At 40.1% G+C, this 72,089-nt stretch overlaps 1 long non-coding RNA gene across 1 annotated transcript; it reads right to left on the bottom strand.

Annotated features, from left to right (window-relative positions):
- Positions 1 to 20,440: 20,440 nt before the first annotated feature.
- On the bottom strand, positions 20,441 to 64,518 carry LOC137501076 (uncharacterized). Its single transcript, XR_011018335.1, has 4 exons — positions 64,392 to 64,518; positions 53,246 to 53,372; positions 26,360 to 26,440; positions 20,441 to 20,520 (listed from the first exon to the last, which is right to left on the bottom strand). It is a non-coding gene; the product is annotated as an uncharacterized lncRNA (long non-coding RNA).
- Positions 64,519 to 72,089: the final 7,571 nt, after the last annotated feature.

Here is a 72,089-nt window from a genome sequence, read left to right as displayed (position 1 = left end):
TAGTAAGGATGTAAAAGAGAGGGTGTATAAGTCTCTGGTAATACCCAAACTATTGTATGGTTCCGATGTATGGGACCCTCATCAGGATTACTTGATTCGACAACTGGAAAAAAATAGAAAGAATAGGAGCCCGATTTGTTCTGGGTGATTTCCGACGAAAGAGTAGTTTTACAAAAAATGTTGCAAAGTTTGGGTAGGGAAGAACTGGGAGAAAGAAGACGAGCTGCTCCTATAAGTGGTATGTTCCGAGCTGTCAGCGGAGAGATGGCCGTAATGACATTAGTAGACAAGTAAATTTGTGTGGTGTCTTTAAAAGTAGGAAATATCACAATATGAATATAAATTTTGAATTCAAGAGGACAAATTGGTGCAAATGTTCGTTTATAGGAAGAGGAAATAGGGAGTGGAACAACTTACGAAGGGCGATGTTGAATAAATATCCAATTTATTTGAATTCATTTAAGAAAGTACTAGGAAAGCAACAGATAGGGAATCTGCCACCGGGGCGACTGCCCTAAATGCAGATCAGTATGGATTGGTTGATTGATTTTTCACAAGGAGTCTGCGGCGCTCGCTTGCATTACAGGCCCCTGGTGCCGACCTATAGTGACAAACAAAACAGGATCATATTCAATGACACATATCCGCGTCAAGTGGCAGGCAACGTAGTTTTTAATTCTAAAGAGAAGCTTTGAACTTGTTTGATTTCATTAAATTTTGCAGTTTTTTTACGAGTTGCTTTTCGTCGCGCGGACACAGGTAGGTTTTACGGTGACAGTGGAAGAGGGAAGGTAAGGAGTGGGAAGGAATCGGCGATTTCGTACTCGTATTTAATTCCTTACTCCTTACCGAAGTATCCTTGGTAATAAAGAAAGTAAGAAATAGGAAATTATGACCTTCCATGCCACGTTCATGTTTACTCTATTAGAGTGAATGTATTTGTATAGACTACTCCCATCCTCCTGCTTGATTACTGTTTATCTGGTACTACGTTAAACAGTACAATTACATTTATTAACTAATTCAAGCCATTTTCTAAATTGTCGTTTGTGTATTTAATTATTTTGTTCTGGACTTTAACAGTGTTGGGGTCTAGGACAAACATGTATCTGCTTACCATTGTGTTGTGGTGATTACTATTTAAGAGGAAGTACGACTAGGCAAGCGTCCTGTATATGTCACTAATCAGAGAGAAAGATGGAAGGTATCTGACACTGAAGGTATTGGCCACAGAAACACAGGGGCCACGAAGGGCGAGAAGACTCTCTGTCCCTCGGAAACCTAATAGCGTCGTATTGGGGTAAGAACAAGTGTTGACGCAGGGACGTGGGATAGGATTGGTGAAAGTGAGGAGCCTGGCACAAGTAATGCGAGGACTCAACGTTCCCAAGTTGAGAGCCCATGGGGCCCCTTTTACTCGCCTCTTATGACAGGCAGGGGATACCGTGGCACTTGCTCTGCCACCTCCACCCACAGGGGGTGCTTATCTGAAAACCGCAAGAGTAGTGATTGGTGCGTACAACCAATAACTTGAGAGATCGCCAGGGTACAAGTAAGAATATGTGCCGCTTTTAATTTGATTTCTCGACCTACATGGCCCACCTCTCGAAGAAAGGCACGATCATTAGTTTACCAGACTACAAAATGCTAACCGACCGTAAAGCATCGAAATGAGGATAATTCTTAAAATATACCGAAATCAGGAAAGTAAGCAGGATCAGGATCGACAACATGAAGCTCATCTAACTGATGCTCAAAAATAGTTGGGCAGGACGAAAGGAACGTCAAGCAGAATCTTAGTAAAAAACAGACAACTCTAAAAGATCGTTGTAATTACACGGTAAGCGCAGTAAATGTGGGAAGGACAGAACGTGGGCTATGGAAGGCCGCTCTTAGGTCACCTGTCCAGTTGGCTGATAAACCTAAATTGATTAGGATACAAGTGAAAGAACTTGGTACTAATGATGGTGATATTACAAAGGGCAAAAGAGCCTAGTTATCCACGTCAAAGGACAGTTGCTTGATGTTCATACGAAAATAGTTGTTATTTGTTAATACATACAACTTTATTATAGGCTGTTACGCCTTTCTGCGTCTGCAAGCCTCTATGAATTTAATGAACGCGGCCAAAAATCCCCTATTTATGAGAAGTCTTGGGCCCTCATTTCAATCAATCATCAGAAACTGAGTCTAGCCATCATCGTATTGGCTTTCCTCTACTTCTCTTATCCCCTTGGGCTGAGGTTACCTTCCTCCGCCTCACAAGGTCTCAACACCGAAGTAATTTTCCCCATTGTTTCCACCTCTTTGTACCTGCAATCATTCTTGATAGTTTCAAGCCTGTCATTTCTAACTTATGGACGAGATATCCTGAGTCCATCCAGCTTTCGCTCCCGTAAAGCAAAGTTAGTCTGAAAACAGACCGATGTATTGTTTCGTCCGGGAGCTGACTTCCTTACAGAATACTGTTGATGGCAACTGCGAGCTCACTGCACCTTGATTCAATCTCAGTTACCTTCCTGGGAGAGCACACATCCCCAATCTGACATCACTTTAGACGGTCTGACCCCAACTTGGCAGGTTCGATCATGGCCCAATAAAGCAAAGTTGGTCTGAAGACAGACCTATGTACAGATAGTTTCGTCTGGAAGCTGACCTCCTTACAGAATGCTGTTGATTACAACTGCGAGCTCACTGCTTTTGCTTTACTGCACCTCGGTTCAATCTTAATTACTCTCTACTACCTTCCTGGGAGAACATACGTCCTACATACTTGAAATTATCTATATTTCCACAATCTGGCATTCAGTCCTGTTGAATTTCTTACCTACTGACATCAATTATTCTTCGAAAGGCTAATTTTCATACCATACTCATTGCACCTATTTTAAGTTCCAATATTAGACTGCAGGATTTCGGCACAATCTCCATTAAGACCAAGTCGTCAGCATAGGCCGGACTACTGCCTACATTTCTCCGAAAGTGAATACCTCCCTGCCACTTCATATATGGATCATCTGCAGAACAGTATGAAGTGGCAGGGAGGTATTCACTTTCGGAGAAATGTACACAGCAAAGGTGAAAAATGACAGCCTTTTCTAACCTCTGTAAGTACCCTGAACCAGGAACTCATTCTATCATCAATTCTCACTGCAGCCCTGTTTCAACGTAAATGCCTTTGATTTTAATAATCTACCCTTAATTCCATAGTCCCACTGTATGGTGAACATCTTTTCCCTCGGCACCCTGTCATATGCTTTCCCTAGTTCTACGGAACATAAACGCGACCGTACATTTCTCTCGTGGCATTTTATTACCTGGCCCATACTGAAAATCTGATCCTGACAGCCCCTCTGTAGTCTTAAACCACACTGGTTTACATCAATCTTCCTCTCAACCACTGACGTCTGACTCGTTGGCTGAACGGTCAGCGTACTAACCTTCGGTTCAGAGGGTCCCGGGTTCGATTCCTGGCCGGGTCGGGGATTTTAACTTTAATTGGTTAATTCCTGCGGCACGGGGGCTGGGTATATGTGTTGTCTTCATCATCATGGCATTCTCATCATGACGCGCAGGTCGCCTACTGGCGTCAAATATAAAGACCTGCAACTGGCGAGCCGAACCCGTCCTGGGATATCCTTGCACTAAAAGCCATACAACATTTCATTTCAACCACTGACCGCAATAAGCCAGTGAATACCTTGCCTGATATACTAATGAACGAGATACCTCCATAGTTTTGCACACTTTCCTGTTCCCTTGCTTATAGATAGGTGCAGTTGCTGCTTTTGTCCAATCTGAAGGTACCTTGCCAACACTGCATGCTATTCTCATTATTCTCTGAAGCCATTTCATCCCTGCCTTACCACTATACTTAACCATTTCAGGTGTAATTTCATCTGCACCTGATGATTTATGGTAATGGAGTTTATTTACCAACCTTTCCACTTCCTCAACCGTAATTTCACCAACATTATTTACCCCTCGCAATGAGCTCCATGAAGATGTCCTTTTACGTTGAGATGATTTTCAAAGTATTCCTTCTTCCTTTCCAGTGATTCCTTAGGAACTATTGTCACTTCACCTGAAAGACCCAAAACAATGTTCATTCCCTTTATCCATCCCTTCCTGAAATTCTTGATTACTGTCCAGAAAGGCTTCCCTGCTGCTTGACCTAGCCTTTCAGATTATTACCAATATCTGCCCACGACTTGTTTTTCAAATTGCCGCCACCACATTTCAAAGGTATCTAGCTAAAGAGGGCAGCAAAATGCTCTGTTGATTAAAGATGGCGGATGACAGCTGTCAAAAAGGCACGTGGATTTGTTTCCAAACAAGAGCACATGGAATTTGCCGCCACCACATTTCAAAGGTAAGTAGCTAAAGAGTGCAGCACAGTTTCCCTTGATTAAAGATGGCGGATGACAGCTAACGGAACTTTTCAAATGGCCCGCTACTACGTGCTTAAGGTAGTAGCCATAAAGAGGGCAGCACGGTATTCTGTGGATTAAACATGGCGGATGACAGCTGACGGAAATTGCCTGCTACTACGATAAAGAGGGCAGCACGATGCTCTGTTGATTAAAGATGGCGGATGACAGTTGTCAAAAAGCACGTGGCTTTGTTTACCGATTCAGATCTCGCGCTGGTAAGGTTAAGTTGGCAGCACTGAGGTTTAGGCCCGTTAAAATGGCAGCAGTGAGGTTAGCGATGCGTTGCTGTCTGTCAAAAAAGCACGTGGCTTTGTTTACCTATTCAAATCTCGCGCTAGTAAGGTTTAGTTGGCAACACTGGAAGAGGCCCCTGGGAGCCCGAAGGAGGCGGAGGCCGCAGAATCCCTGTATTTAACTACTATCGTCATAGTTCCTCCATCTGCCAAATCTACCCACATCTTTCGCTCTTTTACGTGCCTAACAGAAACTATGTTGCGTGCAATAGTATTCCTGACAGCAGCGCTATCCCACACTCAGCCCTTCTCTTTTTAACACCCGTCAAGTGCACTTTATAATCTACTATCTCTTCCTCGTTATCTCACCTTATCCGAATATCACTTATTCCTAGCACATCCTTGCTGACTCAGCCAGTTCTACTTTCTTTCTCCCATAAGCCGCATTGATATTGATAGCTCCCCATCGAATTCCATTTCGTTCACCAAGTTGTTTCCAAGGAATCCCTCGCCTGTCAAATGGGACTGGGACTCCGGTACTCCCATAGGTCCGAGGGATGCTTAAAGTGTTCTGAGCTCGGTAAATTAATGAAGCACGATGCTATCCTACTTACACACAGTCCAAGTGAGGATCTCTCCTCTAAGGGGTTCTTGGCCACCTGTGGATTGTATAGCCCTAGCCTCCTGAGCGCAAGGAAGGCCATGACTTAGAATATGTCCGAGATGCTCACTCCCATTTCGCAGCAACTGTCATCCCGACTCTCACGATAATTTATTAGGCCACAGGGCCGTTTCCCTTGGTTCATGAACTAGGACGTGACTGCGGTAACCCACACGATGAAGCATATAAGTGTACCTGTTGAGTTCAATTTTGACGGTGACATTCATATTGTGACTCACAAGTTTAAAGTCCTGAAGAACACAGCTTGTGTACTCTATGTTCTGTCCCCAGTGTTATGTGTAAAAAGATGATCGCTCATCAAAGTGTAACTTTGTGTAAGTATTTAATTTCAGGGGTGATCATAACTTGTAATTGAATTGTATGGGTATTGTTTGTAATCTCCCCTTGCCTTCCTTTCTACCTATGTCTCAATACTTTCCGACACATGCGCGAGTTGTTATAAATTTTCCCCTTCAGTATCTTCTCGATTTCTCTTTTTGAAAGTTGGCAGGGATGCATTGGGAGATAATCACGCGGTTCTTGGAGTTCTTGAAATGAAATAAACGTATTTCCTTCTTTTAAACTCCAGTAGTATCCTCTGCGGTGTATTTCAATGTCCTGTTGTCTCGGATTTTGGTTTAAGGTTTGATTTTCATGACCTTTCAGCTGTAGTGTCAAGGGAACACGTGTAAGAATACTCAAGGATATGTTAGATTGAATTTGGGTTCAAATATATCAGGATATCAGAACATTTTAATAAAACACTATAATTTCGGCCATCGTAACGTCTAGGGAAGAATTATCCGGAGGTGAAATGAAAGCGTCAAAGATAGGGAGTTAGCCGCCATCTGCTTGTTATCTTTAAGCTTCTCCAAGATTTCATCAGGGTTAGTGGTTTCCATGTTGCATACGGCCTCTGTTAATGAAAGCTATTAAGGCATAGACTGATGTAACACACTTCTTTGTATGATCCTACTATTATACTAAGGCAATATTCCTAAATCTTAAACAAAATCGACATCACTTCTATCTATCATACATTTACATAATACAACATGACCTGTCTTGTGCGAGAAATGAAACGACAATTAGGGAGGCAGACGTCTTCAAGGTCACTAGCTAATATATGGAAGAACATATCTGAAATTCACACTATTTTGGAGAAAGAACAGAATCGCTTCAGCTAATTTCGTTAGCCTCTCCGATGATCTTCGAGTTAAACAAGAAAAAATAAAACACATATCGTTTAGGCTTAATATGTAACATCTTGACAGTCCATTATCTATCAACCTGTCGTAAACTGCTTTCCTTACACATTCACGGTGCTAAATCTAAAGTGATGTGTGACAAATTCTACTGCTACTTGTGCAGTCTGTTGCTGGTAACACGTATAGTCCTTGTTATTTTAAGTTGGTGTTTTGGTACGCATGTCAGTATTTTATTTTCTGCCTCAAATCTAAAGACCAGTCAATGTTTTGAATCTTTATCATTTTTTATTTACTTACTAGAGGAACGCAAGAAATCCTAACAAATATTGCATAGGTTATTTTAATTGATATTATTTCATGAAGAAAAAATTTAAAATCCATATTCATCCGTTCTCTGTCGTTATTTTAGTGATGGATTTATTTGAAAAGGTAATGATAGTACCATACATATAGTGTATATTACAATTATTATTGTTTCAGGTGGCGAGTATATTTTGAAGATACGTTTGTAGATCAATAAGTATAAATCATGTAAAATTCCACGACATTCCGGCTTTCCCGCCACATTTTATTCACTACTTTTAGTCTTGAATTGTACGAGGGCAAACCAATATATAAGTTACACTTGCAAGTGTTGACCACCTGTACATGGCTATGGCAACATACAACATTTTGATTCCGGATGAGTAGAAATCACCTGCAGCTGCTTTCACTCTTTGTTGGTTGTGAATCGTCGTCACCCTACCAAACACATTATAATCGCATGGCACTAAGTCTGGACTGTATGGAGGACGTTGCCGTGTGTGGTGTGCAACGAAATCACACCGGCGCTCATTTTACCTCACCGCATTTCCTTAATTGCCTTAGGCAACAGGTTCAACGCTTGGCAATATGAAACCCAGTTGATTGTCGCGCCTTTCGGCATAAATTCCGCATACACCACACCATCCATACCATGACCATTCCTGCTGAAGGTTGGACCTTAGCCTTACACCCATTCCATTGATGTTCTCGTTGATTTGGTGGTTTCATCCCCCGTGATGATTCGCCGCAAAAACTCGCCGCCCTCCACAAAATACCGTTGCAACAATGCCAGTGACGATTGGAAACGTTATCCGTTGTGAACATCGGTGAGCAGACTTGGGACCCATCTTAGACACAGTTTACGAAACCCAAAGTGCTTGTGAACCGCCGTACGAAATGTTCGGCATGCTGGCTATTTCCTGCAGTGTTATGCGCCGATTATCTGTAATGGTAAACATTTCCAATGGTACTGGACGTTGCGGGCCTGCCTTCGCCATATTCGTCTGTAAGTTCCGTGCGTCCGGCGTCAAATTGCTTACACCAGCTTACAAGACCCGGGCATGCTCACCACACACAGCAGTGATTTCACCACGAATGACTGTACAATTGACCCGTTTAGCCATTAGAAATCTGATCGTTGCACGCACCTCCGATTTAGAATGAGCATACATTGGACGCGCCACTGTTCACACAAGACGACGGGGTACCATATCAATCTCCCTGTCAGACGTGTCTGCAGCTCCAGAAGCTTGCTCCGCCTTGACCGCGGTCACGACACACAGCGTGCTCTCGCGGTGAGCTAGTGTAACTTACTTTTCGATTCGCCCTCGTACCTCCATTACTTCTGACTTGGTGGATTATCAAGCTGTTCCAGCACTCAGCTAATGTTACCCAACGTATCCTAATACTGATTTATGGAAAGGTACTCTAGTATTTGATCCTTTTCTTGTCTGCATGACCTGGCGGCAACTGGGGTTCAGATTTCTGCCTCGATGCGATTAATAATTACCGCTCTCTTCTCTTATCTCAGGACTGCATTCGTCTTCTCAGGGTACATAAGGGAACGGGGTATGCTACTCGAAATGATACCAACCAGCCTGGTGTAAACAGCTAATTTATTAACAAGGACGAAATATAATGTACCTGAATCAAATCAATACATAATCGAAATTAATTCAAAAAATTGATGGAAATTACATTACAATAAAAATTAGTTATACTAAATGTAACAACACTACAAATTAGTGTAATCAAGAAGTCAAAGTATTAAAATTATATGACATGTTGTAGTGCCTCGTGACTGGCTACTCGTCTGTTATAAACTCAAATTATTCACATTTAAATATTGAGCAATAATTACTTCATTACCCTAGGAATACAAATCAAGGTCATTTATCAAAGTGTACAATGATCGAAAACTTCTTAAGCAGTAGAATTTCGTACTGCAACTTCGTTCAATAAATACGCAGACAGGCATGGAAACACGATCAAGGGAGCCAAGTTCTCCCCGTCTTGATAAAAAAGCAGACGAAAAAACTGAATAACCGAACGCGTTTACATAATGAAATCTCCTGCTGTTTACAAAATTTATGCAGTATGAATCACGCCCGTATAACCTGCATCACGCAACTTATTGTATTAGCCTCTTTATACAATGGAACTGTCTGTAAAGAAGTAAATCTCTCTTTATCAACAACTATAAAAGGAAGCAGTACTTACTGTAGAGGTGTATGCTGGAACAGGGCCGAAATAAATATTTGCAAATCAAAAATATCTGAAGAGTAGGGTTATTAGACCAGTTTTAAACAGCTATATTCTATTCAGACATCAAGACTAGAGTAAAGCTTTTGTGGACAGCGACAATAACAGGCCTCCTTATCCAAGCTGCCATTTACCCAAATATATAAATAATTGAAATTGCAACAATTACTGTCAAAAATGAAAACATTAACAGCCACTACCAACAGATTGAAAACAAGACTTAAAACCCGCACACACAGGGAAAAGCTCACATTTGGAATTGCCATATAGACAGCAAATAATTACACAGAGTACCTATTTGTCTGTCACTCCCTAACTGCAAAGTGACACAGTGCCAGCAAGGGAGTGTTCTTTCACACTTCCAGTAGCTGCCAGCTTGCTTGTTCAACACGGCACTGATGCTTAACACCAACTCCTATATGAGAAGCGTTATGAAGCCTACGTTCCCGTGGGTAATAAAATCTCCTCGCACAAGTTTGCAGGAGTAAACTTAATATTTCTGATTAGTGTCGCCAGCTGTGAGGATTTGACCTGAGCTTTCAGGTTTTTTATTTCAACTACGGGGTCTCGGGTCAGCTACAATTTATCCGGGTAAAATATTTAATAATAGTGTTATTGACTTTATGTAGTCTGCCCAGTGGCCATGGTCGTTAAGGTGTTGGTCTGACACCTTCGTTTGCTGATTCGAGTCCCGTTGGTCGAAAAAAGAAATTCACCGTCAGAATGTTGAGGGGTGGTGTGTAGGTGGTTGAGGTATAGAACTTCTAATCACTAGATTGCGTGCCAAAAGCCTCGATTAAATTCGGAAATTCTCCGCAGAGCTCATACAATGAGGGCATATGACGCTGTTGATGGAGATGCATCCGTCGGATAAAGACGTTAACCCACGAGCAGACACCTTGATGTTATTCGACAGGAGTAGGCTATGTGCCGGCACCGGAATTCAACCTCTCCTTCCTATCATCATATATAACGTCATGCATTTCATCTCATTAACTCCTCTGATGAAGTTGATGTCACGAAGGGCATCCAGTCATAAAAAGCACGGCACGTCATATTCATCACACCTATACCCGACCCCGTAAAGGATAAGGCTTGGACAATCAAAGCAGTGTCATCGACTTTACATCCCAGTAACTAATGCTGTGGTTTTATGAAACGCCGATGTGCCATAATTTAGCCGCACAAATGTTCTTTCACGTGTCAGTGCCTACGGACATGAAGCTGGCCTGTTGAAATGATAGATTTATGATCAAATACCTATTGCTATTCCATTCTAAGTAGTAAGGCATAATACATAGAAGGTAGATATGATGTCTCTAATGCGAACAAATCAGGAAAAATTCCTATGAAAACAAAAACAGCCGTCGAGTATATCACGTCCAACATTAAACTCCAGATGAAATGCACCAGAATGAATAACGTGGACTCACCAGCATCGGTGAGTAACGAGCAAAAAAAGTTTGAATGTTAATTGTGTGGCAACACATAAGTTTGTAAAGATTGGGCAGTGGAAATAAATACCTTCACTGCAAAATATCTTAACCCATACTCTTAATCACCACTTGGCCGCCTGCCTTAACATTCCAGGTTACCTGTCATTTGGGTTTTCCATGACAGGGGTAGTGAACTCCGGACCGCCGTAGAGAAGAATTGCAGATACAAGATATGGCTTGATAAAGTACACCTACATTCCGTTTTTACGGATCTTGTTCATACGATCCTCGATTTAATACCGGTGTCGCTGCAATCATCTCCATCGGAATTACGATGTATAACTAAGTACACAGGTACATTGTTGGAGAAAACTCCTGTGTTATCTGCAAGTCTAGATTCATACTGTGATTAACATTAGGTAAGCAAAAGGTCCAACACTTTTACATGGTTGTTATAATCTGAAATTGAGTTACTACTCACAATGCAAGCATTTCAAGTTACGAAAATGGATGAATGTCTGAACAATGAAAACCCTTTTTTCTTCTTTGACTACATTGCACAACACTTCAAAAATTAGTCACCTGCGGTTTCCGGTTATTTTGTAATACATTCCCAATTATGTTAATTGGAAGATGGTACGTTCACAGCTGCGTTATAGCTTATGAGAGAATTTCCCTAATTTATCCTTGTAATCCAAATTATCTGAACTCAGTGGTTGTACCATTATAAAAGCATCCAAATCTTCAGAATTTAATGAATAAATGCCTTGCCTGATTTCAGTGTAATGTTCAGCATAATATAAGCCAGCGTTAACTGATGTGCTTCATCTGCTATGTGCAGGTTGAGCTGGGTGAGGAATATGCTGTAAAATTTTCTTACACATAAATATTTTTGTTTGATATTTCATGTCATCTCTAATTTTGGACATCATATTTCCACACGAAACAGGTATTGCCGACACGACTGGAATTGATCTCAGGGATTAAAGGATTGAAATGGCAGCTGAATCTTCAGCATTTAATCAATAAATAACTTTTTTTGCTAGTGGTTTTGCGTCGCACCGACACAGATAGGTCTTACGGCGACGATGGGACAGGAAAGGGCTAGGAGTGGGAAGGAAGCGGCCGTGGTCTTAATTAAGGTACAACCCCAGCATTTGCCTGCTGTGAAAATGGGAAACCACGGAAAACCATTTTCAGGGCTGTCGACAGTGGGCTTCGAACCTACTATCTCGCGAATACTGGATACTGAATACATAACTTGTGAGATTTCACTGTAATGGCCTGTGTATTACAAGTCAGGTTTAAACCAAGTGCCTCATCTTGTAACTACAGAGTGAGGTGGTAATATGCATCGTTGTATCAGCGCCCAACGCCATGCGGACAATTCAATGCAGATGTCAATAGTATAGTAATAATACGGAATACCAAAATTGTACGGAAGAAAACGAGGCAAATTTCGTCGTTCACCACGGGAAAATAACGTCAGATCTATAGCAGTTTAAAATAAGGAGCGATCAACAATTTTCAATTCGACTGCCGTACAGAACTGAATTGTGATGCCGATAGGTCAAAACCGCCGTGACACTTGATGCATTCATCCCTCCGACGAGCCACTTTCAAGATCCCCGTGGGGTAAAACACCGTAACTGCCACCTGCACAGGAAGCGGCGCATGGTCAATACTATTGGCTACAGGCTACTTTGACGGTTTCCTGAGGTACCAAGATGCCGGAATTTAATCCTGCAGGACTTCTCTAGGTGCCAGTAAATCTATCGGCAGAAGGCTCACATTCCTGAGTACTTTGAAAGAACTGTTGACCGGACCAGGATCAAACCTGACACGTTATGGTCAGGAAACATGCACATCAACTGTTTGGGCCACTAAGCCCGGCTGTTGTTTAACAAAGGACCCGTTAAAATGGCACTTCATACATGAGAATAGTGCGGCTTTTCACGTGAGTTGGAGGACTGATAACGCAGACGATTTTACAAGTGAGAAAATTTACTATTGTATACTTCGCTATAGATTTGCCTGAACACAGCGCGTTAACAATCCTCAGACAAGCTGAGACTTCGGACTTCAACATATTTTCACGTTGAACGCAAGTGTATAGCCATTCTAATAGAATCCTTTCAAAGATATCAATCACTTGAGAATATTTTGAAACATACCATGGGTGTTATCAGTAATGTCTAAACCTGTGTTCCTCCGGAGCGAATTTCCAAAAAGAAATAACGACCAATGATATAAAACATAAATTAACTATTCACTAAAGTGAGCTACCAGGTCTGTTGGAAGATGATCTCAGGAAAACGTTCTGTTAAAATTGTGTGTTGGTTGTGCAGTTTTAGCGGCTATGACTTCTTACACAAAATTAGTTGTTAACAAGAGTGAGAAAAGTTTACCAAAGTCCGCGGTCTACAGTCCGGATATCAACAGCTTGACCGTGACGTGGAATCGTGGCATTTTCGCTAAAGCTCCTCCTTCATTCGCACCAACCGTGAGTGTGAGCAGATAAAAGTTACTACCACATTCTTGTAAATTGTGGGAGCCATCACGTATGGGTGAACACGTGTTTCCGAAGATTATAGTGCTCTTTCAAATTCATGACAACCGAGTGAGTACCCTCCAGTATATAATTACGAAACATTTTACTACAATCATTACAGTAATGCCAACACACTCCACGTATGAGATGTTCGAGATTACACGTAAGTAAACTTACTACCATACTAATCACATCATACATTCACCGGTATGAGTATGCAGGTGTTTTTTGAGTGTGGATCGATGACGAAATCTTCTACCACACTGCATACACCCATGTGGTCTTTCTTTAGTATGAGTGATCATATGAGTGCTCAGGGCGTTCTTATGACGAAAGCTTTTATCACACTGGTTGCACTTGTGGGGACGCTCTTCACTATGAGTTACCATGTGATTCTGAAGCGCACATTTCCGAAGAAACCAATTACCACATCCCGCACAGACGAACTGACGCTCTACACTGTGACAGTGGGCGTGTGCTTTAAGCTCACTCTTTCGACGAAACATAAGACCACACTCAATACATCCATGCTGACGGTCTGTACTATGAGTGAGCATATGTTTTTTGAGAGTTGACCGTTGTAGGAATCCTTTACCACATTGCTTACACAAGTTTGGACGTTCTATCCCATGAGTAAGTATATGTCTCTTTAGAGCGGTTTTTTCACGAAACCTCTTACTACATTGCTCACAACAGAATGGACGCTCATCACTATGGATGTGGAGGTGCCTATTCAATTTGCCCTCTTCATGAAACCTCTTACCACACGCGTTGCAACATTGCGCGGGACCTTTAGTATGACTGAGCAGGTGTTTTCGAAGATGTGATTTCAACAAAAATTTCGAACCACATTCATTGCAACTAAATACCAACTCGCTAATTCCATGGATTCGCCTTCCCCCAAACCGGGACAAGACCAGTATTTCAGGTACTTTATGTGGTGGGAAATCGCCAATCAGATCACTCCCTTTTTCCAAAATATTGCAGCGAGTATCACCTGTATCCACTGGATCCCTAGAATAAAAAAACTCAAAAACTAATAAATTTTAGAAATAGGACAAGATTAAATACAAAATCCAAAAGTAACTCATAGATACCAAAATTTTTCTCTTCAAATTACAAGGCAACGCTGTCATGAAAATCTAAATAGCCTTTCACAACCTTGAATAGACATATGCACATAAAAATAGGGTTGTCACGAAATGTTACTTTAGGATATTTCACAAAGCGATAATATATCGCACCCTCAGAACAAGACTGCCGTAACTCCCAAAAGTTGAATTTTGAGATACGAACACATTAAAAACTGATATTTTGTCCTCTATCGAACAGTAAAACTGTTGTAACTGTAGGTCATACCATTTCATTCAAAACACGTAAACAACAGTTTTTAGGTTTTGTGAATTTGTAGAGGTACATACTGATAAACTGTCGTAACTCTATTACGACAGTTTTCCTGTGGAACATTTTGTGGAGGAACATACCGACAAAACAGTCGTAACTTTATTACGACAGTTTTCCTGCAAAATATGTATAATGTTCAATGTAGTAACTTAAGTTACAAGAGTTGCTGTTGCATTTTCATTGCCTTCATTGTCGGTACGCTTCGTATACAGCAGCTCTTTCATTTCACTGGAGTAGGTATTCATTTGGGCGCCAATAAATTGTGTGTGGGGCACATTGTTATTGTCTGTGTAGTGTTGACAGTGTTATGCTTTCTATAGGAAGTGTTGTACCAATGCATTGGCATGTTGTGATTGTGTAGCGAGTAAAATTCCACAAAGTGATATAGGTCCAATGATGTCCTGTAGAGATTGCAACTGTGTGTTCCCAAGTAGGGGATCGTTACTGTGTCATATTTCTTCTGGCGAATGTTGTATTAGAGTAACTGAAAGTGCAGAAGTGAATATTTCAAACCCGCATCTGATGCATGTTGACACCGATAACTTGTCTTCTCAGAAAACATACATAGACCTAATGCTGTGCCCACCAGAGGCCAATGATATTGTGGTAAGTATTTATAATTTTACATTAAATATTTCTGTGAAAATGACTATGGGAAAAATAATAGTTAGAAATAATAATCTAATGACAAATCGATCGTTATGAATTCATTTGATTATTCCGAACCCTAAAAAATAAAAATGGTATGAGAATAGGCATTAGTACCATAGAATAACAAAGCTAGCATCACTTTTCTCCTTTCTCAGTAAATTAATGCATAATAATAATTCCAGTACAATACTGTATAAATATCCCTTTTAGGTTCCAGATGCCTACTACAATTATTTCAGCGAAAATGTTGCTGAGAGAGAGAGTGTTTATGTTTCAAACTCGGTTGAAGATCAACATGGAAAAGAGTCAGTGATTAGATCATCACAGGATATTGAAGATGTTACTAATGATTCCCTCGTTGATCCCAACTGGATGCCTGATGAAGGACCCAATGAATTACACCATACCAGTGATGAGAAATTCGAGGACGAAGAAAGAGGTGAGGAAATAAATACTTTGGAAGGAAACATTTGACAGAATTTCAAGATTATTCAGATGCAGGTTCTCAATTAACCTTTCATTATTATTTATTTTCAGTTTCAGAAGTTGGGCCAAATGAACTACAAAATACCAAAGATTTGAGCTCTGAAGGGGGAAATAGAGGTAAGGAAATAAATACTGTATTTGTCGGGGTAACATTGAAGAGTGTTTGAGTTTTATTCAAATGCAGATTTTGATTATATTTCCATTCACCTTTCATTTTTATCTGATTTCATTTTCAGAGAACGGAACTCGGAAGAGGATACGACATTCAAAAGCATGGTTGGCCAATATTCGAAGGCAAAAAGAAATAAGGGCGAGGAATATGAAACAATGGGTGGTAAGATAGTCCCTGGAAGAAAAGTGAAAGCACCGTGTAGTAAGAAATGTCGACTCGAATGTTAAAAAAAAATTAACAACGATGAGAGACTGATAATTCACAACAGATTTTGGGGACTGGGTGATATAACTCAACAGCGTACATTACTTGTAAAGAGCTTAAAATATATTGAATCCATTCACAAAAGTACTCAGAAACGCGCAAATAATTTTGGATATTATTTGTCGGTACAAGATAAGGCAATCAGGGTATGTAACACATTTTTCTTGAATATCTTCGCTGTTAGTGAACGATATGTTTATACTGCATGGAAGAAAAAAGATGATCTAGGTTTGGTAGGTCCAGATAATCGTGGTAAGCACAACAATCACAAGAAAACAAGTAGTGAGATCCTGGAAGATATTCGCAGTCACATAAAGTCTTTTCTGACAATAGAAAGCCACTATTTACGTGCCCAAACACGTAGGCTATATTTAGATGGTAGCCTTTCAATATCTGAAATGTACAGGCTGTACAAACAAAAATGCAAAGAAGAAAAGAAGCCTTTTGCGAAGGAACATACATACTTACGTGTGTTCAACAATGAGTTTAACCTGGGATTTTTCACGCCTAAGAAAGATCAATGTATAGTATGTGAAGCATATCAGAATTCTTTTGGTGCATCAAAGGAGGAATTAGAAGAAAGTTATCAGAATCACATCAAAGGGAAAGAGTTAGCAAGAGAAATGAAAAAAGCTGATTTAGAAAAGGCACTTGGAGGTAACGACATTAAAGTATGCGATTTTGATCTGCAGTCTGTCCTTCAGACTCCGTGTGGTGATCTATCAGTGTTTTATTATAAACAACGGCTAAATGTGTACAATTTCACAATTTTTGATAATGCAACCAAAAAAGGTTATTGCTACCTTTGGAATGAAGCATCTGGTAAGAAAGGAGCAATAGAAATTGCATCCTGTCTCTATGAATATCTGAAGTCCATTGAGTCTAAAGATGTAATATTTTACAGTGATAATTGCCCTGCACAGAACAAGAATAAGTTCCTGGCAACAATGTATCTGTATGCAGTTGATACAATTCCAAACCTACAATCCATAACTCACAAATATTTAATTGTAGGACATACGCAAAATGCTGGTGATTCTATGCATTCCTGCATAGAGAAGCAAAAGAAGAGAGCTTTAAAGAGTGGTCCAGTGTATGTGCCTGCGCAGTGGACTGGAATCATACAATGTGCCAAGAAACCAGGGACACCATATCAGGTCCGAGAGATGAATTACAATGAATTCCATGACTTCAAGAAATTAACTGAAGAAATGGGTAGCAACTACACGGTGAATGATAAAGGGGAATCAGTCAAATGGAATTAAATTAGAGTGTTGAAAGTTGAAAAAGGCCAGAAGTATACTTTATGCTACAAGACAGACTTTGAGTGTGAGGAGTTCAGTTACATTAATATTAGGTGCCGTCAAAGGGGAAGAAGGTCAACTCGAACACCCACAATTACTCCTGCCTACACACGCCAACCGTGTATCTCGGCTGAAAAGGAGAAAGACCTAATGTCATTGTGTGATGGAAATATGATGATTGTTGCTTAAAGGGGCCTAACATCTAGGTCATCGGCCCGTGATGGAAATATAATACCTAGAGTGTATCATGCGTGTTACCAATCACTGCCAGTTTCACAGAAAGGAGGTAATAGGCCTATTTCCAGTGATGAAAGTGATTCAGTTGAAAATGATTAGTGTGCACTCTGGTGAAGAATGTAGGCTAGTTAATATTTATAAAGACACTAACTTAGTAGGTTTTTATTCAAATTAATTATCAGTAACTGTGCATATATTTTTATAGACTACACCAGTAACTTTGTATTGTATTCGTTGTTCTAAGTTACATTTTTGATACAAAACTGAATTTTTATAATAGGTAGTATTTATTCTTTTTACTTTAAGCATTTATAGCCCATTTAATATTAGGACATCTGAATTGTAAAAGTATTCACTTTAATAACACTTATTTAAATCCTCATGATGTCTCAACTCACTTCTGTGCATTTCCTACTAGATGTTAGGCCCCTTTAAGCAACAATCATCATATTTCCATCACACAATGACATTAGGTCTTTCTCCTTTTCAGCCGAGATACACGGTTGGCGTGTGTAGGCAGGAGTAATTGTGGGTGTTCGAGTTGACCTTCTTCCCCTTTGACGGCACCTAATATTAATGTAACTGAACTCCTCACACTCAAAGTCTGTCTTGTAGCATAAAGTATACTTCTGGCCTTTTTCAACTTTCAACACTCTAATTTAATTCCATTTGACTGATTCCCCTTTATCATTCACCGTGTAGTTGCTACCCATTTCTTCAGTTAATTTCTTGAAGTCATGGAATTCATTGTAATTCATCTCTCGGACCTGATATGGTGTCCCTGGTTTCTTGGCACATTGTATGATTCCAGTCCACTGCGCAGGCACATACACTGGACCACTCTTTAAAGCTCTCTTCTTTTGCTTCTCTATGCAGGAATGCATAGAATCACCAGCATTTTGCGTATGTCCTACAATTAAATATTTGTGAGTTATGGATTGTAGGTTTGGAATTGTATCAACTGCATACAGATACATTGTTGCCAGGAACTTATTCTTGTTCTGTGCAGGGCAATTATCACTGTAAAATATTACATCTTTAGACTCAATGGACTTCAGATATTCATAGAGACAGGATGCAATTTCTATTGCTCCTTTCTTACCAGATGCTTCATTCCAAAGGTAGCAATAACCTTTTTTGGTTGCATTATCAAAAATTGTGAAATTGTACACATTTAGCCGTTGTTTATAATAAAACACTGATAGATCACCACACGGAGTCTGAAGGACAGACTGCAGATCAAAATCGCATACTTTAATGTCGTTACCTCCAAGTGCCTTTTCTAAATCAGCTTTTTTCATTTCATTGAGGTACATTTTCATTGATTGGGAAGGGCATGAAGGTGTGGAACAGTTCCCCAGGGTGAGTATTTGATTATTTTCCTAAATCTGTGCAGATGTTCAAGAAAAGAATAAACTGCAACAGAGAAATGAAATGACTTATTTGATGGCACCTGACCTCTGCATGTTATTGTGTATAAAAAATATTTGTGAATAAATTAAATCCATCCCTTTGTCTACAGAGATTTAACAGCTGCAAAAGGGGACTGCCCATAGGAGTGAAGTACGGCAATATCTTTGAGGGTCCTTGAACCTGTATGGTGGCAGTAAAATCCCTTCTGGAGCTGTGGAATGGTGTGAAAAAAAATTTCCCTGGTTAGAACACAGCAGGTCTCTATGCATGAAAGGTACCAAAATGGGAAAATAAAATATTGTAATTTAAATCTTATACCTTGATGTAGTTCTACATTTGATGTGTGTTAGCTGTACAGTGTGCAGCCACTATTTGAATACATTGTTGACAGAACAGAGAGGAGAGAGTCCTACGAGTGTAGCTGTGTAAATGTGCATCTTGTTCTATGGCTGTGTGTTCGCGGTAGGATGGTCTTATTGTGTAAAATAAGCAGTTAGATAATAAATCTTAAATAGAAGCTACCAATTGAATATTTATTTACGTACCACCCTGCCAGCTCATTTCTGTATGAAGTATCAGTTTTTCCATTGGGCTTTGCCTTCAGTACCATTTCTTACAGTGGGTATATCGCACCCTCAGAACAAGACTGTCGTAACTTCTCTATTAACACCCCTACTCTCAACCACAATCTACGGTTCCACTCCTATCATATCAGTCTCTTCACATTCCATCAAAATGCTGAATTTTAATTGCTTATTTGCTCATCTTTGACAGCTTACCAAGAGCAATCTCAGAACAACTTTCTCCCTTAAAATTGACTGCTGCAATTGGGTAACTTAAAATTCCTTACTTTCCTGGTTTGTTTCCTGAATTTCATGATTCTGTTCTTTTGTATTCCTTTCAGTGCCTTTAATTAGTTTTTGAGTATGGAAGTGCAATTACAACCTGTGGTACCATAAACACTTTAGTACTTGCTCATAGTTCCCTCACCAAGAAATTTCTTCCCCAGTTACAGACATGCGTAATATGCCTTAATAATATTAACATGCTTACCCATACTAATAAGAATAATTCTGAGTTTAGCTCATTTCCTTATACAAGACCATCCTGGAAGATCATGCCTATGGGGGAAGTAAGTAACTAAGTAACCTACTAACCCCTAGACATCATGGGCAGAATTACTTTAATTCTGTGGAATTTTCTATCAAGCAACTATCAAAACAATATTTTTGGACCGTGAGTGAAGTACAGGGGACAGAACTCAAGAATCATGTGAATGGACTTGTGTTGGCATTGAACCTACGATATTGGGTTCTTGACGTCTTTCATCCACCACTTGTCCGAAGATGAACACATAATTAGTAAATTCCATATTGTTGAGTGTTAGGGGTGTAAAATGTAATTAAGATATGCTGTACTTACTTTTCTTCTTTGAGAGAGGCAACCAGCTGACCAACTGAGGGTTCATCTATGCTTATTTCCTCCTTAATATCAGTAGTAGCCTGCAAGGAAAAAAATATGTTATGCAACATAAGAAATGTAGAGTAAACAGATAACTGGAGTGAAAGTTTATAAATATACATGACCTAGCTGATGATATAATTTTAATAGTTGCAAAATAAAAACTTCAATACATTCTCCCAATCTAAAAATGAAATGAAAAACATGTGTCATGTCATGATTATATGAAGAACAGGAGCAAGAAAAGGAACTCATAATAGGATAAAGAGGACAGCTCAGGAAGAGGGAGTAATAATCCTCACATCTCCTTTTCTCTGTTCCCACAAGATATTGTCATCATGTTCATCCTATTCAGTCTTCTTTATTGACTTGTTTGTGCCTTGCGTTCCCACAGATGACTGATTGTCAAAGAGATACAGTATACTGGATCTCAACCTCTTGCCTACCATGTCCAAGTTTGGATAACTAATTGCCACTTGTTGGACTAAATACTGTACAGTCTTATTATATTTAATTACGCAGAGAAAAGAGAATCTAAACTTTCAAGATGTGGATACAACAGTAGATGTTATAAAGCTTGTGTTAGTTTTATAAGTTGCTTTATGCTGCACTGACAGAGACAGGTCTTATGGAGACAATGGGATAGGAAAGACTAGGAGTGCAAAGGAACTGATCTGGGTTTAATTCAGGTAGAGCCCCAGCATTTGCCTGGTGTAAAATGGAAAACAGTGGCAGAACATCTTCAGGGATGCTGATAGAAGGGTCAACTCACTGATCCTGTGGTTACAGCATAATAACAAAGAAGTACTCTAAACAAAGAACTCTTGACCTGAGCTCCTTAAGACAATTAAAATGATGAGGCTGGTTACATTATGAAGACTCCTGAAAAGAACAGTTTGCTCCAAGCAATATTTTAAGCCAAAGAGGACCTAGCAGATGATGTATATCTTGGATCAATATTTTAAAGAAATGGGTTTGAGCTCTTTGACACATGACAAAAGGAAGATAGCCATGCTTGTAGCCCAAATCCAGTGAGGAAGGTAGCCTAACAGTGATTAAACCAGCTGCCAGATGCCATGGGGTGGAGGGGCTTTGAACTATACTATCTGCTATACATTACCTAGCATTAAATTTTGAACTACATGAAGAAAATGAAAGGAGGTCACAAAATGTTAGATTACTTAAAATTTGTTTATCTGTGTTTGTCCTGGCTCTGCCTAACCTGATTTGATTCCTTCTTTCAAATGCATCTTGTCTGATACAAGTTCATAATTGTCCTGTTGGAAAGTTAATATATGAGGCACATTCTTCAGACATATCTGTGGGGGCCAATGACCTTCGATGTAGGGCCCCTTTAAACAACAAGCATCATCATCATCATCATCATCATCATCATCATCATCATCATCATCATCATCATCATCAGACACATTTGTCAATTTATTTTTATGAGTGGGCTTAATAATTCATTATTTCCCAATAAATGAGTCAGCTTCAAAAATTCATTACTGTTTCTGAAAAACTTTCCATGTAGAGGATCATTAAAATCATGACAACAAGAGACCTTCAGGAGTAGAAAGTGTCCCATTTGAATGCTCAGGGATATTGTTGATGTGAGGAGAAATAAATAACACAAAATCTTCTAAAATAACTCTGAACAATCAGGAAAATCTACAGGCATACTGAAAAATATTCTGCTTATTATAAATGAACCAATCCTTAAATATACAGTACGGTAGTTAAAATTTATCACTGATATCTTTCTTATACTGTACTGAAACATACAGTTCAGCATAAAATACGCATTGCCCATATCTCCTGTTGTCCATGAAGTGCTCAGCATGAAGGCACCAAGGATCCTCAGCAGCTCTACCATCAGCTGTCATATAGAGCTGGGTGTCACCGGGAAGACAAATAAAGGAAATGAAGAGTGATGTAGATTTCCACTGTTTTCCTCTCATAGCCAGACAGTGCTGTTATATACCAGTCTCTTAAGTTCGATGAAAAATACATACAGATCAACCATATGAATGTCAAATACATACCAATTCCAACTGGATGTGGCTTCATTAGAAATGGTGATAGTGCACTGCTCATATCTCGGTCACTTTCATATTGTCAGAGTCAAGGGTGAGACTGAGACACAAAATACAAGTGACAATCTTGTTTTGGACCAATCCCAAAGACATCAAAGGCATTGAGCACACAGTATCTCACCGGAGGTGGATTAAGCAGGCCACCTCATATGAAATTTAGAAAGGAAGTCATCAAGGACATCATGAACCATACAAATTGCTATTCATATAGGTTATCTAGACCACAATGAGCTAGTCTAATACAGAGAGGCTGTATGCCTGAAGTAAGCAATCCTTGTGAAGGCAGTCATGTTTTGAGTTGGCAAGAGAACATACAATCAGCTGACATGGATATTGTGCATGGTGACTGGACTTTCATATGTTTTAAGAAGTGAAAAGGTAGATTGTCACCTTCAAGAACGCCAGTGCTATATTCTGCATATAGCTGCACTTATCAGTTTAACTGAACCAACGGTACATTCTGTTAAAGTAAGTCTTACTGAATTATAATTGGTGTTTGTTTTTGTAATTCATGTTTGTAATTAAATCCATTTTAATGTTCACATAGAAGAAGTACTGGCAGTTTTTTAAATAACAAGGAATTAACTAAGCAACTGGTTGTGAGGATGAAAAGAGACAAATGGAATCCCAAATAGACTCTCTCTTCTAACAACATGCACATGTGAACTGGCAAAAGGAACACATTCTTGTGTTAGTCCATGGTCTAAGTTAGTGTTTCTGAAATAGGAACAATGGCGTTGTATAGCATTGCCTTACATGACAGTACGATGGTGGTAAAAGCCTTCAAAGTGTAAAGCCAAAATGTGGCATACATGCATCAGCCAGGTCGTATTAGTGCCAGTGAAGAAGAAGCTACATGGTTTGTGAGCTACCACTGTGCTTCAGAACTGAAGGAACACCTGATGTTGGCATCAAGATGGGTTCAACGTGATTTGGCAGAACTTCAGAAATAGTTATGATAAAATGCTGCTCGTAACTACTTGGAGCATTATAAGTGTGAAGTTGAGGCTTCCTGATGCCGTATCATTACGCTGTATGAGACATGGGATAAATTGCATGACAACACAACTGACATGCCAATCAAATAAATGCTGTCATTATGGGTATCCACAAGGATAGCAATTTTGTCAGAACCCCAGCCATGTGAAAGTTATGGTTATTCTCGCATGCAACTGTGGTGGTGTTATCCTAATGCATTATGTTCCTCTACAGCAGACTGTCAATGTGCAGAATTACTGTTCACTTAGCAACACAACCTACAACCTGCTTTGAGAAAGAAGCGGCAACAATTTCTTGCATCATTTTGCATGACAAGGCTCACAGTAAGAACAATGCAATCTGTGGCTGATTTATTTGGTCAGTGGAGCTGAGAACTGCTGTACCATCCACCATAATCGAACAATTTACGCCCTCGTGACACATGATTCCTAAGGTGAAGGAACCACTTTGGGGACTTCGCTTCAGAACTGTTCCAGAAATTTGCCAGCAGTAGACTGCTAGGAACACAAAAGGTAGCCTACAACCCCCACATCATTGGCAATGTGTAGTACCCAATGCTGGTGATTAGAATGAAGGACAGTGAGTATCTCATTTGTAAGAGTTGTAATTAAATAGTTGCCATTCATAATGTTCTGAACCCGGAATACGTCCAAGAACTTTCTATTTACAAGCTGATTTACAGTGCTTCGACACAGATAGGTCTTATGGTGAAGATGGATAGGAAAGGTCTACGAGTGGGAAGGAAGCAGCCTTGGCCTTAATTAAGGTACAGCTCCAAGATTTGCTAGGTGTAGAATGGAAAACCATGAAATACCTTCCTCAGGGCAGCCGACAGTGTGGTAAATAACAATGACCGTGTGTATGACTCCACATAACGAAATGTCAAACTGAGTTCTTCAACACATGACAAAAGGATGATAACAATGCTTGTAGGATAAGGTAGCAGTAGCAATGATGAAGCCAGCTGCCAGGTGCCATGCAGTGGAGGAGCATTAAATTTGAGGATGTTTGTTTTAAGGAGCCTAACAGTTAGGTCATTGCCCCAAATGGTTCGGGGCAAACAAAATGAAATTTATAACTTCAAAATGTATTCACTGACTAGAATCAAAAATAAATAATGATGAAAAAATTATTGTGAAAAAAACATCATTGGATCCAACTCACAATGCCGTAATACTGATATGATACTTATTTGAAGGAGTCCAAATCCATATCACTGGTCCCTCATCACAGGTAATGGAGACACGTGGTACGTCACACAAAATGGCACCATCACCAGCAACACAAACCCGTGGTGTTCCACACATAAGGGTATTACTCATAAGCAATGCATATACATGGTGTTCCTCATAGTGTGATTAAACACGGACACCAGCCAAACCTGTGGTGTTTCTCACATAGTGGTACTAGTTGTTGGGTATTCAGCCCGAAGGCTGGTTTGATCCTCTGCAGCTCCACCAACAGCTGTCGTAAATAGCCTAGGCATCACTGAAGAGGCGTACTAGGGAAATGAGGAGTGATGTAGTTTCCCGTTGCTTTCCTCACAGAGTCAGCCGTTGCTATTGTTTGTCAGTCTGCCAAGCCCACTGAAATGCATGCACCAACCGACCCTATGAGCGATATTTTCACACCATTCATAAAAGGGACTGGCTGCATAAGGAACGGTATTACTAGCATCACTCACACCTCAGCCACTTTCATATTGTCAAAGCCAAGGATGAGACTGAGACAGGTCAATGAAAGTAACAAATTTGATATAGCCCATACCAGAAGACATAGTGCACTGTAAACACTACATCTTGCCAGTAAAGGCGTAGTGGTACTAATCATAGCCAATGTAGAGCCATTGTGTTTGCCATAAGGTGGTACTACTCACAGGTAACACTGTGGAACCTACTGCTTGAATGTTCCTAACATAGACCCATGGTATTCCTCACAAAGTGGTACTAGTTGCAAGTAGTCTCATGCACCATCCTTGGTGCACCTTGTAGTTGCTTCTTACAAAAGGCAGATAATGTGGGTGTAGTCTTTGTCTGTGTCCCCTACCCACAGAGGATATGAGAGAAAAAGAGATTTTTAAAACAATTGCTTTATGTTGCACCGACACAGACAGGTTTAATGGCGATGATGGAATAGGAAAGGTCTACGAGTGGGAAGTGGCCATGGCCTTAATTAAGGTATGAAAATGGGAAGCCACATAAAATGAGCCTCAGGGCTGCCTACAGTGGGGTTCGAACACACTGTCTTCTGGATGCAAGCTCACAGTCCTAGTCGCATGGCCAACTTGCCTGGTGGGAAAAAGAAAACTGAAGTAACGAACAGAGAAAGACAAGGGCCACGGACGGTGTGAACACAAAAGACTCCCTAGGCCTCAAAACATATAATACCTTAGAGTTGGAAAAGGGCAAGAGTTGAGAAAGGGAGGTCGGACAGGATACATGAAAGTGAGGAGCCGGACAAAGTAAGTGGAAGCGATCCGACGACTCAGTTACGGGCCCCATTGTCGCCAACACACGCTCTCAAGGTGAGAGCCCCTGGGACAACCATTTATGACAGTCAGGGGATAAAGTGGGTATATCCTTCATCTACATTCCACATCCACATGGGGTAGCATAACCACATGAAGATACATATTACTTCAATAGATTTTCAATCTCACTATAAATACCACATTTCCCCTTTAAAATGAGGAGTCGCTTGTTGAAATCTATTCACCAGATTACTCACAATTCGTATAATCAGACAAAAGGTCATCAAAGTATTAGATTACTTCAAATGTGTTCACCTGTGTTCGTCCAGGCTGTGGCAACTCTGATTCGGTTTCTTCTTTCAAATGAATCTTGTCCGATGTAAGTACATAGTTGTCCTGTGGAAGAATTAAGATATTACGCACATTCTTCACACACATCGGGAAATTTAGTTATATATGAGTCGGGTTAACATTTCAAAATTTCCCAGTAAATGAGTCAGTTTCAGTTTCAGATCTTTACTATCATTTTCCAGAAAATTTTCATGTTGAAGATCCTTAAAAACATGACAATAAAGACATTCAGAAATGGAAATAATTCCTGTTTGAAGTGGTCAACATCTATTGATGGCAGTCCAGGCTTTAGAAAAGAAAAGAATGTTAGGGATCTCTCAGAACCAATCCTCGGAAGATGGATGACAATAAACAGTTTTGTGGTTACGATGACTCTGAGGAGTACGAAGTGGCCAAGGAGGTGGCAGCACTGAATAGGAGCTGGAAAATACCAGTGGGTGGAGGGCCTCCATAACTCACGACATTATACACTATTCAAACTACCAAGATTGAAATATTACCATAGAATAATCACACATACGCCAATTGAAATTGCACATTTTTTAAACCAAACTCGGATAGATATATGCCGCAATATAATAATTATTATTAATCACTCACAATAATGTGTTATGTCTTTGCCCCTTTCATTGCTTCGACTACTTCACGAGAACTAAAGCTCTATATATATATATATATATATATATATATATATATATATCACATCTTATATCTACTAAAGTAAAAGAAAGAATATGAGAACAACATTATTGTACTGACTTGACTGCCAGGGTCCAGGTTGCACATGGCTTACGTCTCCTCTTCATGTTCACGGGATATGCGACATTCTAGCACTCCATTAACCTGGACCAGGTTACAAATAAACATACACGATCTTCTCATGAAATGAGGCTGAAACAATCTTTTCGTACGTTATTACTTTCATACACTACGATTTATAGCCACCAATTATTCTTAATCCTTCTGTTTAGCTTCAATCTGTAATCTCTGATCTCGAAAAATTTTGCAGTTAAGGGTAAAAATAACTAATTGATTCTCTATTTTTCATTATAACCAGAATAATAGAGTAAATGAATCTTTACTTAATTTGCCTCCAAAGAGCATAGTTTTGACAATTTTGGCAAGTAATAATAATAATAATAATAACTTAAATGTTTCCACCTTTTCAATACAATATATTCACAAGATTACAAAATTATACGGTACTAGTTTCGACCCATCTAGGGGTCATCATCAGCCGTATACCCCTAGATGGGTCGAAACTAGTACCGTATAATTTTGTAATCTTGTGAATATATTGTATTGAAAAGGTGGAAACATTTAAGTTATTATTATTATTACTTATATATTGTTCAATACGGACCAAAAACATGAAATTCATAACCATCAATAATTTTGGCATACGTGACGCCAGCTGCGTACTGCCGTGACTTAGATGTTTTACTCTTCTATGATATTCATTACCGTACCTACTTTCTTTGGCTTCGTCTTACAGAATGTGTTACATACAACATACAGAATACACAAATTAATACTAAATGATTACTATGTACATACTTAAATTATTATAATGTTATAATAGTCCATATCTCACTATTAAGGTCCCTCCATTACATACAAGACCAGTGCAGCGCCATGTTTGAAGAACTTGCCGTGCTTGATTCCTCGCACCTGCATTGCCTTTCTGATCTACACCATAGGAAAACGGCACTGTGTGGAAATTATTACTAATCTTATCCCTACACTTCTAATTTCATACTCCTGGAAATTTTCTACCCTTATTCATCTAAAGACAGCTTGCACTTTCTCTAACGCAGATCCAGAGGTACTTAGTTCACTAAAAATCAGCTAGTGGGTCTATATAATCATAAAATCCCCGGAATAACCACACATTCCTAACAGATTTCCTGAATTCACAGTCAGTTATGAAATATGGATCTGATGTACCTTCCTTCCGATGTGTAGCAGTAAATTATCTTATGCTTGAAGAATGTATCTGTAACTGCTAATCATTTACAAGTACAGAAGTGCAGACAATGTTTCGCACTCCTATTACCTTCCACACCTTCCCCCATACTTCACCCTTGCATATCCTCAGGTTAATTTCAAACTCCCACATTGAAATCGCCTATTAGCACTATCCTATTCTTGCTATTGACCCAGACTATGATGCCATTCAAAGATTCATAAAATTCGTCAACTTCATCCTCATGTGCCCCTCACATACATACATACATACATACATACATACATACATACATACATACATACATTATCATTATAGACTGTTATGCCTTTCAGCGTTCAGTCTGCAAGCCTCTGCGAATTTACTAAACATCGCCACAATCGTCGATTTTCAACTAGTGTTGTGGCCTCATTTAGTTCGATACCTCTTATCTTTAAATCGTTAGAAACCGAGTCTAACCATCGTCGTCTTTGTCTACCTCTACTTCTTTTACCCTCCATAACAGAGTCCGTTATTCTCCTAGGTAACCTATCCTCCTCCATTCGCTTCACATGACCGCACCACCAAAGCCGGTTTATGCGTACAGCTTCATCCATAGAGTTAATTCCTAAATTAGCCTTTACCTCCTCATTCCGAGTAACCTCCTGCCATTGTTCCCACCTGTTTGTACCACCAATCATTCTTGCTACTTTCATGTCTGTTACTTCTAACTTATGAATAAGATAACCTGAATCCACCCAGCTTTCGCTCCCGTAAAGCAAAGTTGGTCTGAAAACAGACCGATGAAAAGATAATTTGGTGCAGGAGCTGACTTCCTTCTTACAGAATACCGTTGATCGCAACCGCGAACTCACTGCATTAGCTTTATGACACCATAATTCAATCTCACTTACTATATTACCATCCTGGGAGAACACACAACCTAAATACTTGAAATTATCGACCTGTTCTAGCTTTGTATCACCAATCTGACATTCAATTCTGTTGAATTTCTTACCTACTGACATCAATTTAGTCTTCGAGAGGCTAATTTTCATACCATACTCATTGCACCTATTTTCAAGTTCCACGATATTAGACTGCAGGCTTTCGGCACAGTCTGCCATTAAGACCAAGTCGTCAGCATAGGCCAGACTGCTTACTACATTTCCACCTAACTGAATCCCTCCCTGCCATTTTATACCTTTCAGCAGATGATCCATGTAAACTACAAACAGCAAAGGTGAAAGATTACAGCCTTGTCTAACCCCTGTAAGTACCCTGAACCAAGAACTCATTCTACCATCAATTCTCACTGAAGCCCAATTGTCAACATAAATGCCTTTGATTGATTTTAATAACCTACCTTTAATTCCATATTCCCCCTGTATGGCGAACATCTTTTCCCTCGGTACCCTGTCATATGCTTTCTCTAGATCTACGAAACATAAACACAACTGCTTATTCCTCTCGTAGCATTTTTCAATTACCTGGCGCATACTGAAAATCTGATCCTGACAGCCCCTCTGTGTCCTGAAACCACACTGGTTTTCATCCAACTTCCTCTCAACAACTGATCGCACCCTCCCTTCCAAGATGCCAGTGAATAATTTGCCTGGTATACTAATCAGTGAGATACCTCGATAGTTGTTGCAATCCTTCCTGTTCCCTTGCTTATAGATAGGTGCAATTACTGCTTTTGTCCAATCTGAAGGTACCTTACCAACACTCCATGCTAATTTCACTACTCTATGAAGCCATTTCATCCCTGCATTCCCACTATACTTCACCATTTCAGGTCTATAGTAATCGCCGCGTAAGGAAATACCCCAGAAAGTAAATATCGCCGCCCGATGCTTTTCTTTTCTCTGTTTTGTAATGGCTGATCACTGCTGCCAACCTGCCTGGTTACATATTAAAATCACCAGACATAACCATAACAAACTAACCTCAATGTAAACACCGATAATGAATGTGTCCCTACCCTATTAAATGCTAAAAGTTAAGATGAAATAAATCAAGATATTCATAATTAAGTCGGTTTCCACGCTCAACGAGGAATTACGGAAATAAACACACTTTCTCACTCAAATTAATGTTACATGTATCTGTCTTTATTTTGATATACAGTAGGCGTACTAACCATATTCTTGAAAAGAGGGGCGTGTTAAACGATACAATTTATTTAATAAATCTTTGCAGTGTGATTTTCGAAAGTTCCAGACATCCAATGACTTCCCTTTCTTTTGCGCGAACATTTCCTTCTCTCTTCAATACCGGTAACCAGTAAGGAGAGAGATTACTGGGCATATTTTCAGCCTGCAGGCTGGTTATATCTTCAAGCTTACCAGGAAACATATAGGAATACTAATGTGCCAAGCTCCGTGAACGGAAATTAGGTCAGCTTTCAAGTTCACTGCGGATTTGAAAATAATAATGTAATAAGTTCTACTGCCAAAAAATTTTGTCCCGCAAGAGTTATTTCATGTACCGGTAGATCTAGACATGACACTGGCGTATTTGAGCACTTTCAAATACCGCCGGACTCGAACCCACCATATAAGAACACTAATGTGCCAAGCTACGTGAACGGAAATTAGGTCAGCTTTCAAGCTCACTGCAGAATTGAATATTACTTCTACTATCTACTTCTATCGTTTTCATATACGCCGAGGTGCCAGTATTTCGTCCCGCAAGATTTATTTATGTACCGGTAGATCTAGACATGAGGCTGGCGTATTTGAGCACTTTCAAATACCGCCTAACTCGAATCCGCCAACCTGAGCTAGTCATACATTCTCTCCTTCACTTGCTTAAATTAATTTTTAAAAATCCTGCCTTTATTCTGATGTACGCATTACTATAACTGCATTCTTAAAGGAAGGGGGGTCGTCGCCATAAGACCTAGCTGTGTCGGAGCGACGTAAAGCAAAAAAGATAAAAATAAAAAAATTAAGGAAGGGGGGAGGGAATACAGATTGTATAATTCATTGCGATTTCTGCAAGTTCAAGGACTTACCACATAAGACATATCTGTCCTTCCTTTTAATAATAATGCTAACAGCTTTACATCCCACTAAGTACTTTTACGGCATTTGGCATTTGAAAAATATTTTCAGCTTATAAGTTGGTGTATCTCAAGCTTACAACATTACAGAAACCAATGTACAGGAGCACTATGAGTCAAACAACATTACCAGATTTTTACATATACATTGCCTTAAATCACATGAAGACAGGCTGTGAGGCAAGAATGGGATAGGAAAGAGGGCTAAGATTTCAAACGTTTAAAATGTACATAAGCGTACAGACACAGCACTAGCCTGAAATGAAAATGACGGGCGAAAAAAAAAACTTCAGACCTGCCGAGTGTGGGGTTCAAATCCATCACCATCTCCTGATACCAAGCTCACAGCAATGTGATCAAACTGCACAGCCAGTTCACTCAGTTTCCTATGACGCGTAATAGCCTACCACATGGGCGACCCACTTACCTGTATATGGATCTTCAGTTCTTCAATTATACATGTATGCAAAAACATTATGCACCTTAGTAAAAGGTACTTCCCTAGTTGGTTCTCTGATTGGTGCACGTATAACAAATATGTTTGGGAAGTACCACATGGGCGACCCACTTACCTGTATATGGATCTTCAGTTCTTCAATTATACATGTATGCAAAAACATTATGCACCTTAGTAAAAGGTACTTCCCTAGTTGGTTCTCTGATTGGTGCACGTATAACAAATATGTTTGGGAAGAAATACTTTTATTTTATATTTATTTATATCATAAAGAAGTAATGTTATCATAGCAAAAAGAATACGCAACAAAAAAATGAATCCAAAGAGATAAACATTATTTACTGTATTAAATATTAGTTTATTTACATGTTAAGCGATATGTAGCAGTAATAATAATAACAACAAACATGTGCAATATGGAAAAAGGAAATAAATACAAGTAAATATAAATATAATTTACAACATTTAGAGCCATTCCATGGTCACTGAATTACAAAGCAGGGGTATGAATAAACAAACATAATAAACATGAATACTAATATTTAAAAAGCAAAAAGCAAAGTCATCTCCGTACAAACCATGAAAGCCATTGGAAGGGTGGAAGGTGAAGGCTTCCACTATCCATAACGTTGGCACTTGGTGGAGTGGAGTGGTTAGCTCTACGCATGCCGCCCTTGCCCCCCAGTAGTTAACCTGGTACTCGTTTATCATACGCAAAACATTCCTTCCAAATTACGTTAAACCCCTGTCACTCATTATTATTATTAAATTGCAAATGGGAAATATCCCGGTGGCAACGGTCACTTACAGTAATGTAATAATAAAGTAAAGTTAACATAATTACCCAACAACAACAAACAAAAAAACAAACAAACAAGCAAAGAACAAGAGTACAAGAAGCAGATATATGGAAGGAAAATATTGCAAGCATTACTGCTAGTTTAATATTCTAAATCGAGCAACATCATATACAAATTCTCACACAACTTAAGTATTTATAGTGCTTAACAGTATGGCTTACAATATTATAGGTTGACCTTACTATTAGCTTACCATTATAAGTGATAATAAAGTGAAGTTAAACCGTAATTACCCTACAACAACAACATTACAACAAGCAAGAAATACTAGTAATTTAACTTTCTAAATCCAGTGTCATTATATACATATTCGCACACAACTTAAGTATTTCCAGTACTTAACACTACAAATTACAATACTACAGACTGAACTTGCTACTAGCTTAACACTACAAGTGATGATAAAGTTAAAACCTACTACCCAACAACTACAACAACTCAAGTATCGGTACAAAAAGGAATTCCATAAAAAATATTACAAGAAATACTACTAGTTGTTTAAAATCCAGCATCATGTACAGTTTCACACACAATTTAATTATTTCCACTATGGCTTACAAAACTATAGATTGAGCTTACTACTAGCTTAACGTTACAAGTGATAAAAAATAAAGTTAAAAACATTGTTCATTAACCAAGAACAACAACAACAACAATTACAAAAACATGAGTACAGCAAGCAATTTCCTGGAAAGAGAATACCACAAGTAAAAACCTCCCAGTTTCACAATCGAATCCAAGCAGAAAATCACAAATTCAGTGCCCATAATTTACAACTTTTACTTTTCACTTTACACAAACACTAATGGTCTTCTTAAATGACCTGATACCAGAAGGGAATCTATCAAAGACTGCTGCAGGTAATTTATTCCAATCCCTTACGATCCTGTTGACGAAGGAAAACTTGCCCACATCCGTGTGCTGGTTTTTATGCTTATGATAATTTCTCGATAAGTATGAGGGAGGTTCCAAATTATTCCTAATACAACTCCAAACAGCCCTTTCCGTATAGCTCTTATAAAGACCACACAGGCGAGCTCTAGTTCTACTAGATTCAAGACTTTCCCAATTAATGGTATTCCTCCTATTCCCAGTTACGAAACGCATCGCTCTTCTTTGAACTTTCTCCAGGGAATTTATTAAACCCATCCTGTACGCATCCCAGCATGCAGATCCATATTTGAGAATGGGCCTTACGAAGCATTTATAAGGTTTATTTAAACCTACTAGGGTGGTGAACACATAAATAAGAATTCCAATGAAAGTATTTTCCTTCTGGACCTTCATGTCAGATTTTTTTTAAACAATTTTTTTTCACTATAATATGATTTATCTATAGAGTGAAACCGCTATGCAGTGTGCGTCTCATAGCTATCGAGATTGAATTGGTAATGTACTATGTATCTGTAGAGCCTATATACAAGACTTTTTACAATTACCTCTAAAGTGACATTTCAGCTGTGTGACAACGCTAAAAAGACTATGGACTTTGAGATTGGCATTCCTGAAGAGGGTTTTCTGCACTTTCCCATTTTCACACATTGATTCAAGAGTCTGTATTGGCTTGTGACAAAACCACAGTATTCTTCCGAAAACCACTGATAGGGACAGGTTTGGTTGTGATCCACCGAAAACAAATTATAATGACCGGTTAGGTTGTGATCCACCGAAAACCACTGATTGTCGCAGGGTTAGGTTAGGTTCGACAGGAATTGTACTCGAGCGACTGTTGTCATTGAAAGCACTGCCGTGATGACTGAAGGCAATAAACATAAAACTGAATCCATTGATCTACAAAGTTTTCATTCAGTAGATACGCTAGGAACTGGCAAACCAACACCGTACCGGAACATACAAAGTTTACAGGATTCAACAAAACAGGATATTAATTCGTGGTACTCACTGTTCTTTAAAGAGAAGAAATATCCAGTCAACAATAGCTGCAGTGAACGTGGTTTTTCACTATTATTGTCCGGCCCCATGGTTAAATGGTTAGCGTGCTGGCTTTTGGTCACAGGATGCGGGTTCGATTCCCGACAGGGTCACGAATTTGAACCACCGTTGGTTAATATCTCTGGCACGGGGGCTGGGTGTCTGTCGTCTTCATCAACATTTCACTATTATTGTGTAAAATAGAAACTTACTAGTTTTGACAAGTACAGTATGTTCAACAGCGACTCATGAATGATGACGGGCAGGATGTCCAACCTCACTAATCTATGTTGACGATGTATTTCATGGTAAAGACAGCTGCCTCTGTGGATCAGTGGTAGATTGACGGCCTCCGGATCCCAAGATAGCGGGTTCAAACCCGGCAGAGGGGGTCGGATTTTTGAAGGGCGGAAAAAAGTCCATTCGACACTCCATGCCGTACGATATCGGCATGTAAAAGATCTCTGGCGACACATTTGGTGTTTACCTGACAAAATTAATTAAATCTCAGCCAGAGACGCCCAAGAGAGTTTCGGTATACTCGGTCTGCCATCTAGTGGGCCTAGAATAAAACGGAACATCAAAATTGACGAGCAGACAGCCAGATGGCGTCAACTTGAAATGTCTACACACGGTAACTGAGGCCATACGATTATTATTATTATTATTATTATTATTATTATTATTATTATTATTATTATGGTAAAGACGAATTACTTTGCAATGCTATCTGTCTTAATGGTAATGTACTATGTACCTGTACTAATGTTGGCTACTGAGTGCATGATTCGAAGCAGTGCATCGATTCATTCAAGTGTCCGAGTGAATCGATTCACAGGAACGGCAAGCTCACGGCACACAAATCATGCACAATCACGGCTCAGTGAGCCACATGACACACACGGCTCCTTATCGGCATAATGGACACTGGCGGGGAGCCGAGCTTCTGTTGCAGCGAGACACAGTGAATCATGGCACACTGACAGAATCGTGCGTAGTCACGGATCAGTGAGACACAACACACACACGGCTCATTATCGGTACACTGGACATTGGCGGGGAGCCAAACTTCCTCTGAAGCAATACATACAGAGTCATGGTACACTGGAAAAATCATGTTACAATGGACTCTCGAGCTCAGCTCATTTGAAAATAATACCTATTCGCATCCACTGTCCTCTTCTTACAGGGAGTTTCAAACAATACATGGATTTATTTGCAGTGTTAAAAAGATAGAACACAATTCCAAAGTACCTAGGTTGTAAGTAGGTAGTCAATTAGGTTATTCTAATTACTGTATTAGTTTAATCAATCAGTATCTTTATAACTAGTTGACGTTCGACAATTGCTTAAACTCAGCTCTCTAGCCTCCACACCTGGCTGAGTGGCTCAGACGGTCGAGGCGCTGGCCTTCTGAACCCAACTTGGCAGGGCCGAGCTCAGTGCAGTGGTATTTGAAGGTGCTCAGCCTCATGTCAGTAGATTTACTGACACATAAAAGAGCTCCTGCAGGACTAAATTGCAGCACCTCGACGTCTCAAAAAAACCCTAAAAGTTGATAGTGGGACACAAAGCCAATAACATTATTATTTAGCCTACCCTATGACTATGAGTCATGCTCATGACCACTCGAAATTGTCTCAGTTTGTATGTCGCATCATTGCACAATGCTTCAATAATCAAATCATCAGGTTACCGGTATACGTGGACAGTGAGTATGTAAGTAGACTGATGCAATAGCTTAAATAAATTATGTTTAATCAGAAAACCAGTGGGCTACTGTCCATCTCGCGTAGCCTATACAAAATATGACGATTTAAAAAAAGTCTCTGCCGATAGAAAAAGACATTTTCAAAGATGACCCAGTTAGTTGGCCGACTCGACAATCTTCTTCTCAGTGTGTTTCACTTCATTTCTCCACATCTCTGCTGTCACCTGTAGAATATATTGAAGTATCACAACCTGACAAGTATATTATAAACTCCACTTGCCTATATCCAATAAATAACATTTCCACTTGGCCTACCTGATCAAGAGATTCTTTCCACACAGCTGTAGCTCTGTCCAATCCATGACCAGGTCTTGAAGCCACTGTTTTGTTATAATACTGTTTTGCCACAGACCATGCAAGTTCGATGGCATTGAAAAATGAGTGGTATGGAGGAAATCGTAGGACAGTATGGCCTTCATTGTGCAGCATCTCGTCAACAATGTACCTGGTTTTAAAGAAACAGAGAAATATTATTATGCATACATGAAAGTCAACAACATGAATGTAAACAACATTATCTAAACTTATGTTTAGGTGCTTCTGTACCTCTTTAAGTGACTTCGATTCATATTACACAACCTTTGCAGCTCATCTTTTGTAGCATAATCTTGATTTCTCTTCAAGTTTGTAGCATCAAATCAGCACCTGTAAGAATTTTAAGTTTTAGTTTGAAGTTATTTCTTCTGAAAAAAAAAAAGTATTCCCTAAAAATATGAGATCCTCTTCAAGGATAGGCCTATTAATTGATAAAAAATGTGATTTCTGTTGAATGATACAAAAAGATGTCTGATTTTAAGTGAAACCAACTACTGTGTAGCAAAGTCACCTGATGATGAAGTCAATGAATTACTACTTACACTACTTTATCCTAACATCTCTCATGAATGTATTTCCATTAGTAGGCCTATATCTGGATTAGAAGTCCACGATCACTTGCATTAAAGATATAAGTATAAATACCCATTTCAATACCTTAGAACAAATGTAATTGCTGCGAACACTGAACCTATATCAGGCAGTAAGAAATAAGAAGCTTGGAAGGTGTTCAACAGTCAGGTATCAAGCACCGATTCAGGTGGAGATTGTCGAATGCAGAATAAACATAATAAATAGGCCTGCAATACAAGTAATTTACTGATACAAATATCCAGTAATATTATATGAAAATACACTGGGGAAGTTTTGATTGAAGTACCTCTCTAAGGTTAATCATTGGCCTAAAGTGAATACCTGCAAGTCTTTTTAATAACCAAGAGATCCCTTGACAGTGGAGAAGTCAAAATCAAAAACCACGTACAGAACCCAATGAGCGGTAAGTTATAATGCCACTACTGATCTCGTGCCAGTCAATTTCAATCAATCGGGCACCACTGATCTGCACTTAGATCAGTCGCCCAGGTGGAAGATGTAGTTTCAGGGATAGGCCTAGTCTTTTCTTCAATAATTGCAAAGAATTTGGAAATTTATTGAACATCTCCCTTGGTAAATTACTCCAATCCCTAACTCCCTTCTTAAAAAAAACAAAAACAAATATTTGCCCCACTTTTCATCCTCAACTTTATAATTGTACTATGATCTTACCTACTTTTAAAATACCACTGAAACGTATTCGTCTACCAATGTCATTCCACACCACCTCTCCACCGACAGCTCGGAACACACCACTTAGTCCAGCCACTCGTCTCCTTTCACCCAAGTCTTCCCAGCCCAAACTCGACAAAATTTTTGTAACGCTACTCTTTTGTCAGAAATCACCCACAACAAATCGTGCTTCTTTCTTTTGAACTTTTCCAGTTCTCAAATCAAGTAATCCTAGTGAGGGTCTCATACAGAGGAACTGTACTCAAGTTGGGGTTTTATCAGAGACTTACGTGCCCTCCCCCTTTACATCCGTACTACAAACCCTAAATACCCTCATAACTATGAAAAGAGAGATCACCTCACTATAATAAAATGAAGTAAAATAAAGTAAGAACATACCAGGTACAAAGCCATCTTTCTTTCCAGCATGAACAATAACCAGTCTTCCTCCCTCAGACACAGGTCGACGAATTACTCCTTGAACATCATGTCCAGATTTGTGTGGTTTATTCCAGGAGTATGTGGGCGACCCTGAAAGAGAAACGCACATTTGAAACCAAAGACACCTGATGAAGATAAATTATTCTAAGATTTTTAAATAAAATATAACATATAACATATATATTCACCACTACCCTGTAAGAATACACACACAGAAATATATTACATACACATACACCGTACGTCAACAGGAATACACAAAGGTTAAGTCTACAAACCGTATCGAAGTCGACACAAGACATGGTATAGGCCTACATGATTAGGTTAGGTTAGGTTCAGAATGAAATACTGCTTCATTTGAACTGATTATCATTATGTCAGAAACTTATCATAGAAACAAGATAAAAACGAACACTTACCCCAGTTAATAATGAAACTCTTGCCATTAGCTTCGTATCACTGCGACTGATACCTTCTTCGTCATAGTTCGTGTTTCAATTGCTCGTAGCAATGTACAAGCATTTCTTGACCTGATATTTGTAAAGGACGTAACCTTGCTTTCCTTTTCGGAGGAGTTCTTGCACATTTTTCTTCCTTCTTCCTTCTTAGACATCCCAATCGAATTCTGTTCGTATAAGTATGGGACGAAATAGGAACGTAATTAATAAAATGTTGTGCTCATCATTTCACACAAACTATGTTATTAAATGCATTATCCGAACATGCCACAATTCTACTTACCTGGTATTAGCCAAATAGATTTACAATCCCACAGAAAAAGAAAATATTCTTTAAATATTCTCGCAAATGTATCATAAGTGACTTTAATACCAATGCGGTGGCAACACGCAATTCACGCTAGAACAGTGATTGAACGTTGCCAACGTGCCAGATTAACGGTAAATGTAAGACGTCGTATCGGCAAGTAGGGTCCCTAAACTGTATGGTTACCGACACTGAAAAAGACCCAACAGCAAGAAAAGTTACTATAAATCAATACTTGAACATTACAGGGGAGAAAGGGTATGGTTGCACCCTTAGGGTACGTCCTTACACGGGGACGACTATAATTTCATCTATTCCTGCTGCCTTATGACAGTGGAGTTTATTTACCATCCTTTCCACTTCTTCAAGCATAATTTCACCAACATCATTTTCCTCCTCCCCATGAGCTTGGCTGTTCACAACACCACCAGGATGATTTCCTTTTACATTGAGAAGATGTTCAAAATATTCCCTCCACCTCTCCAGTGATTCCCTGGGATCTATTATGAGTTCACCTGAATTACTCAAAACACTGTTCATTTCCTTTTTCCCTCCCTTCCTAAGATTCTTTATTACTGTCCAGAAAGGTTTCCCTGCTGCTTGACCTAGCCTTTCCAGGTCGTTCCCAAAATCTTCCCATGACTTCTTTTTGGATTAAACAACTATTTGTTTCGCTCTATTTCTTTCATCTACATACAACTCCCTGTCTGCCTCGGCCCTTGATTGGAGCCATTTCTGATAAGCCTTCTTTTTACGTTTACAAGCTGCTCTCACTTCATCATTCCACCAAGATGTTCGCCTTTTCCCATCTTTACACACAGTTGTTCCTAGGCATTCCCTTGCTGTTTCTACTACAGCATCTCTGTATGCCACCCATTCACTTTCTATATCCTGAACCTGCTTACTGTCTACTGTTCGAAACTTCTCACTAATCATATCCATGTACTTCCGTCTAATTTCCTCGTCCTGGAGATTTTCTACCCTTATTCGTTTGCAGACAGATTTCACTTTCTCTACCCTAGGCCTAGAGATACTTAGTTCACTACAGATCAGATAGTGGTCTGTATCATCGAAAAATCCCTGGAAAACTCGTACATTCCTAACAGATTTCCTGAATTCGAAGTCTGTTAAGATATAGCCTATTATGGATCTGGTACCCCTAGCCTGCCATGTGTAGCGGTGAATAGCCTTATGCTTGAAGAATGTATTCATAACAGCTAAACCCATACTAGCACAGAAGTCCAGCAAACGCTTCCCATTCCCATTAGCTTCCATATCTTCCCCACATTTACCAATCACCCTTTCGTATCCTTCACTTCTATTCCCAACTCTCGCATTGAAATCGCCCATTAGCATTATTCTATCCCTGCTGTTGACCCTGACCACGATGTCACTCAATGCTTCATAAAACTTGTCAACTTCATCATCATCTGCACCCTCACATGGTGAATACACGGACACAATTCTAGTCCTAATTCCTCCAACTGACAAATCTACCCACATCATTCGCTCATTTACGTGCCTAACAGAAACTATGTTCCGTGCAATGGTATTCCTGATAAAGAGCCCTATTCCAGACTCTGCCCTTCCCTTTCTAACACCCGTCAAGTACACTTTATAATCTCCTATCTCTTCCTCGTTATCTCCCCTTACCCAAATATCACTTACTCCTAGCACATCGAGATGCATCCTCTTCGCTGACTCAGCCAGTTCTACTTTCTTTCTTCCATAAGCCCCATTAATATTGATAGCTCCCCATCGAATTCCATTTCGTTCGCCAAGTTGTTTCCAAGAAGTCCCTCGCCTGTCAAATGGGAGTGGGACTCCGTTACTCCCATAGGTCCGAGGCTTGCTTAAAATGTTCTGAGCTCGGTTGATTCATGACGCAGGATGCTACCCTACTTGCACATAGTCCAAGTGAGGATCTCTCCTCTAACGGGTTATGGACCACCGGTGGATTGTATAGTCCTAGCCGCCTGAGCACAAGGAGGGCCAGGACTCAGAATATGTCCGAGATGCCCACTCCCATTCCATAGCAACTGGTATCCCGACTCTCAGGACCACTTACTAGGCCACTCAGCCGTTGCCCATGGTTCACGAACTAGGACGTGACTACAGTAACCCACAAACATGAACCATGTGCCCCTCACATGGTAAGACAATTTCAGTCCCAATTCCACCAACTGCCAAATCTACCCACACTATTTGCTCATGTAACTGCCTAGCGGAAACTATCTTGCGAGCAACAGTATTCCTGAAGAACAGTCCTACCACATACTCTGTCCTTCCCCTCTGAACACCCATCAAGTACATATCATAATCTCCTCTCCCTTCATTATCTCCCCTTACCCCAACATCATTCACTGCTAGCACATCCAGATGCATCTTATTTGCTGACTGAGCTCTACATTCTTCCTTCCACAAGCTCCATTAATAGTGAAAGCCTCCCTTCGAATTCCATTTAATTCGGAATGTCGTTTCAAAGGAGACACTCAAATGGCAGTGGAACTCCGTCACTCCCATACGTCTGATGCTTGTTTAAGATGTTACAGAGTAAGCTTGGTAGAAAATCTGTGGGGCAAGATGTCCCCTTACTTACACATACTCCAAGTGAAGATCTCTCTTTTAACGGGTGACGGACTACAAGTGGAATGTACAATCCTAGATGCCTGAACACAAGGAGGGCCATGACTCAGAATATGTCCCTCCAGAGCAACTGGTATCGCAACTCCTCAGGACCACTTACTAGGCCACTCAGCCGTTGCCCATGATTCACAAACTAGGATGTGACTACAGTAACAGAGATACACAAAACCGTAATAGAAATATAAATTACTAGGGTGTTGAATATAATATTAAAACCATGTACGAACCCATTTCTAAAATAATATCCTAATCTTGCCAATAAGGTAAAATGTGACTTACAGAATTATGGAGAGTACTTCCATAAATATCATAATTATAGATTTGTATATCCTCAAATAGATATATTGTATGTAGTACATGTGAGGAGCTAATGCAAAATCAGCTCCTGTCGCCAAAGAGATCATTCATGTTTGTCGGGATAAGGAGTTTACAACAAAACACACACAATGTAAATCCTCTGTTCCAATTGGAGCATTTGTGTTAGAAACCATGCAAAATCCTCCTAAACCGAAAGGGAACACTCGCCACATGAAATGAAGACAGCTGAGCCACTTTCTGCGGGAAAGAGCTAAAAGTGGACCTGAACAGTTTTTTTATTGAATTTACTTAATTATTTTACTCGTCTTTCTTCGCATAGTTAAGCATATCGAGCCTTCTCTTACACTAAACAAAAATTAACAAATACGTGAAACCAATACAATTTACAGTAAGTTGGTAATTACTAACAAAACTATCCTGTAAAACAATTACAACTCTATTAGAAATGTCATACTACTAAGATGATTATTAATTATGATGCTAGTGAAAATTTTAAAAACAACTGTAATAATTTTAACACAAGTAACAGCCCCAACTGAAGAGACAGTAAATATTTTTTACACTGGTTTTTGATCGAGGCGCCTGAAGTCTGGCTCCGTACTTGTCCGGTATGGAGTTCCACACCCATGCAGTACCCACCGTGAAGGAGTGGGTGTGGGGTGGACTGGATGTTCCCATTGTAAAAGCGTCTCCGAGAGTTCGGCAAACCTGGATGTGCAGACTTACTTCGAGTGCTGTGCAACAGACACAGAGCATGAAGTTACCTTCCCTTTTCCAGGTCAATCATACACAATTCGTTAAGTTATGGGTAGATACGCTAACGCACCTTCCACTTGCTAAAATTCGCAATACAGAATAACACAGTCGCAAAATCGGGACACTATTAGTGTGTTCATTCTTCTTGCTATAGGCAGGAATTTTCTGGCTCATTGCAAAATCGGAGAAAACAATACACTCGCAAACCAGTATACTTTAGAAAGGGATATTTGTAAAAGATAGATAGTGTAGCAGTCAAGTCGACCATGCAGAGAGAGAGGCAACGGGAGTGTCTCTCTTACTCATCCTCTGAATGCCCTCACCACAGCCAACTGGAAGTGCATTCCTATTCGTTTTCAGTATTCTGTTGAAATGCTTAACTTTTACATGTTTTTTTTAATGTTAACAAATAATGACAAACACCAAGCCTGATAATGTGTGTTCAGTAAGCGTGACGAGTTACCGTGAAGTAAGAGCGCGTGGTGAGTTTTGGTGCCGATTCTGTGTTGGACCATTACCAACCTACTTCCAGCAAATGCCAAAATGGTATCCTGCTAAGGATAAGTTTATTAATAACAAGTATCTGAAACAAGCAACCTTAAGAAATAAGCATCTTCCTCCTCACAGGGACATTTTCTATCCAATAAATAAATAAGAAAGTAAATGATAAGAGTAATAATATTTACTATAAATTACATATATTCTCATTAAAGGCTGGTATGCCTTTCAGCATTCAGTCTGCAAGCCTCTGTGAATTTACTAAACGTCACCACAATCCTCTATTTGCAACTAGTGCTGTGGCCTCATTTAGTTCTAAACCTCTATATTTAAATCGTTAGAAACTGAGTCTAACCATCGTCGTCTTGGTCTCCCTCTACTTCTCTTACCCTCTAAAACAGAGTCTATTATTCTCCTAGGAAACCTATTCTCCTCCATTCGCCTCATGTGACCCCACAACCTAAGTCGGTTTATGCGTACAGCTTCATCCATCGAGTTCATTCCTAAATTAGCCTTTATCTCATCATTCCGAGAAGCAGCCTGCCATTGTTCCCACCTGTTTGTACCGGCAATCATTCTCGGTACTCTCATGTCTGTTACTTCTAACTTATGAATAACTGAGTCCATCCAGCTTTCGCTCCCTAAAGCAAAGTTGGTCTGAAAACAGACCAATGTAAACATAGTTTCATCTGAGAGCTGACTTCCTTCTTACACAATACTGTTCATCAGAACCTCGACCTCACTGCATTAGCTTTACTACACCATGATTCAATCTCACTTACTACATTACCATCCTGGGAGAACACACAACCTAAATACTTGAAATTATCGACCCGTTCCAGCTTTGTATCACCAATCTGACATTCAATTCTGTTGAACTTCTTACCTACTGACATCAATTTAGTCTTCGAGAGGCTAATTTTCATACCATACTCATTGCACCTATTTTCAAGTTCTAAGATATTAGACAGTGGGGTTTCAGCACAATCTGCCATTAGGACCAAGTCGTCAGCATAGGCCAGACTGCTTATTACATTTCCACCTAACTGAATCCCTCCCTGCCATTTTATACCTTTCAGCAGATGATCCATGTAAACTACAAACAGCAAAGGTGAAAGATTACAGCCTTGTCTAACCCCTGTAAGTACCCTGAACCAAGAACTCATACTACCATCAATTCTCACTGAAGCCCAATTGTCAACATAAATGCCTTTGATTGATTTTAATAATCTACCTTTAATTCCAAAGTCCCCCAATACGACAAACATCTTTTCCCTCGGTACCCTGTCATATGCTTTCTCTAGATCTACGAAACATAAACACAACTGCCTATTCCTCTCATAGCATTTTTCAATTACCTGCCACATACTGAAAATCTGATCCTGACAGCCTCTCTGTGGTCTGAAACCACACTGATTTTCATCCAACTTCCTCTCAACGACTGATCGCACCCTCCCTTCCAAGATGCCAGTGAATATTTTGCCTGGTATACTAATCAATGAGATACCTCGATAGTTGTTGCAACCCTTCCTTTTCCCTTCCTTATAGATAGGTGCAATTACTGCTTTTGTGCAATCTGAAGGTACCTTACCAACACTCCATGCTAATCTTACTACTCTATTATTATTATTATTATTATTATTCCAGGGATATCGTGGAATGACGTGGTGAAAGAAGGTGTGGACATGAATGGGTGGATATACAAATATTGGAAGATTAATTTAAAACTTTGCAATTTGAGTTATGTTTCTGTTCCTTCTTCTTCTTCCTTTTTAAACTTTACACTTTGCTAAGCAAAAAACAAAATCAGGTACAAAATCTAGCTCATCAGCTTGGGTAACACTATTAGAAAAATCAGAATAATCAACTAACAAGTGATGAACAACCTGAGCTTGAAGCTCCCTAATTACAAATTGTACATGGGAACTACTGCTCCTAAAGGAGATGGATCCCCTCAGGAAGAGCGTTCTTGCTCTACAATGTTCACAGTACTCACTGTCTGACGTTAGGAGGCGAACACTTGCACTCCACGTTACAGAGGCTAAGAGCTGACTGGATCCTAGTCACCTCAATATCAAGTTCCTCACTCTTTATTCCCTAACTTCTTTAGACTTGTTTGAAATTTACATTGTTAAAAATGTGAAACCTTCCCCTCGAGATAGCTTTCGAAGACTATCACATTGTTAAGCAGAATCTGAAATTACCTTGAGCTGGTGGACCTCCCAAAAATGTAGGTGGGAAGCAATAGAAGTGCTGATAACTTTAGAACACCAAAACAAACTATAAATAATTCAGCTTAACAAACCTTGACACACAAAATTACTTTGAAAATGAATTGTTCATTCTCACCCCAGAGGGCGCATCCAAGTTGATAGTAGATACATCTGTCAAATAATGCCCAAACTTCCTGTACTAGTAGTTTCACTGTTTACATTACAGATAGCCTTCTGTAAGACAATAGTTTTAGATGCATGGGGCGGGTGTACCTCCGGTACAGACCTCCACCCCTAAGGTCCTTCCTCAGTTGTCACTGTTTTGAAATTTTACTTTATAGAAAAATTGGAATCTGAAGGTTGAACTCAGAAAATTTCTTCATGGAGAGTTCATTTTTAACTTATTATGTCATAAATAGATATTGAAGTATGCATGAAGCCGTACAAGTACCGTAAGTACTGTCCAAGTTTGACAACAAGAGCGGATGCCATTGCAGATGCCAGGGTGGGGTCCCCCGGACGCCCCGATACATCACTCCCGCTACCTTTAGAGGGGTAGCAACGGACCAGATATTGTAGCACTGCCCGCATGATGAAGTAGGTGGTTGTGGCACCGCACCTCAGCCCTTACCGGTAAAGATTGTGCTCAAGTTCGCCGTCTCGAAGGAGAATCGGCCAGAGCATGGTGGGCCCTTAACCCGTGCCAGCGACCGCAGATTACAATTAGGGCACTGAAACTTTAATTTACTGGGCGACAGTGACTGTTTTTGGAGAGAGTTTGATATTTGAATTGGTGGTGCAGATAAGGCAGGCGGCATGGGGGATGAATGTGAGGAATGCAGGGTCGGTTTTGCAGGCAAGGGGAAAGTAACGGCAGAAGAGCAACAGAAGAAAACCAAATCGTTCCAGAGGGGAAGGTTTGTATAAGGTGGTACATGAACAGAAAATACCCTAGATGTATTTTAGCGGGGCAGAAAGTCTCCACTTTTCAACTTACAATTAAATAACGAATTTTAAGATTTTAACCTGTTAAGAATAGAAATATAACTACTTTCTCGCTGTCGTGACATAGTGGCCCACACTGAAAAACAGGGATTTCATGCGGAATTTACTTCATACAAGTGAACCCTAAAAATATTTCAGAGGATGTATTGCTCACCAAAAGTGTGATTGGTCTTAAGAAATCCAAATAATACATGGCCCATGAAATCTGGGGGCAAGCTTGCCTGCAGGTACGACATTCTTCACCATAACGTGATCACCGACCTTTAGATTGGTAGGTCTCTGTCCATGATCGTATCCCTCTCTAACCTCCTTATGAGAAGCCTTAAGGTTCCTTTTAGCCTTCTTCCACAGATCCATGATATAATCGGGATCTATTGCCTCTGGCAATATTTCATTGATGGACCATATATTAGACAGCGAGCGGCATATTAGGTATAAACTTAAACACGAGAGAGACAGGTGTAAACTTATGGGACCCATGAACAGCCATTTATAGTGCAAAAGGTATCCAGTCCAGAGAAGTATCCCACCTAGAATGATCTTCATAATAAAGGCTATCAAAAGAGATCGAAGATTACAATTAGCCGGCTTAGCCAGAAATGGTTGAGGATAATCAGCGGAAGTAGTGACATGGGATATGGATAAATTGAAACAAAATTTGCGGAATAAATTAGATGTGAATGCTTTAGCATTATAGAGACTCCATATTGGCAAACGCAAAATGAAAAAAAAATAGTAATAGGCAAGAAATGGTCGACTGAGCGGTAGCCAGCTTAGTCCGAAACTGAAAGTGAGAACTTCATTTTGTTCCGTATTAGTCGGAAATAACAAAGAAACTCTAGTGAAACCGTCTACGCACACAAGGATGAATTTGTTTCCGTTGCCCTGCGATTGAAGGAAGGGCCCGACATAATCTGTATACAAACGCTCCATGGAACGAGATGCTTGATGGGATGACATGATGATGATGCTTGTTATTTTAAGGGGCCTAACATCGAAGGTCATCGGCCCGATGGGATGACAATAGCCCTAGCTTAGTAAACAAGATGGGCTTACTAAGCATGTAAGGTTTACAGGCTTTAACAATTTACCTGATTTCGCCGTCCATACTCTTTGAGATGAATATCTCTCTGATTGTCTCTCTGGTATTGAATATGCCTAAATATCCCCATAATGGGCTCTCATGATAGTGTTTGAAGATCATAGGCACAAGAACAGCTGGAACGACTACTTGCATCTTCGTATCATGCCTTGAAGTGCAATACAGGACCCCATTCCTCGGTGCATAAGGGACGACATGTTCCCCACAAGAAGGTGTTTCGATGATAGAAGGGAAAGAACTTTCCTCCTGTTCAATGGACTCAATGTCACCAGAAAACATTCGGCTTAATCCATCTACGACCACATTTTCTGATCCCCTAATGTGTCCCACGTTGAACTGCAAAGCCGATATACGGATAGACCACCGAGCGATATGTCCAATAGGACGGGACCTTGCTAAAACCCAACTTAAAGCCTAATTGTCAGTTTCCAAATCAAACTTAACATGCTCGAGATACAGGCGGAACTTCACCAAGGCAAACAGGACTGCAAGTCCTTCTAATTCATGGAGTACTTGGCTTCTTGAGCCTATAAGGTCCTAGACGCATAGGCAATAGGCCTCCTCCCGAGTTCATTTTCTTGAAGAAGGACAGTAGCAACAGCAGATGAAGAGGCATTGGGTTGAACTATGAACTTCTTAGAGAAATATGGCATAGCTAAGTCTGGGGTATTATAAACTCAGCAGTGCACAGTTTTAGGAGGGGACTATTTCGAAGGACAGTAAGGTCACTGGCACGCATTGTTAATCTATGTTGATAGTACAGGACTATTCACCAAACATCATTGTCACAGCTTGTAGAACTAATCACTGGTAAAGAAGAACCATTATGCTTTACCTATAGTAGTACTAACAACTGGTAATGAAGAATCGCATGGTAGCAGTAATCACAGGTAATGCACACCCGGGGTATGTCACACATAATGGTACTACCCACGGGCAACAGAAACCTATGATACTACTCACATAGAAGTACAAACCATGGATGCTGGATAGATTTGCGATATTCCTCATATAGTGGTACTAATCATAGGTAATGTAGACCTGCAGTAAACTATACATTGTGGCACCACTCACGGGGAAAATAGACCCATTGCGTTCATCGTATAACAATACTACTCCCATATTAATCCTCTCCCATTGACAATATCACGGACCCAGCTGGAGACAGTAGGGGTACAAGTTCCTCAATAGTAGTGATTATTGCTGATGGAGCACAACCAGGCACAACTAACTGCAAGTAAAGTTGACCCATGGTGTTCATCACGTTCTTATGTTTTTAAAGTTATCATCTGTTGTGAGCCATTCCCTGAATGCCTCAATATACGTAATACGGTAATCTTAGCAACGCATCAATTATTCGCATGCAAGAAGCAGGGTACGAACTCTGAAGTTCCGTTATAAGCAAGCTGGGCGCGGTATGGAATGGAATTTTCCAGAGGGTAGCTCTCCAGTTTGAATTCGAAGCGAGTCGTTGCCATGGTTACTATGCACGCTACCCATGTTCAAACTTTCAAACTTTACTGAATTTTGTGTGGGAGTGGCTAGATTCAAACGAAGAGAGCTCTACAACAAGATGCCAGGATGACCAACTTCGAACTCGCAGTAATGCATCTCGAGATCGTCAGCGGTCATTTCCCCATTAAGCTAGGATTCCACAGTTCCAAACTAAAGATCACCTGCAGTCATAACTATCATTCACTCTTGGATCGTAATAATGTCATTTCGAGTCTCTATTCAATAATTTCATTTGAACGAGAAGTCGTTGACAAGGAGAAAACCGGTCAACCGTCACCCAGCTACCGTTAGCCGTGGGTGCGCCTCGTGACACAAAGGGGTAGGTGGTTACTTGAGGAGCCCTAGCGGGATAAGCGTCCTCATTCTTCTGAACTTGGTGGTGCGAGTAACATGCTGTCCGCGAACGGGAGACTTTCTTTGTATTAACAAAGGACCGTTATACACTTGTGCGCGTGTATAGTTTACTTTATTTTCATCTCGAGCAAGACAGTTACAGGACAGTTTAATGTCCTAAGTTATAATTCGCCGTGTCCATAGACCACGAGTTGGTCCCGCGAAGATTTTACTTAGAAATTCAAATTAATTAAAGCTCGAGCGCTGCACGTGAGATTGATGAACACCCGAACTGTGACCGGTATCTCACAGCGGTTTTTGAGCGGGTTACATGTGTCGTGTGCGTCTCGTACATTTAGCCGCTACATAAACTTATGTTGATTGGGTTTGAACCCTTAAACTGATGACACATACTTCGGACTAATATTTATGTGTAGGCTGAGCCAATTACAGCCTAACATCAGGATCGGCATCGTGTAAAGTGTACACGTTAAGCGGTGAAGAAGTTGGTATTAATCTACTTGTATTCTGCAGAAACCCAGGAGAGAATCATGGAGGAACGTGGTATCAACATCCGGACCTGCCAACCATTGTGTAGCACCGGAATTATGAGCAGCTAAACAGCCTAGACATGTGGCTGTGGAATCCGGGGTGAATGACGACTGACTACGAAAGATAAGTACCAGAATCCAATGTTAAATGGCATGATATACTTGTAGGGAAAGTACATTCAGGTTAGGGAAATTAGCTACGAGTTAGTCTTGTTAAATAACAGCTATTACAGCTGTAGTCTGGTTTGTTTCATGTAACGGTAAATATTTGGCAAAGGGGGTGTGCATGCTTTTCACCTATGCCACTTGTACATATTTATTTTAGTTAAAAGGGTAGAGGGTCACGCATTAGGAATTACTTAGTCTGTTTGTGTTCATTTTTTTTTTTTGCTTGTGTGTTTTATGTTATTCCACGTTTGCTGTAGTTATTTGGGGAAGAGAGTCATTGATATGAACAAAGGCCATCCGCCAACACCGTTGGGTAATTCACGTAATTAGCAGCATAAAGTTAGTCAGGTAATTCTCTGCATGCTATATTAATATTATTTCAGCTGTCTCGGAAATTGTTGTGCGAGGCTGTCCTACGTTGAGATAGTTAGTTTCTTTTAAAATTACGGGAAGGCAAGTCAGGGGTAACACTTGGGGACGAACCCAAGATAATTGAGAGCAGAGGCTTGACATGCTTGAGGCTTGAAATGAGGCCTAATATATGTGTTAAGGCGAGATATGCCTTTGAAAATTGAGGGAGCCTTAATACGTGAGTGCTAAGTTAGCCAGCACAGAAATGTAAAGAATGCATCGGCTAAGAAGTAGAGAAGGCTTTTCTTCACTTGTTTTGCCTCGAGAATATTTGTGTAGCAGGCCAAGACCTGACCACTTGCAGTACCGTTAGTCAAGTGAACCACTGGCAGAGAATATGTCTCCCCTACTGTGTGAAAGTGAAAGTCGCCCTGAGGGTGCCTTCCCTCGACAGCTCAGTATTTGTTTTTCCTCAACAGCTGATTGTTACAGAGCCGAGAATATTGACAACTTTTTGTCTGTAAAGACGCAAAATCTGACGCCGTCTGCATACGAGTTCGACTCCCCAGATATCATCATTAGTGTGTATATATATATCTGTATGTAGTTCTTTCCACAGGTGTGATCTTCTGCGTTCTTTATGTGATTTATGTCTTGTTGTGTAAATTTTGGTGCATGTCAGCTCGTCAGCTGATTTCATTGATTTCCAGTTCTGCCTGGACTGATTTGGTGAGCCCGCGAGCTCACGGTCGAAGCTGTGTAGTACATAAGTTAATTAGGGAACCCCCTTATGCCATAGTGTCTTTATATGTTTGTATCCGCAATTTGGACGGACTGTAAATATTTGTATTAGCTATTTCACGAATGTATTAGTCCTACCGGTTCATCACAGAGACGTTGTGTTACAACACGGCCTACGGGCAATCATATTGGATTTATGGTTCTTATCCGGAGTAGTCAACCATTAAAATACGATGGGTCAAATAAATTTAGTCGTCAGATAATTTAGTCGTCAAATAATTTATCGTCAATTAATTTTGTCGTCAGAGGCTTATTCGTCAATTTTTTAGATCGTTGACCGTTTGTATGTCAGCTCTTATAACGTCAGCTCATAATTAATTAACCTGTAATTGCTCAAATTTTAACCAATCAACTTAATTATATTGACGACTAATTCCCCTGTATAGTTACGAGGATTCACTGTAATTTGTCGGGCCTGAACCCGATCTTGTTTGGTTGTTTAAATTGTAATATTTCTTGTAAGCGCTTTACGCAGTGTAATTAATTATATTTACGGCTGGTTTGAGGTCGATTTCGGTTATTATTATAATATTCCATTTAGCATGGACCATTTATATGTTTTTCTCGGGATTAATAAATCCATTTTACCCCATTAGCGTTTCTCATTTCAATATATATGTCCATTCTTCCTGTCAATATACTCATTAGTATAAGTATAGATTAATTTTTTTGAGTCGCCCAAAATTCATCGAACAGGACCACCGCTTTACCGAACCCTGAGTCTAGTCGGCAATAAAGGCAGGAAATGGTACAGTTAGTCACCCCTTTAATTCACCCCTTACAAAAGGCAGGCGATATATGGGTGTATTCTTCATCTGCTTCTCCCACCCATAGGGGTTTCATATCTTTGTTTTTCAGTAGCTTCTACAATGAATTGATATTTTGGTTTGTTTTGCATTTAAAATTTTGCAAAAAATGCAACAGAATGGTTCACAGTTAGGTTAATATAACTCTCACCTTGGAGATGGCAGTATATCTTTCACCTGCCAGTACAAACTATCAAATCAGGAAGTAAAAACTCATAAATAAATTACTGATAACAATAAAAGAAAGGTGAAAAATGAATTGAGTGGAGGCAGAGGCAATACAACATGAGAAATTGTTCAAAAAAACTTTTAAAAATTCGAAAAAATTCACAACTTGCCCACATGAACACACAGGCCCATTATATAAAATTTGCAAAAGCTAATTAGCTAAGTCGACTGTCAATGTGATAAAATCTATCCAATCAGGAGGAGATGATGATGATGCTTGTTGTTTAAAGGGGCCTAACATCGAAGGTCATCGGCCCCTCCAATCAGGAGAAAACATAAGAAGAAAGTAATTAGCTAACTCCCTATACACTTGCCACTATAACCCGCAGCCAGTGAGGAAAGTAGCAGTAAATATGTTTGTGCAAAAGAAGATGATGTAAAATAATCAATACTGCAATAGTGGATTTGATCCTCCTGCTTTATGATTTTAGGCAGAAAGAACCCGACAAGTCATCATCAGTAATTTTGTCATGGAGAGTTACATAAATTTCACTGCTATATTCTTAAGAAATGAAGATCATGAAGCCAATCCACAATCAGCACTTAGTTTCAAGTAATGATACGTCCAACTCACTGGGAATCTTACTGGTGCCCTGTAGGTAAGACGAAGGCACTCATTCTCTAAAGTATGGGGAAAAATCATGAATGCAAGGTTCCAATATCAACAACCACAACCCACTCATCTGATGGCCACTGATTCTGATTCTGAGCACGATAAAGTAATCAGCATTGATACTTACCAAGGATGTACTTGCTGTGCCTTCAAGCCAGACAGGTTCCTCCTTGACTTCTATTTTTTGGTCCATCTCACACAGCAACAGATGTCTTTATTTGAAAACGAGCTAAAATTATTTCCACTGACTTTTACTGAAAAAAAATTACAGGATATATATTAATATTCACAGACCAACCAAGTAACCAAGCAGGCCTGTAGTTCTCCGTCTTTACAGAGCTCAGTCTTCCACAGCGACAAGGCTTTTATTTCAAACATCCCACATGCAATGGCCGGGACTGAACCATAGACACCATGGTGAGAAGCCAGTGACAATACCACTTCACTATCAGTGACAACCCCCCCCCCTAGGTCTGAAGACTAGTCTGATACAGATCTCCATGTCACCATATACTGCACTACCCTGCAGGTGTGTAGACTAGTTAGATACAGAACTCCATGTCATCATATCCTGCATTACCCTGCAGGTTTTTAACTAGTTTGATACATATATTCAGATCTGTATCATTTCCCTATCAATAACAAATCCCTACCCTATATACTTACCTTTGAAATCAGCTGAACGAGTTCAGGGTTTCTCAATATGCATCTCATGAATCTTTACCTAAGATCTAATTTTGCCAAACCTTTCTTTCCTTATCAACCTTGTTCATGATCTCCTTATTTGTGACCTCAACTATCCATCTGACTTCAACATATTTGGGTAACATCACAATCCAGAGGTTTCTATTCTTTCACTTTGATATTGTGAATTCTCCACATTAATTTGTTAATAAGTCTTCATAAGATGATTATTTGTTTATGAGCTGAGCACTGGTTTTCTACTGTTATTATAGTAAAACTCCTCAATATGGGGAAGACATGGAAGCTAATGAGAAAAGGGAGCATATTCTGGACATGTGTGCTGGTTGAAATTAACAGTTACAAATACATTCTCCAAGAGAAACACTATTCACTGGTGCACACGGGAGGGTAGAGGCACAGATGCATAATAGATTATATCATAACCAACTCTGAATCAAAGAAATCCATTCGGAAGATGCAAGATTACCATGCGATCCATATTGAACTAAGTATCTCTAGCCTAGGATAGAGAAAGTGGAATCTGTTTGCAGATTATTAAGGGTAGAAATCTCTGCAATGAGGAAATTAGATACAAGTACATGGATATGATTAGTGTAAAGTTCCAAACAATGGAAGGTAAGCACATTCAGGATATGAAAAGAGGATGGGTGGCACACAGGGTTGCTGTAATAGGAATAGGAAGGGAGTGCCTAGAAACAACAGAATGTAAAGAAGGGAAAAAGCATACATGGTGGTTTGAATGAAGTGGGAGCAGCTTGCCAATGTAAAAAAAAAGAAGGCATATCAGAAATTGTTCTAAACAAGGACTAATGCAGACATGGATTTTTACATAGATGAATGAAACCGAGTGATACAAATAGCTGCTGGTTCCAAGAAGATGTTTTGGGAAGATTTTGGTAACAAACTGGAAAGGCTATGTCAAGCAGCAGGCTAACCTATATGGAGAGTAGAAAAGAACCTTAGAAAGTGAGGAAAAAAAGGAAATGGATGGTGTTTTGAGTAAATCAGATGAACTCATAATAGATCCCACGGAATCACTGGAGATGTGGAGGGATTATTTTTAAAATCCTCTCAATGAAAAAGGAAATCTCCCTGGTGACTTTGCAAACAACCCAGCTTCTATGGGGAGGACAATGGTGTTGGTGAAATTACAGTGGAGGAAGTGAAAAGGATGGTAATTAAAGTCTATCGTCATAAAGCTAATGGAATAGGTGAAATCAGACCTGAAATGGTAAAATATAATGGGAAGGCAGGGATGAAATGACTTCACAGAGTAGGTAATAAGATTAGTATGAAATGTTACTAACATACATTCTGATTGGACAAAAGCAGTAATTGCACATGTCTATAAGTAAGGGAACAGGAAGGATTGCAACAGCTATCAAAGTATCTCATTTAATCAATATACAAGGCAATGTCTTCACTGGCATTTTGCAAGGAAGTGTGCAATCAGTGGTTGAGAGTAAGTTGAATGAAAACTAGTGTAGTTGCAGATTACAGAGGGGCTATCATGATCAGATTTTAAGTATGCACCAGGTTGAAAACTGCTTCAAGAAGAATAGACAGTAAAGTTTGTTTCGTAGACCTTGAGAAGGCATATGACAGAGTACTGTTGGAAAACATGTTTGCTGTACTGGGGGCATTATGCGATTACGGGTACATTATCAAAAGCAATGAATGGTATTTATGTTGACAGTAGGGCAGCAGTGAGAATTGATGATCAAATAAATTCTTGGCTGAAGGTACTTACAGGAGTAAGACAAGGCTGTAATCATAAGCTATAAACTTAATGTTGTTCTGTACTGAATTGCAATTACAAGAAAAGAATGAACTATAATGGTCCACCTATTCAATACATCCTTATTGTGTGAATATCTGTCCTGGTGGTACTAGTTTCAGTCATCATCATCTCAGAGACAATAATTAGACAAGACATAAAAGCTACTAAAATAAGTGAATAGGCACAAGTTGACACATTAAAGTGCATCATCAGATCAACAGTGATAATGCTGTACGAAGACTCCAATGGTACGTGACCCAAATTCATTTAGTGGTATTCATATTAAAATTATTCTTGTGTGAGTTCAAGAAATTGTCCAAAAATATTTTCCACATAACATGTTCAAGTCATCATATACTATAGCTTTCATGTATGACGTTAAATGTCTTGGAAATATGATTCATCAGATTGTAAGTATAATACTTGTAAGGTTCCTCTGTTAGAAATGGAGCTTTATGTGGTTAAAGTAAAACAGAAGCAGCATACAAATAATATAGCAATAGTGTCACACACATGAAGCTTAAATCATACAATCCCCAGTTGCCGGATGTGTCTATAATAAAATTTGCAGTTCGAAAGGGAATGAAAACAAAGATTATGAGGCTGATGTCTAGTTAAAAAGCACTGTAGTAAAACTCACACTGGTATGCCCAAGTAGAGTTGGACCATGGTAAGTTTTGGGAAGACGGATTGGGTGGGGGGGAACAGGAAAAGGCACGAGAGGGGAAAGAGGGTCTCATTCTGCCTTATTTTTTTGTTGTTGTTTATTTTCTACTTTTAGCTATCATTGTCCAGATATAGTTTATAGTCTACGATCTGTTTTGAACTGTTACCTGGCTCCACACTTTCTCATCTATCCTATCTGATCCCCTGTTTGAGACCTGGGGAGTATTTTCACGCCCTTCTTGGCCTTTACTTTTCTTTTGCTGATGCCATTATTCTCGTGGTAGTAGCAATGCAACTTGACAATCGTCCTCTCTTAACTCTATTCAGAAGGAAGAGAAAATAAAGAATGAAAGAATGAAGGAAAGAAAGAGGTCCAATCCTTAGAAGAATGGAGAGACGGGGCAGTAAGAACGTGAAAATGAACGACTACGAAAACTAATACTGTTGGGTCAGAAAAGAACAAGAGTTAACCTAAGAAGGTCAGCCAGCAAAGTTGAAAATGAAATGCATGGCACAACAAGTAGAAGTAATCCCATACTCGGCTAACCATCTACACCCCACCTTGAAAGCCCCTGGGGTCCCTTCAAATACCTCATATGTCAGGCGGAAGAAAATTAACGATGATAATAATTCAGCTACCGTTGGAAGATATTTTAATCTGACGCCATATTGGCTACATGTGTGTCAATTTCGAAACTCCGTTTGACTCCACCAGTTTCCTGCTTACAAAATGCAACTAATCATTTTTTATGCTCTCAAGTCATGACAGCGCTGCGATCTAGCGGTAGCGAGTCTGCCACTTATCGGGAGACTCGTGTTCGATTACCGGTCAGGACAGGGATTTTTTCTCAATGTAGAGGCCGGTTCGAGGTCCACTCGGCCTACACAAAAACAACTGAGAAAACATCTTAAGGTGAGATAATGCCCCAGTGTAAATAATAATGACAGGAATTTTTCGCACTGAACACGCATCTCCTTTTAATCTGAAGGTTTAGGGCTGGGCAGCAGTCACTCGATAGGCCAAGCCACACTTTGTTATGGGATGCAAGGATCAAAGTATAAAATTACCGATCTATTCACACGATGTTCATACTTATCACCCTTTTCTTAGATTCATCCCGCTGTCAACTCAGTATTTAAAAGTTTACAATATTTGTGCCACATACGAACCAGTGCAATGTTTTCCCTCAAGCACAAATAGGGAAGTTCAGACCCTACATTTGTATTATCATAATCAAACGAAATGGAACCTCCGCAATTTCCACTTCATTGCCGCTGTAGTCACAAGATGTTTACACAACGGTGGCTTCAGCTGACAGCGTGCAAGATGCACATGAGGCGGACAGTGCACTTTATTCATCTTATTGCGAAATCTACAAAGTGTCCAGCTCCATAGCTGAATGGTCAGCGTGCTGGCCTTTGGTCACAGGGGTCCCGGGTTCAATTCCTGGCAGGGTTGGGAATTTTAACCATAATTGGTTCACTCCGCTGGTACGGGGACTGGGTGCATGTGTCGTCTCCATCATCATTTCATCCTCATCACAACGCGCAAGCCCCCTGCGGGAGTAAACTCAAATGACTCCCGGCACTAAAAGTCCTGTACTGAACAATGCTCGGCAGCGACCTTGCTCTCCTTCAAAATAGTCCCCTCCCATAACTATGAACTGCTGAGATCGGCGATACATCTCCTGGAAACTTTGCAAGGAGGCTTCCTTTGGGATGGTGTTCAAATGCCCCGTCTACATGAATGTCAGGAATATCGTCAAATCTCTTTCCTTTCAAAGCGAGTTTGAGTCGTGGGAATAGGAAGAAGTCTGGGGGATTAAGATCTGGCGAGTATGGGGAATGTTCAAGTTGCACCACCCAATTTTTTGCCATGATTTGTTTGACTATGGCTGTGTGTGGGCAAGCCTTGTCATGGACAAAAGCCATGAACGTTGTTGTGCGTACTGGCGTCATATCCTGCGTAGATGTTTCCTGAAAAGGGTGAAAATTTCAATGTACCGTGCAGCATTCAACGTCGTTCCCTCAGGCAGAAATTCCTTGTGGATAATGCCTTGACTGTCGAGAAAGCATCGTTTTGATACGTGACTTTTCGGCTCTGACCTTTTTTCGATGAGGGGATCCCGGAGAACGCCATTCCATGCTTTCCTGTTTCGTTTCAGGGTCATACCAGAGACACCAGGTTTCATACTCAGTGACCATACAGTTCAAGAAATTTGGTGTCGCATCCGTCGTTTTGACAAAATCCTGTGAAGCCTCTAAATGTGCCTGCTTCTGATCGTCAGTCAAGTGATGTGGCACAAGACGAGAACACGTTTTTCCTCTACCCTAACTTCTGGGTAACGATTTGTCGCACGGATTCACGGTTAATCTGCAGTTCATCAGCTATCATGCGCACAGTTAATCGCCGATCGTTCATGATTAATATCCTCACCTTCTCAATGTTTTTGTCACTGACAGCTGTCGCCGGTCTTCCGCTGAAAACGGGCGAACCATGCGTACACACACTTCAAGGACAGTGCTGGATCTTCATAAACACGTACCAGCATCGCATGTGTTACTTTCGGTGTCTTGCCAAACTTAAAACAAAACTATACATTGATCTTTTGGGCTTTCATGTTCCTGTTTACAGTTCAGAACCAATGCACTAAACACACAGTGTGTCAAACAGGTCCCACACGGCATACACATGATGCTGAACTGAACAACGGTGGGAACAGGTGGTCAAATCCTGCCGCTACGCAGGTGCAGCGTTGTGTCACCAGTGTTGCCAGATCAACCGTTGTGACTTCATTCACCGAACTTCATTGTCATAGGTTGTATCTCACCAGTGACTTCAGTCTTAATCCTCCTTTGAGATATGTATCACGAGATGCAACTCAGTTTTACTCATATAACTCAATAGATCGATCTGGATCTGTGGTGGCCAGTTTTATAGTGGATTACTGGTTGAGTCATTGTGCTTTGCTGAGCAAATTGAGGGAAAGACTTCCTTCATTCCGGCAAACCAAGCACCATACTTAGTTTATCCATCACTTTACATGACTAAAGGCAAAAATTACGCAATTTGATATCTGTACCACATATAACATTAAAAAAATGGTCAATTCACATAATGGACATTCAGTACTTAAGTTAGATAACCACATGATGCGGTGTTTCAGAAGAATGCTGAAGGAGAGATGGGTAGATATCACAAATGATGAGATCATAGATAAAATTGGTGAGAGGAAGATAAGTTGGTGAAATTTGATGAGAAGAAGGGATGGAAAGGAATGACAAATATAAGGACACCCAGGATTGGTCAGTTAGTTTTGAAGGGAAGTGTAGGTGGTAGGAATAGTATGGGTAGACCAAAACATGAATATGATAAATAGATTAGAGTAGATTTAGAATGTAGTAGTTACATGGAAATGTTAGCAGAGGATAGGATGGCATGGAAGGCTGCATCAACCAAGTCCACGGATTGATGACACAAACAACAGCAGTTAATACCTTCATGAAAACAGTCCTTTAAACACAATTAATAACTGTTATATTCCCGCATTTTAAAATAATATTTAACATATCTAAAAGAGATATTCTGGTTATTAGGTTAAGTAGAGAACAAACACTTTAGGCTATATAAATTGCGGTACAAAGTCAACTACATAACCATGGAAATGTAACGCACCACCTCATCCTAATACGATGCAAACATCTAAAATAAACTGGCATTCAGGCAGCCAAAATAGAGTTAAATCAAAATTCCTGCAAATGGTAGCAGAGAAGGTTTGAGATTTTCAGTGAAAAGATGCATAAAAAACCCACAATTCTGTAATGAAACGAACCATATATGAAAGAACAGAATGACAGGAGAATCAATCAAAACTGATCTGCATTTAGGGCAGTCGCCCAGGTGGCAGATTCCCTAACTGTTGTTTTCCTAGCCTTTTCTTAAAGGATTGCAAAGACATTGGACATTTATTGAACATCACCCTTGGTAAGTTATTCCAATCCCTAACTCCCCTTCCTATAAATGAATATTTGCCCCCAATTTGTCCTCCTGAATTCCAACTTTATCTTCATATTGTGATCTTTCCTACTTTTAAAGACGCCATCCAAACTTATTCGTCTACTAATATCATTCCATGCCATCACCCCGCTGACAGCTCGGAACATACCACTTAGTCGACCAGCTCGTCTTCTTTCTCCCAATTCTTCGCAGCCCAAACTTTGCAACATAACATTGCAACGCTACTCTTTTGTCGGAAATCACCCAGAACAAATCGAGCTGCTTTTCTTCGGATTTTTTCCAGTTCTTGAATCAGATAATCCTGGTGAGGGTCCCGTACACTGGAACCATACTCTAGTTGGGGTCTTAACAGAGACTTACATGCCCTCTAAATTACATCCTTACTACAACCCCTAAGCAGCCTCACAGCCATCTGCAGAGATCTGTACCCTTTATTTACAATCCATTTATGTGAATACCATAACAAAGATCTCCCCTTATATTAACACCTAGATACTTACAATGATCCCCAAAAGGAACTTTCACCCCATCAATGCAGTAATTAAAACTGAGAGGACTTTTCCTATTTGTGAAACTCACAACCTGACTTTTAACCCCGTTTATCAACATACCATTGCCTGCTGTCCATCTCACAACATTTTCGAGGTCACATTGCAGTTATTCACAATCTCGTAACTTATTTATTACTCTATACAGAATAATATCATCTGCAAAAAGCCCTACCTCTGATTCCACTTCTTTACTCATATCATTTATATATATATATAAGAGAAAACATAAAGGTCCAGTAATACTGCCCTGAGGAATTCCCATCTTAATATTTACAGGGTCAGATAAAGCGTTGCCTACTCTAATTCTCTGAGATCTATTTTCTAGAAATATAGCAACCCATTTAGTCACTCTTTTGTCTAGTCCAATTGCACTCATTTTTGCCAGTAGTCTCCCATGATCCACCCTATCAAATGCTTTAGACAGGTCAATTGCAATACAGTCCATTTGACCTCCTGAATCCAAGACATCTACTATATCTTGCTGGAATCCTACAAGTTGAGCTTCAGTGGAATAACCATTCCTAAAACCAAACTGCCTTCTATCGAACCAGTTATTTATTTCACAAACATGTCTAATATAATCAGAAAGAATGCCTTCCCAAAGATTACATGCAACGCATGTCAGACTTACTGGCCTGTAATTTTCAGCTTGATGTCTATCAAATAAGTACTTCAGATATGGTACTATATCCCAAGCCATTATCTTTAGTATGTCCCCAGAAATCTTATCAATTCCAGACACTTTTCTAGTTTTCAACTTTTGTATCTTATTCTAAATGTCATTGTTACCATATGTAAATTTTAATACTTCTTTACCATTAGTCACCTCCTCTATCTGGACATTATCCTTGCAACCAACAAATTTTGCATACTGCTGACTGAATACTTTTGCCTTTTGAAGATCCTCACATACACAGTCCACTTGTTCATTAATTATTCCTGGAATGTCCTTCTTGGAACCGGTTTCTGCCTTAAAATACCTATACATACCCTTCCATTTATCACTAAAATTTGTATGACTGCCAATTATGCTTGCCATCATGTTATTCTTAGCTGCCTTTTTTGCTAGATTCAATTTCCTAGTAAATTCCTTCAATTTCTCCTTACTTTCACAGCCAATTCTGACTCTATTTCTTTCCAATCTGCACCTCCTTCTTGGTCTATTTATTTCTCTATTATAATAAGTTGGGTCTCTACCATTTCTTATCACCTTTAAAGGTACAAACCTGTTTTCACATTCCTCAACAATTGCTTTAAACCCATCCCAGAGTCTATTTACATTTTTATTTAGTTTTCTCTACAGTTGGTTCCATCACTTTCTGAATCAGCTGTCCTTCCCATATTAGCTTATTTGCAATTTGTTGGTCATGCTTCCTGTCGGTCGCATTTCCTTCCCAACTGACATTTCGTATCTCAGATCCCCCGCTAAAATCACATTCCTTTCCTTGTCGTTTCCGACATAGCTGATTATCTTATCAAATAATTCTGAATCCGTGTCAGCGCTACCCTTTCCCGGCCTGTACATTCCAAAGATATCAAGTTGCCTATTATCTTTAGAAATGAGCCTAACAACTGGAATTTCAGGTTTTTCATCTTTAACTTTTTTCGTAGCTTACAAATTCTTCCTTCACCAGAATAAATACTCCCCCTCCCACCATTCCTATCCTATCTCTACAATACACCCTCCAGTTCCGTGAGAAAATTTCTGCGTCCATTATTTCATTTCTCAGCCATGATTTAACTCCTATTACAATATCTATTATATCTCATATATCTATTAAATTACTTAATTCTATTCCTTTCTTTACAATACTTCTACAGTTCAACACTAACATTTTATGTCATCCCTACTTGACTTCCAGATCTCTGTACCCTTATCACCGCTCCCTAAACAACCCCGTTTCCCTGAATGCATCCCCTATTGCCCTTCCAATCAAATTTCCTAACTTGTACGTACCACTGCGGTTTACGTGAAGGCCATCTGAGTGCAGTACCCTACCTCTTACCCATCCATTAGGATCTAGAAATTTTACTCCCACTTTCCCACATACCCACACCATAGTCTAATTTAAATTCCCAATCACCCTCCAGTCAGTATCCCTCCTACACATAATTCCACTGATAACAATCTCTGCTCCCTTTAACTTCACCCGAGCTGCATTTACCAGATTCCACACATCCCCAACTATGTTGGTACTCGCATCAGCTTGTCTTACGTTGTTGGTACCAACGTGAAATACTACCACCTTCTCCTTCCCCTCCTCCCTCTCTTCTTCTTTCCTCAACATCTGCCTCAACCTAATTTCTGGACAACACTCTACTCTGGTTCCCTTTTCTCCACACACTTTCCACACATGTCTAATGATGGAATCCCCCACAACCAGAGCCTCAACCCTACCCACCTCATTTGATCCCCTCCCCTCCTGGTCAGCCCTATCTTTCCTGATAGCTGCAGAAGCTACTTCCTCCTCCCTTTTCTCCTTCCCATGACACTGTTCCACCTGTCTTTTCCTATCTTCTACTCTACAGTTCCCTATCCTACCTTTTCCCTTCCTCCTACTTCCACACAACTCAGCAACACCGATTTCGCACAGACACCTGTCCTGAATTCTGATCCTGAATAGAGCCCTTAGCCTGCAGTCTCCCTCCCCTTAGAACATTAGACCACCTGTCTTCTCCAACTCCCCCCTTTCCTTCCTCTCCCTCTTGCACACCTACTGTAACATGTACATTCTTTCCTGTCTTTTGTGAGAATCCTAATTATCTCCCTCAAGGTCACCATCTCCTCCCTCATACCCCTCAATGCCTAGCCACACGCACAGTCCTTACACTTGCACTCCTTAGCCATTCTTTACGGAAAAGTTCAAAATAAAAGGAAAAATAAAATAACCTATGTGAAGAAAAAAATGAACGGGGGGATGTATTGTCGGGGATAGTACGGTACTCAAAGATCACAAGACAATAAGGTTATGAATATACGACTACACTACAATACTACTTAGTCGAACTCTATTTTTATCCTGCAACACCTGTTAATTACTGAATACCGAAAGGTATAAAGAAGAATTACACAAATCTAAACTGCAATTAAGCCTATCCTAATTACAACAGAGTTTTAGTAAAAGAGTGTCTACAGATACCTCTACTTCATGAAGTAGTGCGATACGTACCAAAAACTCAATTTTAAACAACAAAGCTATCACTTCGAAACCGAACCGGAAATTGGTAACGTCTTATTTGGAAATTTAAAACCATTAAGGCACGCTTGGTCCCGGTACTAGTAGTAATAATGCCCAGTATGAAGCATGACAGGAGTATAAATCACAGCACAATGTGTAACGACCAGTTAACCAATGGAAATAAATATTCTACACACTGAGAAACAGACTGGGAATGCATGCAACATTTCACTTGACATAAAAGATCTGTATCGTTAGTTTGGGGGGGGGGAAGCGCTGAAATTTTACACAAAAGTAGCACCGGGATCTAAAACAATGAACTGCTAACACTGTTCGAACTACAATTACCAAAAGTTCCTTTATTTGCAGCTTACCGATCGACAAGGTTGAAGAAATACTACCAATGCATTCTAGGTTAACTGGAGTTCTAATTAACAACTGATCAGGTACACGGTCACGGTCACGTAGGCACACCAAGGTAGCGCTGTGAAGAGGAGGCGGACCTCCTGTTGATTGAATCGGATAATACGATTACAGCGCTCCTCCGGAGACCTCCGGTAGTCCTCCGATTGAATTCACTGGCGGAAAATTTAAATGCTTAGATGTGGGCAATGTTGCAACGGAATTACAATTTAGATTTTAGTACTAATTCCACAGATGCATGTGTTCCCCTATGTTTGTCATTCAAATGATGTAGTCGTTTCAAGATCGCCGCATTATTTGTTACATTATGAATAACAGATTTTGATCTGCTGACGTTCAGTTTGCAATAGGTGCAGGTGGATAGAATACTGTAGATTGAATATTGGCATATATTATACTGTTGCAAATGCGTTAACAATATTATTAATACTGGTAGTAAAATAGTTTAAGTGGTAATTATATTCCATTGCATGTAAACATGTATTATATACGATGTTCTTACATTAATTATACTCGTAGCTCATTTATTACGGAACAGTACATCCGGCTCCATGGCTAAATGGTTAGCGTGCTGGCCTTTGGTGACAGGGGTCCCGGGTTCCATTCCCGGCAGGTTCGGGAATTTTGACCTTAATTGGCTAATTTAGCTGGCGCTGGAACTGGGTGTATGTGTCGTCTTCATCATCATTTCATCCACATCACAACGCGCAGATCGCCTAAAGATGTCAAATCAAAGGACCTGCATTTAGTGAGCCGAACTTGTCCTCAGACACTCTCGGCACTAAAAGTCATACGCCATTTCAGTTTTTACTAAAGAGTACGAACTGATTGAAACTGGTTATATGCTGTACCGGGCTGAGTAGTTCAGACGGTAAAACGCTGGCCGTCTGAGCTCAAGCTTACGGTTTCAATTCCGACTTTGCTCGGCGGTACCTGAAGGTGGTCGGGTGTACCGGCAGTAGCGGCGATTGGGAATTAGAAGTAGGGGGGAAAATGTAAAGACAACAAAGTACCCCAGTTTGTGGGATATAGCGGGGGGGGGTATATACGTTATACATTAAAACTGAAAAAAAAAGCTACTAAATGGAATTTCGACAGAGAGGTAAAGATTCTCAGCCTACCAACTTACCTGTGTTGATAATATTTATTTGAGATTTTGATTCAATACTATACAATAAAACTTTCACGAGAGGAACAATATTACACATGTATTACAATTAAATAGACGTACGGCGTGATTATATAATTAAAATCATTTAGTATTTGACTACAAACTAAAAAAAAAACAACTAACTGACACTAAATAGACTGCCAGACTAACGAATGCACGCGTACCCTTCCTCACAGCACATACAAAGTCTCCACTACAGTACTCGCTGTGGCGCTATACAAATCGGTTAACCGCATGAACGACTTTGTTGCGTATTTCCGCTAATAATTTCGTTATTAATTAAAGCAGTCCGCCTCTGTGGTGTAGTGGTTAGCGTGATTAGCTGCCACCCCCGGAGGCCCGAGTTCGATTCCCGGCTCTGCCACGAAATTTGAAAAGTGGTACGAGGGCTGGAACGGGGTCCACTCAGCCTCGGGAGGTCAACTGAGTAGAGGTGGGTTCGATTCCCACCTCAGCCATCCTGGAAGTGGTTTTCCGTGGTTTCCCACTTCTCCTCCAGGCGAATGCCGGGATGGTACCTAACTTAAGGCCACGGCCGCTTCCTTCCCTCTTCCTTGCCTATCCCTTCCAATCCTCCCATCCCTCCACAAGGCCCCTGTTCAGCATAGCAGGTGAGGCAGCCTGGGCGAGGTACTGGTCATACTCCCCAGTTGTATCCCCCGACCAAGAGTCTGAAACTCCAGGACACTGCCCTTGAGGCGGTAGAGGTGGGATCCCTCGCCAAGTCCGAGGGAAAAACCGAACCTGGAGGGTAAACAGATGATGATGATGATGATGATTAATTAAAGCAAATAATTAGCTGATAAGACAACAGGGCTTGTACAAATTGCTTGTTTTAATAATTCCTATTATACCTTGTTTCACCCAGCTAAAATGGAATACAAATGCAAAGTTTTCTCCACAAAGTAGGGGGGCGACTGTCCCCTCTCCCCCCCCCCCAATCGCCGCTACTGTACCGGCACATGAAAGAACTCCTGTGGGACAAAATGTCGGCACCTTAACGTCACAGAAAACCACACCGCCGCCTCTGTGGTGTAGTGGTTCGCGTGATTAGCTGCCACCCCCGGAGGTCCGGGTTCGATTCCCGGCTCTTCCACGAAATTTGAAAAGCGATACGAGGGCTGGAACGGGGTCCACTCAGCCTCGGGAGGTCAACTGAGTAGAGGTGGGTTCGATTCCCACCTCAGCCATCCTCGAAGTGGTTTTCCGTGGTTTCCCACTTCATCTCCAGGCGAATGCCGGGATGGTACCTAACTTAAGGCCACGGCCGCTTCCTTCCCTCATCCTTGCCTCTCCCTTCCAATCTTTCCATCCCCCTACAAGGCCCCTGTTCACCATAGCAGGTGAGGCCGCCTGGGCGAGGTACTGGTCATACTCCCCAGTTGTATCCCCCGACCGAGAGTCTGAAGCTCCAGGACACTGCCCTTGAGGCGGTAGAGGTGAGATCCCTCGCTATGTCCGAGGGAAAAGCCGAACCTGGAGGGTAAACAGATGATGATGATGATGATGATGATGATGATGATGATGATGATAATAATAATAACAATAATAATAATAATAATAATAATAATAATAATAATCCTTCCATCAATTTACCCTCCCGTGTTGGGTGTTCCCTCGGACCTATACCGCCTCAAGGACAGTGTCCTGGAGCGTGAGACTTTGGGTTTTGTTTTATGTCGCACCGACACAGATAAGTCTTATGGCGACGATGGGATAGGGAAGGTTTGGGAGTGGGAACGAAGCGGCCGTGGCCTTCAGTTAGGTACCATCCCGGCATTTTCCTGGAGGGGAAGTGGGAAACCACGGAAAACCATCTTCAAGGCTGCCGACAGTGGGATTCGATCCCACTATCTTCCGGATGAAAATGGGTTCGAACCCCACTGTCGGCAGCTCTGAAGATGGTTTTACGTCGTTTTCCATTTTCACGCCTAGAAATTACTCTCCTTAGCCGTTCCTATCACATCGTCGTCATAAGACGGCATGACGTAAAGCAAATTTTTACAAAAGTAATCGACAAATGAAACACGAACGATAAATGAAAATGTATATATTTCCTATATTCTCCTTCGTCATACTTATAAAGCAGTATTTACTATTTCGCTAGCACATCCGTTGCGCACCACGGATGGAACGGCAAGCGAGGCACACATTCAGTACTGTTGCTCCGTCCTCCGCTCGCCCTCCGCTCGAGTGCCGAAGCACCGATTGGTTTCCCAGCAACAGTTTACTACCGGAGAATACCGGAGGGAGCGCTCACTCGCACTACCGATTGCAATCATAGGAGCAACTGCTCCGTTCCCAGCTCTATGCGCAACAGTAGCTCCGAGTGTAAGGACTTAGTGGGCTGTAATTTCAAACTTACGTCCATGAATGTAGGCGCCCTATAAAAATCGTTACCTACATAAACAAAAATTGATCTATATCACCGATATTCCATACAATACCCCTTAACAAAGAACGTATAGTCATTCAGAATAATTAATGCATCCTCTCATTTGTTATCAAGAAAATGCAATTATATCGACATAGAATACATACCCCATATACCTGTAGGTATAAACCCTGTAGATACAACAAACAATATATCTTAATAGGTTCAGTTGTTCCTCAGAAAAGTATAGGCCCTACCTGTGCAGAACTTACACAGTGGTTCGTTCATTATTATTATCATTATTATGGAAATATTCCCATTATATTGGCGCTAGAATACAGTAATTTCAAGTTAAATTTGAATTCGTTTTTAATTTCTGGACATATGTAAAACACGTGAAAGACGTGGCAGAAGTAAGGGATGATTATTTACGAGCGGAGGGAGGAGTTCCAGTGGTTCAAATCTGTAAATGCTGCTGTGTAAAACATGGCACAAACGACTGCTAACCATTGGTCTTGCGGTGTAGGTGGCAATGCGTCCGCCTGTCACCCGGCGGCCCCGGTTTCGATTCCCGGCCAGGTCAGTTTTTTAATTGTAAATTATTAATATCCCTGGCCTGGGGACTGGGTGTTTGTGTCATCCTTAACGTTCCTTTCCTCGCATTCAACACTTTACCCTACCGCCATTTACATAATACACGCAGGTTTCCTCATATATGGTGCAAATAGGGGCAAAGGATCTTCATAGGTCGACGCCCCGAACAAATAGCATTAAAAAAAAGTTAAAGAAGGAGTGTAGTTTCGCGTAAAAACAGCGACGTCATGAATTCCTGTGAAAATGCTCGTTCATTCCTCCCGTATGAAGTTCACACTACGCGCTTGTCATTCAATGTTTTTTTTTCTTTGCTAGTTGTTTTACGTCGCACCGACATAGATAGGTCTTATGCGACGATGGGATAGGAAAGGTCTAGGAAGTGGAAGGAAGCGGCCGTGGCTTTAATTAAGGTACAGTCGCGGCATTTGCCTGGAGTGAAAATGGGAAACCACGTCAGGGCTGCCGACAGTGGGGCTCGAACCCATCATCTTCCGAATACCATCTTCAGGGTTTCCGGCAGTGGGCTTCGAATCCACTATCTCCCGGATGCAATCTCACAGCTGCGCGCCCCTAACCACACGGCCAACTCGCTTGATCGTACCGACTGTAACAGCCTGCCTGTATATTGGTGGGAAGTAGCTGGGGTGTAAGATAACTTTCTTCTTTAGCATGCCATTCCTCTGGTTCATACATTTTCTGATATATCTGGTACGTAACACACTGGTTCATCATTGTATTCGAGCTATAAAATCCCTACTCTGAGCCACTGATTGGAATGAGTAGTGTGCATATTTAACGAAATAATGACAGAGGAGTGGTCACGGCAGTCTGCGACCTGGTTATTCCAGTTCTGGAACTTTGGACTCTTAGATCGGCACCGTAGTACTGTTCGTTGAAAGTGTGCGGTTTTTCATTTGATCGAGTATTTTATATGATAACATTGCTTTCAATCGCTACATTCCTACTGACGTTTTTGTAATGACCTATGTTGAATTCAGTTAGGAAAACCACCAAGTCAGTCTTTCTGAGAATCCCGTAGCGAAGCACGGGTACATCAGCTAGTAATAATAATAATAATAATAATAATAATAACAATAATCATAATAATAATAATAATAATAATAATAATAATAATAATAATAATAATAATAATATTGGCTTTACGTCCCACTAACTACTTATAAGGTTTTCGGGGACGCCGTGATGCCAGAATTTGCTTACGCAGGAGTTCTTTTACGTGTAATTAAATCTACCAACACGAGGCAGACGAATTTGAGCATCTTCAAATATCACCGGACTGAGCCAGAATCGAACCTGCGAAGTTGGGGTCAGAAAGCCAATGCCTCAAACGTCCGAGCCACTCAGCCCGGCATGCAATGATAATAGTATTAATTATTTCATAACGAAGTAATTTACAGTCACGGACAAGGCCTAAATTATAACATGTTTATATTTAAGAAAATACATAATTATGTTTGTACGTAAGAATGCTATGTGTAATATCGATAAATAGTTAGGTATTAACTGAGGGGCCTAGTTTCGCACAATAGTAGCGACAAGTTTTAAATTCCTGAGAAAATGCTCTTCCATTTCTCCCGTACCAAGTTCACACTACGCGCTTGTCATTCAATCGGAGGTTCTGTTACATAATTATTATGTCTGTACGTAAGAATGCTAGGCCTATTTGTAATATCGCCAAATAACTGAAGTATTAACGGAGGGGCGTAGTTTTTCACATTAATAGCGACAAGTTATAAATTCCTGTACAAATGCTCGTTCATTTCTCCCGTGCCAAGTTCAAACTACGCGCTTGCAATTCAATCGGAGGTTCTCCGGAGGCAAACGATTGAAAGCGCCCGGAGCCTCCGCTCCGTAAACAACCGCTACGTTAACAGCGCTACACCAAGGCTTTACACTACATGAGCCAGATAAAACCGACCCCACTTTTGTCGCTGAAATGGCAGTCGTTGTCTGTCACCTACGCCGTTTCGCTGCAGATGTATTCAATTATTTCCCACCTGGTCGAGACTTCAAATTTCGTATGAGAAAACTCAGTACATGGAAGGAACCTCACGATAGTTACATGGACAACCTATGATAACTAAATTCGGCAAAATTGTTCAAGTGAACCAATTTAAATATTTGGAAGAAATTATTCAGCCCTCTGGTTTAAACCGCGAATCAAATAAAGGAAGAATTTCCAAATTACAGAAGCATACCGGATCATTTGGAACAGGTATAATAAAAAATCAATATCTCGGAATGCAAATTTTGACACTATAATAAGGTAATGATTTTATACAGCGTTATACGCCTCAGAAACCTTATCATTGGTGGCAGATCTTTAACCAAAGACATTGCGAAACAAGAAAAGAAAATTTTACGAAACATTTTTGCCCAGTTTGTATAGATGGAATATGGAGAAAAAATCATCCCAGGAGATATATTGTCATTCTGAAAAAAATTCTCACACTTTTCGGAAAAGACGGTTGAAATTTTATGGACACATTGTCAGAATGAACACTAACAGGCTGACTAAAATAATTCTCAACCTGGCCCTTTCGTTTAAAACAAAGAACAGCTGGCTTCGTGAAATCGAAACAGATCTCCAGGAAATCAACATCTCAGAAGACATTGTATGAGGACAGATGTAAATTCAGAACCAAAATCGACAGTCACCACTTTGAAGACAAACCCAACACCAGAGTTACTGTAACTTGCACAGAAGAACAAAGGAAGAAGCTCAGCGAGACGATGAAGAGATCTTGGGAGGAAAAGAAGGCCAGCACATCAACTAAGCAAGTTCAATCGTGTTCCTGAGTAGCGCATAACGATGTAATAATAATAATAATAATAATAATAATAATAATAATAATAATAATAATAATAATAATAATAATAATAATCATAGCTCTCTAACCGCAAGAAACCTGCATCATCAATCTAACAATCATTACTGATCTGCATTTAGTGCATTCGCTCTGGTGGCAGATTCCCTATCTGATGTTTCCCTAGCCTTTTCTAAAACGACTGCAAAATATTGGAAATTTATTGAACATCTCTCTTGGTAATTTACTCCAATCAAATACCAATCCGTAACTCCCCTTCCTATAAACGAATATTTGGCCCCATTTTTCTTCATGAATTCCAGCTATATCTTCTTTCCTACTTTTAAACACAACACACAAACTTATTCGTCCACAGATGCCATTCCTCGCCATCCCTCCACTGACAGCTCGGAACATACCACTTAGTCGAGCAGCTCGTCTCCTTTCTCCCAAGCCTTCCCAGCTCAAATTTTAAACATTTTTGTAACACTACTCTTTTGTCGGAAATCACCCAGAACAAATCGAGCTGCTTTTCTTTGGATTTTTTCCAGTTCTTGAATGAAGTAATCCTGGTGAGGGTCCCATACACTGGAACCACACTCAATATATGCCCTTTCCTTTACATCGTTAATACAACCCCTAAATACACTCATAACCATGTGCAGAGAGCTGTTCCCTATAT

Source organism: Anabrus simplex, chromosome 5, assembly GCF_040414725.1.
Source record: "Anabrus simplex isolate iqAnaSimp1 chromosome 5, ASM4041472v1, whole genome shotgun sequence".
In the NCBI taxonomy this organism is placed as follows: domain Eukaryota; kingdom Metazoa; phylum Arthropoda; class Insecta; order Orthoptera; family Tettigoniidae; genus Anabrus; species Anabrus simplex.
Note: the sequence above shows the minus strand (reverse complement) of the source record. Positions and strands in the feature narration are given on the sequence as shown.